The 60,985-nt window shown below is 44.2% G+C and overlaps 2 protein-coding genes across 3 annotated transcripts in view; one reads left to right on the top strand and one right to left on the bottom strand.

Moving 5' to 3' along the window:
- Window positions 1-408: 408 nt before the first annotated feature.
- STYXL1 (serine/threonine/tyrosine interacting like 1) lies at window positions 409-57,935 on the bottom strand. Of its 2 annotated transcripts, XM_036769149.1 has the most exons (8): window positions 57,833-57,935; window positions 52,527-52,588; window positions 48,776-48,923; window positions 43,542-43,690; window positions 36,063-36,208; window positions 15,998-16,095; window positions 10,627-10,739; window positions 409-540 (listed from the first exon to the last, which is right to left on the bottom strand). In XM_036769149.1, exons 1-8 carry the CDS (start codon window positions 57,933-57,935, stop codon window positions 409-411), a joined length of 951 nt encoding a protein of 316 aa, XP_036625044.1. The 2 variants fall into 2 exon arrangements, with proteins under 2 accessions (XP_036625044.1, XP_036625045.1); XM_036769150.1 differs by lacking the exons at window positions 43,542-43,690; window positions 48,776-48,923.
- A 2,397-nt stretch (window positions 57,936-60,332) lies between these two features.
- MDH2 (malate dehydrogenase 2) overlaps window positions 60,333-60,985 on the top strand; it is a 14,994-nt gene continuing 14,341 nt past the window's right edge. The window contains exon 1 of the mRNA XM_036767637.1: window positions 60,333-60,619. Coding sequence (XP_036623532.1) covers window positions 60,554-60,619 — 66 coding nt within the window. The 5' untranslated portion in view covers window positions 60,333-60,553. The remainder of the gene's footprint in view (window positions 60,620-60,985) is intronic.

The raw sequence follows: 60,985 nt of genomic DNA, 5'->3' as shown, positions 1-60,985 counted from the left end.
GACATCCAAATGGGGATGGGACTAGGCCAATTCCTCCTCCTTTTCCTTCCTTTATTCCTTCCTTCCTTCCTGGTTTCCCCAATTGTCATTGTGTTTGTCCTTCGTTCTCCAAGAGGACCATGATATCAGGGAAATGATGAAGTGACTTGCAGTTGACTTTGATTTGAGTCAAGGAGGGCTGTGCAAAGTCACCAGCCTCACTTTCTCCTCCCAGTTTCCCCAATACCTCAAAGGGGACTGTCCTAAGCAGTGACTGGAGGCCACAACTACTTGGGAATTCTGGAATCCAAGGATGAGGAGGGGAACCACAAAAATCCCCTCCCTCTGTCCTGGCCTAGGCTGGTCAAAGAGTCAACCTGAGCTGAAGAAACAGAAAACTTTGTTTTTCTGGGAAGCTTCAGAGAAGGGTCAGTAAAGGGGGTCTGAAATGTCGGTGACAGCGGCCCCATGGATCACCTTCTCCCATTCCACCAGCTGCTGCACAAAGCCTCTGTTGGGCCGAATGTTGTTCTTACAGCTCTGCACGTGGGCCCAGGATCTCTGCAAATACAGGAAGAAGAAAGCCAAGTTTTGTCAAGAGCGTGGAGAGCATTGGGGCAGTTTCCTCCCTTGCATCAGAACAAGTGAGATGATGTTCTCTGGTAATATTATTTTTTCAATCTTTTACTTTATTTTATTATACAATTACCAAGCATTTATTTTTCTCTCCCTCTCGACCTCCTTCCCCTGCCCCAATTTAGGAGGAAAAAATCCCAACCCTCTGTAACATACATACCTGGGTACGTGAAGCAAAGCCCTACACTGGCCACATCTAAAAGTGAATGCCTTGTTCTGCGTCTTTGATCCATCAGCTTTCAGGCAGTGTGCAGCATGCTCCTTCCTTGGGCAGCTGGAGGGACAGCTGGCTGTTGCAATGGTCAGAATTCTTTCAAGGTCTGACTGTCTTTGTGATATTGTGGTTATTACATAACTCATTCTGGCGGCTCTGCTCATGTCACCAGGCATCAATCATTTGTTGGCTGCTTCACTGACATATCATTGTTTGAGTTTATGCAGATATCCCCCATGAAGGACCTTATGATTCCACCCTTGGCTTTTAGCGAGTTCCATCCAGGAACAAACCACTTTCACCTCCATTGGACAAATTCAGTGGTGTGTGTTTGTTGATGACCTTTGGGAAATAAGGGCTGTTTTTCCCAAAAGTATTTCCACAAGCATGGAACCTGTTTTATTGTGTTCATTCTTCAAGCCTAGTCTTTCCATTCAGATTTGGTTTCAGGATGCCAGTGAGTCTCTTGGATGTTTGGCCTTCTCTCTGTTTTCTTGATGTGCAATGTGTCTATGTATCTATCATTTTTATCCACTTGGTTCAAGGTGACCACCATGTTCGAGCTCCAAGCCTTCAGTGTCCCTCTTTCCTCAGCATACTTTAAGAACATTATACTTGTGGAGCCCAAATACCATTCTGATATTGTTGGAGAAGGAATTCACGAAATGAAGGAGCTCTTAGCTCTCTATGCTCTTTGGTGGAGCCAGATAAGTTGACCTCATCCATGCCATTCAAATGATTAGTAAGATGTCTTGGCTTGACTCTCTCTTTGATTTGGAAGCCAGACTTACTTCTATTTACAAGCAATAATAATGGATTTCAGCCAGAAACAATGGGTTTTCTCTCAAGACAAGTCATGATTTATGTCAGTTCCTCTTGACATGATGATGATTATGATGATGATGATGATGATGCTGGGGGTATGTTTTAAATACAAACTAGTTTTCCAGCACGCATATCAAGTGCTCTTTAGTGCTTCCACTATGCTTAGGCTTATTTTGTACAGTCCCAGTACATGAACAAGCCACAAGTGTGAGACAGAGTCAAAGGCTTTGCCACAATCACAAAGGCAGCAGAGCTATTACAGCACTTTGGGACGGCTTGTTCAATAATTACCAAACAGGGGAGCCAAGATGGCAGCTGGAAAGCAGGAACTTGTGTAGGCTCTCTCCTGAATCCCTCCAAACACCTGTAAAAATGGCTCTGAACAAATTCTAGAGCTGCGGAATGCACAAAATAGCAGAGGGAAACAGGTCTCCAGCCCAGGAGAGCCTGGATGGTCACCGGGAAGGGGTCTATCTCAAGGTGCCGAAAGCGAAGGGCAGCCCAGCGTGGGCCACACCAGGACAGACCAGATGCAGAATTAGCCAGCTGGAACAGGCCTTGGGGCTGTGAAACAGTAAGCTGTGGCAGTTACCAGACTTCTCAACCCACAAATGCCAAAGAGCAGGTTAGGGGGAAACTGCAAGTTCAAAGCAGTCTAGCTGCCAGCTCTGGGGGTGGAGGAGGTGGTGCAGTGTCAGCTGCTTCCCAAATCCCTGGCTCACACCATGGGAAGAATCTAGCAGCAGATCAGAGCGGGAGTGCAAGGAGCGCTTTGTGGGCACAAAGGCAGATTCTCTTGCTGTGCCCTGCATGGACCTGTATTGCGGTCCTGGTTGGTAGCTCTTGGGGGAGGAAGAGTGCTGCTGGGACAGAGCCTGGGGTGATAGTGGAGTAGAAGTAGCTCTGAAAACAGCAGTGCTTGGACGCTAAAGCTTGGGACAAAGTACTCTCTACTCTACAAGCAGTCATATCCTGATAAAAAGCTCAAGGGTCAGGTGGTTGGCTGGGACCATGAATAGGCAGCAAAAATGAACTCAGACTCAAACACAGACTCAAACTCAAACTCTAGATTCCTTTTTTGGTGACAAAGAAGACCAAAACATACAGCCAGAAGAAGTCGACAAAGCCAAAGAGCCTACATCAAAAGCCTCCAAGAAAAATATGAATTGGGCTCAGGATATGGAAGAGCTCAAAAAGGATTTGTAAAAGCAAGTAAGGGAAGTAGAGGAAAAATTGGGATGAGAAATGAAAGTGATGCAAGAAAACCATGAAAAACAAGTCAACCACTTGCTAAAGAAGACCCAAAAAAATACTGAAGAAAATGACACCTTAAAAAATAGACTAACCCAAATGGCAAAAGAGCTCCAAAAAGCCAATGAGGAGAAGAATGCCTTGAAAGGCAGAATTAGCCAAATGGAAAAGGAGGTCCAAAAGACCATGGAAGAAAATACCACCTTAAAAATTAGATTGGAGCAAGTGGAAAGCTAGTGACTTTATGAGAAACCAAGATATTATAAAACAGAACCAAAGGAATGAAAAAATGTAAGACAATGTGAAATATCTCATTGGAAAAACCACTGACCTAGAGAATAGATCCAGGAGAGATAATTTAAAAATTATTGGACTACCTGAAAGCCATGATCAAAAAAAGAGCCTAGACATTATCTTTCAAGAAATTATCAAGGAAAACTGCCCTGATATTCTAGAACTAGAGGGTAAAATAGAAATTGAAAGAATCCACTGATTGCCTCTTGAAAAAGATCCCTAAAAGAAAACTCCTAGGAATATTGTCACCAAATTCCAGAGCTCCCAGATGAAGGAGGAAATACTGCAAACAGCCAGAAAGAAACAATTTGAGTATTGTGGAAACACAATCAGGATAACACAAGATCTAGCAGCTTCTACATTAGGGGATTGAAGGGCTTGGAATATGATATTCCGGAGGTCAAAGGAGCTAGGATTAAAACCAAGAATCACCTACCCAGCAAAACTGAGTATAATGCCCCAAGGCAAAATATGGATTTTCAATAAAATAGAAGACTTTCAAGCTTTCTAATGAAAAGACCAGAGCTGAATAGAAAATTTGACTTTCAAATACGAGAATCAAGAGAAGCATGAAAAGGTGAACAAGAAAGAGAATTCATAAGGGACTTACTAAAGTTGAACTGTTATGTTTACATTCCTACACGGAAAGATGATGTGTGTAATTCAGGAGACCTTTCTCAGTATGAGGGGAGTTGAAAGGAATATAGACAGAGGGCACAGGATGAGTTGAATATGAAGGGATGATATCTAAAAAAATGAAATAAATTTAAGGGGTGAGAGAGGAATATATTGAGAGAGGGAGAAAGGGAGAGATAGAATGGGGTAAATTATCTCACATAAAAGTGGCAAGAAAAAGCAGTTCTGTTGGAAGGGAAGAGGAGGCAGGTGAAGGGGAATGAGTGAATCACACTCTCATGGGATCCAACTTGAGGAGGGAATAACATACACACTCAATTGGGTATCTTACTCCACAGGAAAGTAAGGGGAAGATGATAAAAAGGGGGCGGGGATGATAGAAGGGAGGGCAGATAGGGGGAGGAGCTAATCAAAAGCAAACTCCTTTCAAAAGGGCCAGGGTCAAGGGAGAAAATTGAATAAAGAGGGACAACAAAGGATGGGAGGAAATATAGTTAGCCTTTCACAACATGGGCATCGTGGAAGTACATGTGTGATCTATGTTGAATGGCTTGCCTTCCTAGGGAGAGTGGATGGGAAGGGAAGAGGGGAGAGAAATTGGAACTCAAAGTTTTAAAAGTTATCCTGCCCTACAAGAAAGTAAGGGGAAAGGGGTTGGGGGGGGGAGTGGGGTGAAAGAGGGGAGGGCTGACTGGGGAATGAGGCAATCAGAATATATGCCATCCTGGAATGGGGGGAGGGTAGAAAAAAATAATTATCAAACAGATGAAGAGTTTCTCTTGTTATCACCTGTGACTTTTGGGGGTGCCCTTTTTGCTTTTCAGTCAATGTATGGTTCTTTTTAAGTGTCTACAGATTTGAGGGATTAAATACTGTGAATGCATTGTATAAAGAACAGAAACATGTAAATGGCCTGCACAGGCCTCTTAAAGCACATGACTGCACTAAGACTTTTGGAACCCCCTGTGTCTGGGGAGCGCGCTGGTGTTCTCATCTTCTGGTAATGCTTTCTCTTAATGAAGATAGGATCAGGCTTCTGTCAGGTAAGATGCTTTGCTAGTCATTCATACATTGCTGTGGTGTACATGAGCCAAGGGCTACAGATCTATCCTGCCCCCCATCCCTTTCCAGGGGTGCAGAACAGCTGGAGTTTCAGTCACCTCCCTTAATAATTTCTGTTGATCATTTATTAATGGTGCACACACTTCTTGTCATTTGATCCAACTCCCAGTTTTACTGTGTTGGACTCTTGGAACCATTTAGAAAACAGAAATGTTCTCCCTACACTTTCTTAGAGGGATCTCTCGCCTGATTTCTTTGTTTCTTTATCCAATGCAGTAAAGTTTTTGCTCAACATTGGATTGTTTTATTCTTTGCCCAGCTCTGACTCCTTGTATCACTTTAACTTTGGGGTTTTTTCTTTCCATTCCTAATTAAAAGAACACAATTTCTGCTATACTTTTATTTTCAAGTTCCATTCTGTAGGTTTCTTTTATGCTGCCTTTGACCAGGCAGTACAGCCTTCAAATTTTCTACCACATGTATGAACTAGATATTAGTGTAATTTTCCAAAGCCCATCCCCAGTTCTCCAGGACTCTCCCAAGTTGCTAATGCCATGGTACTCTTTGTCTCACCCCCACCAGCATTTCTTGATGGCACTGAATTTCTTCCTTAGGTTCAATCCACAGTAATGACTAATGCTTGGACTGTAGTGTTAAGTCCTGAAATGTTCACATACTTTTATGTAACTCATGGTGTGACACATTTTATGTGACACATACTTATTGTGACATGGCAGATTTTAATTTTGAATTGTTCTGTTTTGGTGTCATGGGCCTTCTAGTTGGATTTATGTGGTTATACTCAAGAATGGCTCCTTGAAATTCTGTTCTCAGTATGCTCTTCTTCTTTTCAAAGTCATCTGAGACCCTGGTACAGTTTCTGTCATCTGTTTGGTTTTTAGGTATGATTTCTAAAGTTTGGCTTTCCAGTGGCCTTGGGTTCCTGAACCTTTCCCCTCTTTGGACTTCAGCAGTTCCACAACTTATCTCTTATTTCATCTAATCTAGGTTAAAGGGTAAAGTTATTTTTTTACTCTTGCCCTATATTGGTCAGTAGAATGTTGTTTGTGACTTGGAGCTGAGGGTACTGTTGACAAAAAGCAGTATGGAGCCCTTGTCTATGACTGGTAAGATCCATTTCAAATTTGGTTGATAGGTGAGAGTCTTCATGCCTTTAGTCTATTTCATGCATCCTCATGGCTTTCCTACTTTGCCAATGAAACCTTCTATGTGAATGTGAGCACATTCAGAGTACAACTGTATTACTCTTCTCTTTGTATTCCCAAAGTTTGGCACAGTGCTTTGTACACAGTAAGTACTTAATAAATACTTTTCCCCCCTCCCTCCTTTCCTCCCCTCCTCCTCTCCTGCCTGCCTACCTGCTTATTCATTCCTTGGCATTCAGAACTGTGGGCACTGAAGCCTTGCCAGAAGGTGGAATTTTGCTATTTACAACTTGTTTGGGTCCAGCTTTCCTTCTGGTGGCCAGAGAACTTGGTGAGACACTCACTTGGCTATCCTGTGCCAAGCTGACTACCAAGGGGGGTGGGTCAGCCCACATTCCCCTGCTCCTCTGTTTCTTTGATTCTTACTAGCAGGCCTGGGGTGGGAGGATGCTACATGTATACAAGAAGTCAATACAAAGTAATTTCAAGGGAGACAGTTAGGAGCCATAGGATGAGGAGGGCAGAGACAGGAAAGGCTTCCAAGTAGCAGATCTGGTGAAACAACAGTTGAGTCTTACCCCTATCACTGCCAAGAGAGAGGCTTATGATGGAATGGGCCATACTGATGCCTCTTTCCTAGTGTGTGGCCATTAGGTCAAGACTGTAAGATGGCTAAACTGGCTGGCCTGAGGGGTTGCCTGGTGTAGTGGTCAGAGTGCTCCCTGACCTTGGAGTCAAGAAGGCTCTGGGTTCAAATCCTGACTCAAACACCTACTAACTGTATAAGTGGGGAAAGCTGCCCCTTTCTAGTCTCTGCCACTGACCTGGGCTGTGTCATTGAAGTTTTAACTTGATTCTATCTACACTAACACTTTCCCTGTCTTTCAAAACGCAGAGGGAAACTTCCCAAGATATTCACAACAAGAGAATGTATTTATATTTAGTATTTAATAGTTACCAGAGGCCCATTGATACATGGAACTTAAACCCTATACACAGTGAAGAGGCAAGGGAGGTGGCATATGTATTAGCTTGAATGGATTTCCTCAATGAAACAGAATAAGAAAGTGATGTTAGACCAATAAGGCTCAATTTCCAGGGACTCTGACCACTGCAAATCTCTTCTTCTCTTCCCAAAGAACCTTACAAAAATATACATTATTAACTGGGGTACTGGAAAAATGTCTGCTTATCTTCTAGGGGATAGACCTCTAACACACTGAATAAGATACAGAATAAGTAGGAAGCACGTGGAGTTTTTCATTGGCCAACATAGAACAACTATAGGTTGAGTTTGTTTTGTCTTCTGACAGATACATATATATATATATATATATATATATATATATATATATATATACATATATATATATATAATAAAAAAGGCAGGAATATGGGACAAGATGGTAGAGGACAATGGCCTTAATTTCTTTGCTTACCTTTAGTTCTGGCTTAAATTTATTTGCTTGCCAAACCAGAAAGGACCTTAGAAAGAAAGTGGCCTTTACTCCTCTACCTTCCATAAAATTTTTGTGAGTATTTTTGACATATGCTTATGAAATGGATTTTGGAGGCACCATATCCCCTAAAAGGGTTAAGTGGGAGGTGTAAGAAATTTCCAAAAAAAAAAAAAACACCCACAAAAGAAAAAAAAAGAAATTTCCAACCCTAAGTCAGACAGTTGAAGGACACTTTGCCTGGCTTCTGTTTAGTTCCCCTTTAGTTGGGTATAGTCTCTCATGGTTGGTTGTCCTTCGTTTTTGAAGGGGACCAAAATGACATCACTGTATTAGAGTCAAGTTACAATTCATCTGACTGTGGTTGATCGGACCAATATGAGCTCAGAATGCTCTACCACAGGCTGGGCATAAGTAGTTCATGTGAACATTTTGGGGTGGATTATCTAAATTTGCACATCCCACATTTCTTTTGAGCTGCTTCAATTCTGCTTTGCTCATAGAGCACAGCACCTCCTCTGATGTAGGCATGCCATGCTGAGAGGTCCTGTGTCAGTGTCTTCTGTGTCACACAATCAAGTCCAAAGTTCTCAAGAGAGACCTTTAGAGTGTCCTTGTATCTCTTTTTCTAACCACCATGTGAACACTTCTCCCATGTGAGTTCTCCATAAATAGTCTTTTAGGCAAGCATAGTTTGGCATTTGAACAACGTGGCCAGTCCATTGGAGTTGTGCTCTCTGCAGAAGAGTCTGAATACTTGGCAGTTTAGGTTGAGAAAGGATCTCAGTGTCTGGTGTCTTATCCTGCCAGGTGATCTTTAGAATATTCTTAAGATAATTCAAATGGAAGCAATTCAGTTTCCTGGCCTGGCACTGGTGGACTCTCCAGGTTTCACGGGCATACAACAAAGAGGTGAGCACAATGGCTCCGTAGACCTTCAGTCTGGTAGTCCGTTTGATACCTCTTCTCTCTTACACTTTCCTTTGGAGCCTCCCAAACACTGAGTTAGCTCTGGCAATGAGTGCATCAACCTCATTACCAATGTGTACGTGCCTAGAAAGTACACTGCCAAGGTAAGGGAACTTATCCACAGTATTCAAAACTTCTCTGTTTGTTGTAACCAATGATTCCACATATAGGTGGTGTGGTGCTGGCCGATGGAGTCCATTGGTCCATTGTTTAGGAGCTCCATAACCCAAACAAACTTTTTCCCCCAGGGCTGAGACCCCAGAGAAGGGGCTGCCTGTCCACCTCATGATATTTTTCCTCTGGACTGATGAAAACCACATACTTTCTATGTGGCAAGTCCCCTATTTTCAATCTTAATTTAATTTATTTTGCCCTGATTTTTTTTGGCCAGGATGTCTTTCAAGGTTCCTATATTTTATTTTTAGGCTCCTAGTACATGGTAACTGGCCCATGTGGCCTATAGCTTTTTACTGCACGTGACTTTGGCCATCCTCCATCGGTCCTTAGAGCTGCTGTGGGCCCAATTTTAGGTTTTAACAGTATAACAATAACCCCAAGTAACTTAGTTAACAATCTTAAAATTTTCATAAGTGAGAGTCAAATTGTTTTAGTTGTAAGACAGGGTTAGCAGGGCTTAACAAAATAACATAACTGGTTTTAAATAATTTTTTCCACTGTCTTTTAGTTTCAACAAAATTCGGATTAAAAATTGCTTTGTCTAACACCACTTCTGGCTCACAATGGTCACTCAAATTTTAGAATATAAGAGAAATCTTATAGTGTTAACTATTAGGCCAAAATTAGCGTGAGCAGCAGAGAAATGATCCATACTTTGTTGCATCTCAGCTTCAGAGGCTGCATTGAGTGCACAATCATCTGTGAACAAAAAATCATGCACCAACTCTCCCTCCACTTTAGTCTTGGCTTGTGGCCTTTGAGGTCTCTCATAGCTTCTGTTTATAACTAAAGAGCAGTCTGTCTGCTATCTAGAGAGGCTTTCTAGTCAGCACATCCTAAAAGACAGAAACAGAGATAGCTGTCAAGTGACCCTCAAGAAGTGAAGACAAGAACATGTTAGCAGAGAGAAGTTCAGTGACCAAGATAACAGGAAACACCACCACCAGAGTGATGTTCTTCAGAGATGACACTCCCAGCAGGGGGAAGTATAACCTTACCAGGGGGTATCAGAAACCTTGAAAACATTAAACGTGTAAGGTACATATATTCTCTGTATGTGTATATTTTGTGTGAAGATCATGTGGTGTTCCCTATGTGTACATGGAAAGGATTTTCTGAAGAAAATGACTTTATTTACTAGGATATTTGCTATCTTTTGCTTGAATTAATATGTCCTTTGGTTCACTGATAAAAGCAGACACATTAGTAAGGGCTCAAAACTTGTTCATCTTGAATGAGTCTTACCCATAGAGTACCGTGAACCTGGGGTAGATTTTCTAGTTATATAGGTCTATAGTTATGTAGAGTTTTGACCAGGATAGGGAGGAGAAAAGTTTCCCAACCTTCTAACCAGTCCCTCTGATTTCATGAAGAAAAAGTGTTGGAGCTAATAAGCTAGAACGAGATCCTATTTCACTTCTACCTGTGCTTGATGTACCTGACAGACCAGTCTATTGATTGTCAGATGAGACACATAGATGTAAATGTAGGAGTATGCTGGAGCCAGCTCCGACCAATTTGTGAAAAGCCAATTTAAAAATTTCATTGTGCTCAAATGCACCTCAGAAACCAGCAATTGCTACAAATCAGGGCTTGGTTTATTGTTTTGTTGGTTGTCTAGATTTAAGAAAGTGTTCATAATACAGATTAAATGAAAAGTATGCGTGCATATATTTTTATTCTGAGAGCCTGACTCTTAAGCATTTGCCAGCACACCCCTGTATCGCCCTACAAACATTGCTTAAGCTCGGTAGGAGAGTTCTAGAAGGCTCATGGGATGAAGTCATCGCCATTCTAGAGGATAATAATATTAATGACAATTATTATTATTATTATCAGCATCTATCTAAGCAAAGGGCAGCAAAGGGCTTTACATCCATTATCTGATTGGAGCCCCACTACACCCCTGCCTGTGCTCCAAGGAAAAGAAGGAAGAAAGCAGAAATGTTGCTCTACGTACCTTTAAGGATTCTCTATTCCGATGCATGAGATAAGCCAAAATCACAGTGCAACTGCGACTTATTCCCTGGGTAGAGAAAACGAGGACGACAGAACCAAGATGAACATGGGCATCTGAAACAAAAAGAAAAGGCACATTAGTTTTGGAAAGTCAAATGCTACATTACCTTGGTTAAGTGAATCGTCTTACGTTTTGTTTTTGCAAATTGAATGTACTCCCTATGTCATGTACATGTACAATTATATGGTGATAGGACCATATATCCAGACATGGAAAAGACCTTGGAGTCCATCCAATCCAATCCCTTCATTTTACAGTGGAGGAAACTGAGGCCCCGTTTACCCAAGGTCACACAAGTATTAAGTGTCAGAGGCAGAACTGAACCTCTGACTGTCTTCCAAGTATCTCATCACCCTCTGAGACTATCAGCTCCATGAGAGCAGGGATGGTTTCTTATCTAAGCTTTGTATCTTTTCTACAATGTAGCAAAGTACAATTTATTAAGCAGAGTAGGTCTTTGTTGAATAAACAAACGAATGAATGAATGGATGATCTGTGTTGATTCTGGGAAATCACATTTCCTTTCTATCCTGGGAAATGGCATATGAACTTTCCCCATAAATAGATTCTGTTGTGACTCCCCTCTGATGCACAGAAGACATGTGGGGAGGAGGGGCCACTGCCCTACACTTGCTTAGTTAAATGGTGGGGCTGAGCAATGGGCAGGAGCTGAGAGCACATAAGACTTAAAATCTCAGTTCTTTGAGAGCATAGGAAACTTCCATGACCTCTATGAATTCAAGTTAAGTGCCAAGGAGGACTGGCTAAAGGCATGCCTGTCTTTGGAACCTGAACAACCAAACAGGATTGGTAAGATTACCTTTGTCAGCATATAGGGATTGCTGCTAAGCAGTAGGACCCGATATCACCAAGGCCTTGTAGTTGAAGACTGGGGGTCCCCAGGCAAAAATGGCAGAAAACCCAAAGGTGCAGAGCCCCATGCTGAATTGCATCTTCAGTTTCCTTCCAATGCAAGGGTTACTCAAAGGATTTGTACTCATGGAGGGAGACTAGGAGGCTGGTTTGGGTTATTAGAGCCTCAGTACTTTCCACACTCTCTTTTAACGGCACCTCCATTTTCAAGTTTAATAATCAATAAGATTAATAATCTCAATAGTCTTTAATAAGTAGATGTAGTCCTGCACCCACCCCCATTCTTTTGAAGAGGTGGGGGTCTATGGAACATTGCATATGACATCCCCATTAGGGGTGTGTGAAATGATGGGTGAGCCATCAAAGGAAACTGAAAATGAGCAGTCAGGTGGGTAGGAGGAGAATCAGATGACAGCCGTATCCCAAAACCAGGTGAGAAGAGAGCATCCAGGAGAGGGTGCTCTTCAGGGTCAAATGCAGCAGAGGCTCCAAGGATGCTGCATCTTTTCCTCCCTTTTCTTTTCTTTTTTTTTTAATTTTTTTTTTTTTTTTTTTGCTTTTTGGCAGGGCAATCGGGGTTAAGTGACTTGCCCAAGGTCACACAGCTAGTACATGTGTCAAGTGTCTGAGGCCGCATTTGAACTCAGGTCCTCCTGACTCCAAGGCCGATGCTCTACTCACTGCGCCACCTAGCTGCCCTTTTCCTCCCTTTTCTTTTTCTTTTTCTCCCTCATCTGTATTCTCCTAGCCTTTTATCAATTTTGATCTTTGCTTCAATAAGTTGGTGGTCGGGGTCCAACTGGCTGATGGAGGGACGACTCTCACAGAAGTAATGTCATTTCTCATCACTTGAAATATGATCGATTTCTCTTTTCATGATGTCGTTCCCTATACAATAAATCCAGGCCTTGCTATTCTTTCTCAAAGGAAATACTTGTGATGTATAAATGTGAAGCTTCTCTACAGTCTCTGTGACTTCTGCTGGTCCTCACTCCCTTTATTCATATTTTCCAGTGTGTTCAGCACTGTCCTCACCTATTCCTACCTTTGTATTGATGTCACCAAGTAGCAAAGTTTCTGCTAATTTAATTGGGGAGAGCGTGACCAAGTCCTTGATATGATTTCTCCTCTTGTCCCTTGTTATAGATGAAAGTGCACAACCTGCAATTGCTTCCGTGGTCTTCTTTCCAAATCCTTGTCACAAGCACTGCAATGTAAGATGAACAAATGTCCTACAAAAGGATATTTCTTCTTACCTTTGGGTACCCAAAAAGAGCAACTCTACTGACTCTGCTAACTGCTTTATTTGTCTCTGCAAGAAGAGCCTATGGCCAGTCCTATCATTCTGCTGCCATTTTTTTCTGTCTTCTGGTTTCTTTTATGGCTAGAATGTCAGGATGAATATGACTCAGTTCCTCCAAGAGCATATTTACTAATCAAGCCTTGGATCAGGTTATCTTACACTTGGAGTATCAATGGTTGTCAATCTTTACCGAGAGTCTAAACACTGTATAATTCTTTTCCAACCCTTTGCCATCATCTCTTAACAAGAGGAAGGGAGCCAGATGAGAATCAGGAACATTTTGTACTTTTCTTTGTTTCCTGGTATGATGGGAATGGTTTAGCCTATGGGGGCCAGTCCCTGGGGCATGTGCAGATATTCCTGTTCTGGTTCCAGTGTAAGTGACCATGTGGACTCGAGAAGCCCATTTCTATCCATGACCAACTCAGGAGTCTGTAACTGGAAATGATGGAGAGTTCTCCAAATGGCTGATGACCTCAAACCCAATGGACATACAAAAGGGGCCTCACGCTCTCCTTCTCTCGATTTCCTTAGTGACTGCCAGGACATGGGACTACTTTGAGAGCCAGGCAAGGAGAAGAGCATTGCCCTGTTTCCCACCTGGTTGTGAGCACCTTTGACTTCTTGTATTTGTTTTTTCTTGACCCAAGTTGAATGAGCATTAAAGCATCCATTTAACCTTGTGAGTCTAGGAGATCCTGTCAGAGATCCCATGACTGGGTTGGAATGGTGGTGGCAGTATGGTACAGTATGGTCCACCTGAGTGGTAGTGGCTACACAGCTGCGGAGACGCCTATACCAAGTAGACAGATACATGGAAGGCAAATGGATGAAGACTGACAGTCACTTGGGAAAAGGCAGCTTTAAGGGACTGAAATTATTTTGAAAAGAAATGGAAGCTCTGAATTTGTATTGGAATTGGATCCCAACCCACTGAGCCCAGCAGACAGGTGAGCTTCCCATGCGTTCTCCTCACACATACCTCACTACCATTGTGCTCTCCTTACACTGCCCATAGATCTTGTTTATAGTAGGAGTCGGTCAGCTACCCTCAACCTGGTTTAGCCCATTTGCTGAGACAGCCGCTGGGCATGCTACGACTTCTTGGAGCCACAAGTGAGGAGGAGGGTAAGTGACAGACCTCAAACCCATTGTGAGTTAGGGAGATGTCTACCACAAGCACGTGAAGACTTTCCCCAGCAGAATGAACAGATGAGAACGATTTGTTGCACAGGCCATGAATATAACTGAAGCAGGCACTATGGAGTCGCTTCAGTGATGTCTGACTCTCCGTGACACCATTTGGGGTTTTCTTGGCAAAGACATTGGAATGGTTTGCCATTTCTTTCTGTGGCTCATTTTACAGATAAGGAAACTGAGGCAAACAGGGTTAGGTGACTTGCCCAGGGTCCCACAGGAAGATGAGTCTTCCTGACTCCAGGCCTGGCACTCTATCTACTTGCACAACTCTGTCTCACTTAAATACAATTCACATGCAAGTCAAGACATGTCACACAGTAATGTCACTGGTCCTCTTTAAAAATGAAGGATGAACAATAACAACGTGTAAGAGTATGTCCAGTAGGGGCACAAGAGCCACAGTGTTAGGAAAAATGTTCCTACAGGGCTATCGCTAGAACCCAGAGAGTAAGAAGTGGACATCCTTCTGAGACATCTAAGCCAGAAGCATGACTGTGGGCTGATGGGATAACCCAGAGCAGATGCTACAATGGGTTATCATGGCCAAAGAAGTAATCCCCAAATGGCCTTGATCAGGTGGGGAATGAGCATCTCCACACTGAGCTGGGATGGTCCTCAGAAAGCCTGTGGCCAGCACTGCACTCAAAGCATTTAAAGCGAGAGAACTGCGGCTGAGAACTGTCTTCAACACCTCCTGGCAGCCATATGGCTTTAGAGAAGGCTTTTGTGGGGCTGCAGGACACGTCGTTGTGGTTTAGCTGTGTCAGACTCCTTGTGACTCTATGGACCATAGCACACCAGTGCTGTCCATGGAGTTTTCTTGGCAAAGATACTGCGCTGGTTTGCCCTTTCCTTCTCTAGCAGATTAGGCAAACAGAGGTAAAGGCCCAGGGTCACACAGCTAGCAAGTGTCTAAGGCCAGATTTAAACTCAGGTCTTCCTTGCTCCAGGCCCGGTGCTCTATCCTCTGCACCTCCAGCTGCCCTACATCAAATTCACTAATTCTCTTTTGTTTGCCCTAAGCCCCAGTGGAGGGGGGGGAATGCCCCCACAGCATTTAAAAGAATCTTTTTCTCTCTCTGTGTGTATTTTATACCTTTTGCCTCCCCTGCTGTTGCATTTGTGCAAGACATATGTACACAGAGCAGGGAGACCACAGTCAACCACTGTATCTTAGAGGAAACTGTAGAGAAAAAAGCAGCAGAACATGAAGCAAAGGCCAACTCCTAGGACACCGGGATGGCGAACAGGATGGCCTCTCCAGAGAGAGAGTGCGAGAGGGGGCAGGGAGCCAAGGACCAGGAATCATCGGGTCTGTCCTCAGCAGCACCACATCCGAGCTCCAGACAGCCTGGCTGCCGGTCCTGGGTGGTGAGAGGGTCATGACTCATTCCTCCTGATTCTCTGGCTAACATTTCTCAGACAGCACTGGTCACAGAGGCAGATACATCCCCATCCACTGAGGCTGCTCTTGCAATAGTCTGCTGCCCTGCCAAGGCACTACCCTTGTGACGGGTGCCTGGGGGTGGTGGCAGCCCCACCATGCCCTCTCCCTTCCCACTATGCCCCATTACATTCAGTCTGTGTGACTGATGTGCTTCCCTCCAGCTCCCACTGTCTATCTAGGGTCTTGTTCCAGTGAGGAGGCTCCTGATCTGTCTTCTGCCAGGAATGGGAAAAGGGAGCTTCTCCATCAAGGAGAGAGACTGACTCCCTGGGGGACCAACTCAGGGGATGCCTGGGGACTTCTGCATGCCAGCAGACACCGTCTCCAGCCTTCTACTACAGTGGCACAGCTTTTCACTCCACATTTGGGACAGAATACAGGCCATCTGAGGTAACGTCTTCCACCGCTAGAGACCAGAACAGTGAGCAAATCACAGCCCCGAATGACTTCTCCTCTGGGCTTGTGTGGCCCCCCACAGCCACACTTACCCATGAAGTGAGAGGCATGCCGGAAATGGGAGAAAAGATCCTGTTCTGGGGAGTCGGTCACTTGGATATGAAGAAGTTTCTTCTCATCTCCCTCAAAGCTAAAGAAAAGAAATATATAGGAAGTTGGTTAGACTTACCTGCAGTTGTTAGCAGCGTTAGATAAATTCAGCCACATTTATTTTAAGATCTATTTGGGAGAGGCAGCATAGTTTAGAGGAGAGACCTGGCCTCAGAGGGAGGAAAACTCCAAACCCACCTCTGACACACACTGTCCTTGGACCCAGGAAAAGTCACTTCTCCCAGTCCCTAGGCAGCTCCATGAGGCTCTGGGGTGCACAGCAAGGGTCAGGCTGCATTGACAGAGTTTTCTCACCATGAGTTTCCTTCGCCAATGAAATCATGGGTCTGGTCCACCCCACCCCCTCCAATGTATAAAGCACCTGGGCCTCCTCTCTGGACTCTTAGCTCAGCACAGGGTCTGGCACATAGTAGACACCTGATAAATACTGATTGACTGATTGATTGATTCCAGTTTTTCCTCACCTGCCACAGCATCACCCTGGAGAAACCTCTTGTATGGGGCTCCTTCTCCCTTCCTTCCCAGAGATCACTGTTTTAGGAAGGAGCCCAGATATGCTTCACTCAATCACACCTGGGCTCTTCCTCCTTCTGCATATCTTCCCCCTCTGCTCCTCCCCAGCCAGCTTTCCTGTTCCTCTTTGTGGCTTGTCTTATGTCCCTGAGGATAGGGTCTGGCTTGCTTGTTTTATTTGTAACTGCAACACTTAGCATTGTGCTTGATACACAGCAAGAGCTTAATAAATGCTTAGTCGGTCTCTTTTCATCTGTCTCTCTATCCATCCATCCTTCTGTTTGTCTGTTGTCTATATGTTGGTCTGTCTGTCTCTTTTCATCCATTTCTCTCTCTATCCATCCACCCTTCTGTCTGTCCGTTGGCTATATATTGGTCTGTCTGTCTATCCATCTATCTAGCTCAGGGGTTCTTCACCATCTCATGTCTTGGTGAAGCCTCTGGACCCTTCTAAGAATCACCTTTTTAAATGCATAAAATAAAATGTATAAGATTACAAAGGAAACCAATTCTATTGAAATATGGTTATCAAAATATTAAGACAACAACCACAATGACAAATTTATAGACTTCCTGAAATCTATCCATGGACTGTGGATCCCATGGCAAGAACCCTGATCTAAGGCTGAATGAGAAGGGCTGTGTTCTCACAGAGATTACAGTCTAGTAGAGGGGAGAGAGGACTGTACAGAAGTTAAAAATATATTAGATAGAGTGTGAAGGTGCCTGAGAGAGGTACAACCAAAGTGTGATGGGGATTCAGAGAAGGGACCTCCGTATGTGTCTATAAGGAAAGGGCAGCATTTGCACCGGGCTTCGAAGGGTCTGGATTTCAATTCAATGACCATCACATGCCTCATGTGCGTATGGCACTGGGCTGGGCACAGGGTGATCCAAAAGTCTCTGGATAGTTTTAAAAGCACTCAGATTTTTGGGACTCTCTGAATATCCAAGTAACTACAGTACAGGTTAGAAACGGATGACTCGCTAAGAAGAAATGAGACCGAGTCGCTTGAGAGGGCAGACTAGGGAGCGCCTCTTCCTAGCTGAGGGATCAGGAAAGGCAGAATACGAGCTGAGGAGCGGAGGCGGAGAAGGACATACACAGCTACGAGGTCAGCACACACCTTCTAGTGACAGCGGGCAATGCGGTGGTAACAAAGGCCTTTCATACAACATTGTAAAGTTTGCAAAGCGCTTCACAAGGATCGTCTCCTTTGCTCCTCCCAACAACCCTGGGAGGTAGGTGGGTGCTATTATCATCCCCATTCTACAGATGAGGAAACTGAGGCAGGCAGCCGTCACATGACTTACCCAGGGTCACACAGCTAGTTAAGCATCTGAAGCTGGATTTCAACTCGGGTCTTCCTGACTCCAGGTCTGCCCTCTGTGCACTATGCTTCCCAGCATGCGCGAGGACAGGACGAAAGCAGAGATCAGTGAGCTATTCGGGCAGGCTAAAAAGTCATCCCAGCCACAGACTCCGAGACAACGTTGGAAGAGACCTCAGTGACCATCAAGGCCGAGGCAGCACTGTTCAGGAATCTCTCTTCAACATCTCCAAGGGGTCATCCAGCCTTCACATCCTGGGATCGAGGACAGTCCCTGGCAACCACTGAGTCCAACCACTTCATTGTGCAGATGAAGAAACTGCAGCCCAGAGCAGGGAGGTCATTTGCTGGGAGAGGTCAGAGGTTATCCTCTGGCTCCACAGCTGACTTCTCTCTCCAGCGAGCCACGGCACCCTCTCCATCTCACGACAGTTCATTCCACTTTGGGACAGAAGTAAGTGTTAGAAAACTTTTCCTTCATTGAACAAGATGTGCTTCTCTGTAAATTTTCTTTTTCCAGCTTGGGGAGGAGAATCAAGCAAAATGGGTTGACTCCCTCTGCCTCATCTCAGACTTTCAGACTCTTAAAGATAACTCTCTGTCCTATCACCTCCATCTCCCAAGCCTTGCCTTCTCCTGACCAAACGGACAGCATTTTTTCAACTAATCTTTGTATGGCATGGTCTTGACCCCCTTCATGATCCTAGTCATGAACATGTTCTTCCGAGCACGTTCCATGTTACCAATATCCTTCCCAACATGTGGCACCAGAACTGAATACAATGCTCTCTGGGCAGTCTGTGCAGGGCAGAGCATTGTGAGAGCGTCATATCACATGACTCTCGAGGTCAGCCAAGGCTGCCGGCCCCTTTTGCCTGCCATATCACACTGACTCGTATTGAGTTTGAGCACTTGCAATGAGTCTACTGACATCCCCAGATCATTTTTACCTAGATGCTACCTAGCCATGCCTCCAGCATCTTCAGTTTGTACTTGTGCAGATGACTTTTCTTTTTTAGAGTGTATGACATTGTATTTATCTCTATTAAATGTCATCTTATTAGATTTGGCCTCCTAGATCTAGCTTGTTGAAGCCTTTTTGGCTTCTAGCTCTACCAGGCTAGAAACCCTGTCCAAAAAAAGGAAATAAGTTATTCTGGTTGGACTCATTCTTGATGAAGCTGTGCTGGCTCTTCCTTTTCTAAGAGTCCACAAGTGAAGTGTTCATAATTAAAGAGTTGTTCACAAACATACACACATGCACATATACTTAAATATCTATAATCATAGTCATATATAGACATATACATTCACATGCATCTGTATAAGACTGTACTATGCTTATTTGTCCTCTGTTTCTCTGAGGGTGGATAACGTCTTCCTTCAGAGGTCCAAGTCTTTCCGTATTTTTTAAGTTCACCAACTCGTTTCCTGTACCACAACAATATTCCAACCTTATACTGTCTAGTTATTTTAAATAGTCTAAAACAATATTAATATGGCTGACATATGGTGTAGTTTCCCTATTTTTCTTTCAATTAAATCTATTTCAGCTTTAACTTTGTCTGAGATCATGGTTACCACCTCTGCTTTTTTTCCTAATAAATTTGACTCCTGATCTTTATTTTCTGTTTATGTGTATCTCTTATTTCCTACCCTTCCTGATTCCTCTACTTTATTTCTACCTGTTACCTATTACTTAACCAACCCTACCACCAGAGAGCCCTCCCTTATCCTCTCCCCCCCACCTCGAAGTCCCTCTCTTATCTTCTCCCCCCTCCCTATCCCCTATGCCTTCTATTGCTTTCTGAATTTAGATTTTTATGCCCTTCTAGATACATATGTATTGTGCTCTCGGTAACACACTCCTGATGAGAGTAGGGTTCCAGAATTTCCAGCCCTCCTCCCCCAACTAATTCCTCTGTGTCCGTTCTTCCTCTCACACCTCATTTGTATGATTACTCTTTTTACTTTTCCCTAAATGTTTTACTTTTCGTATTGCATCATATTTAACTCTACCCCAATCTTTCTTTCAAACTACCCAATTACTGATAACAATCCTAGACACGCAGTTTACCTTTCCTCATATAAAAAGTAAACAGTCTGTCCTTATTGAGTCCCTTGTAATTAATTTTTGATGTTTAGCTTATATTTCTCTTGGATCTTATATGTGAAATTTTCTATTGATTTCAGGTCTTTTTGCAATGAAATCCTGAAAGTCTTTGTTGTTGTTGTTCAGGATCATACTTTGCTTTGCAGGGTATTTTTGATGATATTTTTGGCTGCAACCCCAATTCTTCTGCTCTTCATAATGTTCCTAGACCTGTTGTCTTTTAGGGTCGCTGCTGCTAAGTCTTGGGTAATTCTAATTGTGGCCCCACCATATTTGGTTTGTTTTTTTTTTTCTTGTTGCTTATACTATTTTCTCTTGAACTGGAGATTTCAGAATCTAGCTATGACATTCCTGGGGGTTTTTCTAGTAGGATTTCTTTTAGGTGGTGATCAGTGGATTTTTTCTATTTCTACTTTCCCCTCTTGTTCTAACACTTTAGGACAATTTTCTTTATTTCTTGTATTATTGTATCAAGATTCTTTTTTGATCATAGCTTTCAGGTGGTCTGATTATTCTTCTGTTTTCTCTTCTTCATCTGTTCTCCAGATCAGTTGTTTTTCTTCTGAGAGGTTTCACTTTCTCTTCTATTTTTTTCATTCTTTATATTTCATTTTGTTATTTCTTGGTCTCTTATAACTTCACTGTCTTCCCCTTGCCCAATTCTGATTTTCAGGCAGTTGTTTTCTTCCTGAAGCTTCTGGATCTCCCTCTCTAGCTGGTTGACTTTTTCATAATTGTGTTCTTTTATTATTTTTTTTCTTAATCTCTCTCATTTGATTTTTAAAGTCTTTTTAAAAGTTCTTCTATGAATTCTTTTTGGGCAGATGACTATTTGATGTCACTCTTTAGGGTAGGGGAGGCTTTTTTTTGCTTCAAAATCCTCCTCTGATGATGGACTACAGTCTTCTCTATTCCCATAGTAACTTTCTGTGGTTGGGTTCTTTCTCCTTCGCCTGATCATTTAAAAAAAATTTATAGTAGTTTGTCATTGTAATCACCTCTAGTCCTGGAGTATTGGGGATGGTGTTTCTGGAAGAATTCCACCTTCTTCTAAGTATCCACAGCCAGCTGTGTCCCTGCCCCACTACAGCACAGCTGGGCTTGGCATTCCTTGTCAGCAGAGGTTCCCTCAATCTTCCCCCCTCAGAGCCCAACCCCCTACACCATCTGGGAGGTGAAAATTCCTGTGGCTGCTGCTACCTTCCTCCCTGAGGAGGCTACCACCCAACCCAGCTAGAATGGGCTCGAATGTTGTTTCTGAGGAACTACCTTGGAGGTGTTGGAGGTGTTTACACTCCACCCACCAGACCTCAGTCCTGGGATTTTTCTTCCTCTTGTCCCAGGGGGACTAATGGACTACTGTTCTTCCCCAATTCTTGTTTTTATTGCTCTACATTTGCCCTGAGGTGCTGCTTTGTTTTGTTTGTGGGGGAAGTCTAGAGAGCTTGGAATTTTCTGACCTATCTTGTCATCTTCCCAGAATCCTCTCCTCTAACTAAGCCCTTTTGATAGAATTTAGGGCATCTAGGTGGCACCACAGTGGGTAGAGAGCAGAGCCTGGAGTCAGGGAGACCTGAGTTCAAATTCAGTCTCAGACACTTACTAGCTGGGGGTCCCTGGGCAAGTCATTTCACCCTGTTTGCCTCAGTTTTCTCATCTGTAAAATGAGCTGGAAAAGGAAATGGCAAACCGCTCCAGTATCTCTGCCAAGAAAACCCAAATCAGGGCATGAAGAGTCAGGCACGATTGAACAAAGAAATTGCCTTGCTAGTTTTCATTTATCTTTAGAAATGTCTAGTTTCTTTATTTTTCTCCTAATATTTTATTGGAAGAAATACAGGAGACAGAATGGTTCCTTGCATGGTGACTCAGCTGGATTCACTAGACATCAACAGGAGTGAGGCTGGCCATGTTCCAGAAGGCTGCAGGAATGCCAAAGTAACAGGGAACAAGGCAGAGGAACAAACAGGTGAACTGATAGAAAAGTACAATAAGACCATTACTAGGTTGACAGATGAGCTTACTCCCTGGAGCCTGGATTAAGCATATACCAAACTGATTATGATGAGTAAATGATGACAGGACATTTAGACTGATAAGCTGAGTAACTTTTAGAGAAGGGGTAAGGAGAAAGTGACTCCAGAAAGCATAAAGGAGATGGGAGCAGAGAGGAATGTAGCCTTCTGAATACAAAGTCCTGTATTCTAGGAGACTTTGGAATCTGAGTAAGGTCTTGCATAGCAAACAGCCTTATCTCAGCTTGGCAGTTTAGGGTCATAGGTTGTATCTAGAAATGACCTTGGAGAAAATGTTCTTTAGCAGATAAGAAAACTGAGGCCCGGAAAGATTGTGGCTCGTCCCAGGTCACACAGGAAGTGACTGAAGTCAGGACCCCTGACTCTCAATCTAGCACCCTTCTCAGAGTATGGCATTGTTCAGATGTTACCGAAAAGGTGAACTTTATAAAGCGGCACAGTCATCGTCAGGCACCTACAGCTAGTGCAGTGGTGACATAATCAAACTACTCAAACACATTCAGCTTTTCCCTTTTACTCCTAACCATGGAAAGCTACAATGAGGGAGACTCAGGAAGCTGCCGACTGGAAACAGGGAAGAACAGAGGGGGAAGAGTCAAGAATGCTGGTGATTTTGATGGGCAGAATGAAAGCGCCATTAAGAGAAACAAGGAAGTTGGGAAGTTAGCCAAGAAAGAAAAGAAGAGCCTTGAGATAGAGCCTTAGAGGATGACTAGACTTAGAGGGTAGGAGGAGGAAGGGGAGCTAGAAAAGAGACAGAGAAGCATCAGACAGAGAGGTAGGAGGAAAACCAGTGGAGAACAGTGAAACAGAAATCAAGGGAAGCCAGCGATGGAAGAGGGAGTGGGCAAGCTTCAAGTGTCACCAAAAGGTTGAGGAGGATGAAGGCTAAGAAGTCAATGGACTGGGCAACGGGGTCAGGACTGAGAGCCATAAGACTTTCATGGTAAAAGCATAAGGGATGAAAACTGCTGGATGGGTTTGGGGAACAGAGAATAGCCCTTGCAGGACCAAAAGGTCAAGTTAGGTCCAGATTGTGGGGGGCTTTGAATGCCAAATTAAGTTAGACTTAAGTATCGAGAGGCCATGGGTCACGACTGAGTGTCTTTGGGCAGGAATAAGATGTGATCATGGTAGATTGAGTAATGAGCTTGGAGCTGGGAAGAGTTGGATTCGAATCCTGTCTGATTCTCACTGGCTGTGTGATCCTGGACAGGCGGCTTAACCTTTCTGAGCCTCAGTTTTCCCATCTGTAAAATGGTGGAGTTGGACTTGAAGACTTCTGAGGTCCCTTCCAGCTCTAAAGCTATGATCTATGATCAGATATGTGCAGCAGGAGGATTAATATGACAGTGCAGGGTGGATTAAAGCAGAGAAAGACTGGGGGTCTGGAAAAAACAAGAGCCTGAGTTATGGTGGGAGTAACAGGAATGGAGGAGAGGTGTCTGATGCAAAGAGGTATTTTCAAAGGCAGAACTGCCAGGCCTTGGGGATTCCCTGGGTGTGGGTGGATGAGGCAGAGTTATGACTGACTCAATCAACAAGCATTTATGTTAATTATGTGTCAGGCACAAGAGACAAAAATATGCTGCACACAAGAGACACAAATACAAATACAAATATGCAACAGTCCCTTCCTCAAGGAACTTCCATTCTGCTTGGGAAGGGGTGGCAGTGAGCTCGGGTGACTAGAAGAACAATGATGCCACAAACACATGCAGGGAGGCCAGGAGGAGGGAAGGAAAAAGTGAAGACACGAGAGGGGTGTGGAGTCACCATGGGAGGGGACATCAAGAAAGAACTGAAGAAGAGGAGCAGGGAGAGGGACAGAAGAGTGGTCAGAAAGGTAGGCAGGAGGAGAATCAGATGAAGGCCTCATCACAGAGGCCAAGGAGGGAGACAATGTCCTGTGTGGAGGCAGTGAGTTGGGTAACATGGTAGTGCTTGCCCAAAGGGCATTCACTGAGTGTTCCAGAGAAAGGGCTTCCAGCCTAACTGCTACCATTATGTGACCTTGAGGTAAGGTAAGGCTTTGGTTTCTTCATCTATGAAATTAAAGCATTGCATGTGGTGATCTTTACAGGAACTTCTATCTTTTGATCTATGATTCTATGAGTTATTTCTAGCTCTAAAGTCTATGACTCTATGAGTTCAGTGTGTACTATAAGGGTACATTGGGCTGTATGAGACACTATGCGTTTGTGCCATGAGCCCCTCGGGGCTATGCCATAGTAGCAGCAACTTAAATTGGCTCATGGCCTCCACTCACTCACAGGTCCACATCACCTCTAACCCGGATCATCACAATAATCCAATTAGTCTCTCTGCCTCCAGTCTTTCCTCTCCCCAATCTAAACTTTACACAGTTACCAGTGATTTTCCTACCATTTGGATAGTCTCCACCTCCCCCACAGGCAGCAGAAATGACCCGGACCTGCTGGGATTCCTGGGAGTTCAAGTTTCTGCTTATCTCCCAGGGCAAGGAAACACTGCATGTTTTCGGGACTTGAGTAAGACTTAAAGAGGCTGACATTAAAGAGTATTTAAAAAGCCACATGAGAAGGGGGAGAGAGAGGGAAAGAAGGAGAAACAGAAAGACAGAGAAATGAAGGAAGAGGAGGAGGGATAGGAGGAGGAGGAGGAGGAGGGCTGGGTTGGTAGCAGTAGAAGAGAGGGCAAACAGTGGCAGTGGGTAATATGCTGCTTTGAGAGCCTGTATTGCTGGGAAAAGCAGAAGCGTTACAGGGAATTTAGAGGAGCCAACTGTTTTCATCCTCCTCCCTCCCCAGCCTTTGGCTGGGGGCAAATGGTGCCCATTTCTGAGCTTATTCATTTACTCTGCTGTCAGTTGTATTTTCTCCCCACCCCATTTTCCAATATTTTAGTTTTTTCCAATTACATGTAAAACAATTCTTAACATTCATTGTTTAAAAATTTGAGTTTCAAATTTTCTCCCTCATCTCCCCCCTCAATAAGAAGGCAAATAATTTGATATAGGTTGTACATATGCAGTCATGCAAAACATATTTCATATTAGTCATGCTGTGAAAGAAAAAAGACAAAACACATAAAATAAAAAAAAAGTCTGCTTTGATCTGTATTCAGACTCCATCAGTTCTTTCTCTGGAGGTGGAGAGCATTTTTCATCACAAATCCTTCAGGATTCTCTTGGATCGCCGTGCTGCTGAGAACAGTTAAGTCATTCACAGTTGATCATTGTACAGTATTGCTGTTACTATGTATAAGGTTCTCTTGGTTCTGCTTACTTTACTTTGCATCAGTTCATGTAAGTCTTTCCAGATTTTTCTGAAACCATCCTGCTGATTATTTTTTGCTGCACAATAGTATTCCATCATAATCATATACCACAACTTGTTCAGCTATCCCCTCAACTTCCAATTCTTTGCCACCACAGAAAAGAGCTGTTATATTTTGTACATATAGGTCCTTTCCATTTTTTAAAAATCTCTTTGGGATATAGACCTAGTAGTGGTATTGCTGGGTCAAAGGGTATCCACAATTTGCCCTTTGGCCATAGTTCCAAATTGCTCTCCAGAATGGTTGGATCAGTTCACAACTCAACCAACAGTGCATTACTGCTCCAGTTTTCCCACACCCCCTCCAACATTCATCATTTTCTATATTAAGCAATCTGATAAGTGTGAGGTGGTACCTCAGAGTTGTTTTAATTTGCATTTTCTTAATCAATAGTGATTTAGAGCATTTTTTTCCATATGAAAAATGCCTGTTCATATCCTTAGGCCATTTATCAATTGGGGAAGATTTGTATTCTTATAAATTTGGCTTAGTTCTCTATATATTTGAGAAATGAGGCCTTTATTAGAGAAACTTGCTGTAAAAAAATTTTCCCTCAGAAGCAGAAAATTGGGAGAAAATCTTGGCAACTAGTATCTCTGATAAAGGCCTCATCTCTAAAATATACAGGGAGCTAAGCCAAATATATAGGAATACAAGCCATTCCCCAATTGAGAAATGGTCAAAGGATATGAACAGGCAGTTTTCAGAGGAAGAAATTAAAGCTATCTACAGGCATATGGAAAAATGCTCTGGATCGCTGCTGATTAGAGAAATGCAAATCAAAACAACTCTTAGATACCACATCTCTCCTGTCAGATTGGCTAAAATAACAAATCAGGAGAATGATAAATGCTGGAAAGGATGTGGGGAAATTGGAACATTGTTGCATTGCTGGTGGAGTTGTGAGCTGATCCAGCCATTTTGGAGGGCGGTGTAGAACTATGCCCAAAGGGCTATAGAAATGTTCATACCCTTTGACCCAGTAATACCACTTCTAGGGTTGTATCCCAAAGAAATCACGCAAGCGGGAAAAGGACCCATATGTACAAGAATATTTATAGCAGCTCTCTTTGTGGTAGCCAAGAATTGGAAAGCAAAGGGATGCCCATCAATTGGGGAATGGCTGAACAAGCTGTGGTATATGAAGGTGATGGAATACTATTGTGCCATAAGAAATGGGGATGAAGCAGACTACATAACAACCTGGAAAAACCTACACGACATAATGCTGAGTGAGCGGAGCAGAGCCAGGAGAACGTTGTGCACAGCCACAGATATGTGGATTCCGTGAGGACCAACCCTGACATACTGCGCTTTTCTCAGCAACCTAAAGGGCAAGGACAACTCCAGGGGACTCACAATGGAGAATGCTATCTTCACTCAGAGAAAGAACTGCGAAGTTTGAATACAGACTGAGGCACACTACATGTTCGCCTTTTCTGCTTCTCTTTTGTTTTTGTTTTTGGGTTTTTTTTTTTTTTTGGTTCTGTTTCTTCTTTCTCATGATTCATTCCATTGGTCAAAATTCTTCTCCACGACCTGACTAGAGCATAAATTAATTCAATGCGAAGTTATACATGACAGTTATATGGGACTTCATGCCGTCTTGGGGAGGAAGTGGGGAGGGAGGGGAGAAAAACTGGAACTCAAAACTATGTAGAAACGTGTGTGGTAAACTAAAAATAAATAAAGAAATTAAAAAAAAAAAGAAAAAAAAATTTTCCCTCAGTTTTCTGCTTTTCTTTTAATCTTGGCTACCTTGGTTTTGTTTGTGCAAAACCTTTTTAATTTAATATAATCAAATTATCCATTTTATATCCTGTAATGCTCTCTTGTTCAGTGATAAATTCTCCCCGTATCCATAGACATGGCAAGTAAATGATTCTATTCTCCCCTAATTTGCTCATGGCCTCACCCTTTATGACTAAATCATGTGCCATTTTAACCTTCTCTTGATACACTGTATGGGATTATTTAGAGATAGATTTTGTATCTTACTTATTACTTGGATCTACATAAATACTTTCATGTCTGCTAATATGTGTACACGGGTAGCTAGGTGGCAGTGTACAGAGCACCAGGTTTGGAGTCAGGAAGACTCATCTTCCTGAGTTCAAATCCAGCTTTAGACACCTATTAGCTAAGTGACTGTGGGCAAGTCCCTTCACCCTGTTTGCCTCAACTGTAAAATAAGCTGGAGAAGGAAATGGCAAACTGCTCCAGCATCTTTGCCAAGAAAACCCCAAATAGGGTCACTAAGGGTCTGACACGACTGAAGAACAGCAAATATGTGTACATGTTGCTCCCCATAGAACGGAAGCTTCTTGAGGGCAGGGACTGTTTTTTTGCCTCTGCATCCCCAGGCTGAGTACAGTATGTGGCACATGGTAGGCTCTTCATAAATGCTTGTTGACCAAGAGTCTTCCAGCTGGAGGAAGAGGGTGTGGCCCCGTATTGATTATTTTTCAAGCAAATCTAATCTCTGAGTCAAGCCCTGGGCCCAGCTGTTCTGGAATCGCCTTCTTAGTGGTCACTGGGCTGCTCTGGCATACACATGGTACAATCTTCCAAAAGGCTGCAGTCCCCACCTTGGCCACTAGAGGACGTTTAGCCTGAAAGTATGCAGATGATTCCCCTTACTGGTTTTGGAATTTAAACTAGGGGATGATATTACAAATTGGAAATTTATAGATCTCACCCCAACCTTGAATCTGGAATCTCCTCTCTCAGCCCAGTGACAAAGGTACTTTGAATCTCAGCTAAAACTCCACGTTCTACAAGAAGCCTTTCCAATCCCTCTCAATTCTATAGCCTTTTCTCCTTCAGTTACTTCCCATTTAGCTGGTATATAACTTTATATGGGTAGTTATTCACATGTTTTCTCCTCTCATTAAAGTGTGAGCTTCTTGAGGGCAGGGACTGTATCCCTGCAATGCCTGGCACACAGCAGGTACTTAATAAATGTTTAGTGACTGACCAACTGTACTGCGGACACAGTTTATTGAACATAGTGAAAATGAAGGAAGTATGTTAGATGCTTCCACATGGAAGTTTCCTATTCCAAGCATATTCCCCAAACCCCCTCACCCTGTCAGATCTCTGGGGTGCTGATGGAATTGTTCTGAGACACCTATTCCTGCAGGTTGTGGAAAGGATCAAGGAAGGGCTTATGTTTTTGGGACTCCCAGAGGTCAATGATTACACCAAGATGTAAAAGAGGGAAGTGCCATATTCCCCTCCATCTCATTAGCAGACGTGCCAGCCCCTCTCATCTTAGTCTCTGGGCAGCAGGGAGATTCAGGAGAATCATGACTCATGGTCTTGACTCTTCTCCTCTGGTCCTGGTCATCAGCAGATAGATTCTCAGGCTGTGGCAGCTCACAGCTATCCAAAGTCGATTGCTGTAGTCCATTAATCCCCAATCACAGTCTGTTGCTGGAAGATGAAGCTCCAAATAGCAGCTGCTGGGCTCCCTCAGTTTAAGCAGGAAATCAGATCTCAAGCACTCAGGCCAATCCCAGAAGCCGCCCCTTCTCTGTGCCTGGCATGGCCACCAAGGTCATGGAAGGAAAAGAGATTTCCAGATGGGCATATTCGTTCAGTGCACAGATCTCTTCACTTCCTTGTCCTCCATCCTCCAGAGTGCCCAGTGGCATCTCACAAATTCAGTTGCATTTGTCTCCCCCTCAGTAGGGGCACTTCCAGGGCTCCTCAGGTTTCCAGAAGTGAAAGGAGATGTAGAATTCCAGGGAGAATTCTTGTATTCTGCCATCCATGTACAAGTGCCTCCCTCTGCATATAACTCTGCTTTCTCTTATCCTACTCTCACTGCTGACAAAGAACAGCTGTTCACTATCTTCTGTCTGATCCTGTTTTCATTTAACTTAGTCATTCCTTCCTGGAGTCAGTCTGAGGGTCTCTTAAGGCCTCTCTGTCTTGGGAAGACCTGCCTTATCTCACCAGCACCATCAGCCCTAATGAAAACATCTGCTTCCATTAGGGTAGGCAGATACTAAGACATGATTTGTACAGTCACAGAGAGACAGAAGCATCTGCTTCCCCACTGGCTTCCTGCCCTCTCCTCTTTGCCATAACCGGAGGGGAAGGATTGTGGTTTAATTAGGAGGCTTAGGAAGCTGACTGATCACTCCTCACCTTCTGCCCTCCCCACAGGGAATTCTTCACAATCCTCTCCCTGTTCTAGGACACTCAACAGACAAGAAAAAACCTACTCTGCCACCAGGCCAACCCCTTGGCTTCACTGTAGGATCAGCTGGGCAGAGGAATAAAAACCAAGGCCAGAACTGGCTCCTAGCTCACAACACACATTCCCATAGTACTGGCTTTTCGCCTGCACTTTCATTTCATCCCAACAAACCCATGAGATAAGGCAGGGGTTGTTGTCCCTGTTTTACAGAGGGGAAACTGAGGCCCAGAAGGTTAGGTGATTTGCCTGAGGTCACACAGCTATCACATGGGCAGAGAAACGAATTTAACTTAGGTCTTGGTCTTGCCTTTCCCGCCACACCTTCAGATTTTCATGACTGGTAAGAGGGAGATTTCCACAAAACAAACTCTCACCGGATTGGCTTTTACTCCTTTCACCTTTGAGCCAGTGAGAAAAATCTATTTGACTGTGAAAATCACTCTATCCTTCAGGAGGGAATGGAGGAACATCCAACAACCTCCAGGATTCATCCCAAGGGATCTAATGCCGGGAGCCTTTGGAGAGTCTGAGGTTGGTATTGTCGGATACAGCTGACAGGCGATCTAGACCTTTAAAGTAAATCCTGGTGGGAAATGTGAGCCCAGCTGTTGGTTTGCTCCTGCTACAAGGACTAGTTAGAATTCCCTAATCTCTTTATTATCGTGGATCATAGGAGCATAGATTTAGAGCTAGAAGGAAATGCACAGTGTTATCTAGTCCAACCCACTCATGATCCTTCTGGTTGCTTGTGCCTCCCCTCAGAGGCTATCTCTAGCTAGGTTGGGCAATGGATAGAATGATGAGCCTGGAGCCAGGAAGACCTGAGTTCAAATCTGGCCTCAGACACTTACTAGCTGTGTGACCTTCTGTGAACTGGAGATAAGATGATATTTGTGAAGTGCTCTGCCAACCTTAAAGGGCATATGCACACTAGCTACCACATTATTGCTGTTATTATCCTGTATATAACTTGTTTGTACAGAGTTGTTTGCATGTCATCTCCCCCATTAGCTCCCCAAGAGCAAGGACATTGTCTAGCATATAGTAGGTGCTTACTAAACGCTTATTGACTTTAATCCAATACCTTTGGGGCTTATTTTCTTAGATTCAAGGATGGTTGACATAGGGGAAGCTATCGGATGGAGGAGGGATGCTGCTGAACATGCCCTTTGAAAAGAAGCTGGTAATATTCATATCAGGTCACCAAGAAGGAGCCGGGGAGAAAGGGCTTGATCAAAGTGGGGCTTTAGGAGAGGAAGAATGTACTGATTTGTACAACTTAAGTGCTATATTTTCCCCTGACAGAATGATGTCCTCACTGAGTCTCAAATGTGCCATGTGCCACACTGGTCTGAATACAGACTGCACGTCGAAGGAAGATGGGGTCTCCTTGAAAGAGTCACGAAGGGATATGCTGAAAAATGACAGCGGTTACGGGCCATGCTCATGCTTTACGTGAGCCACTTTTGTGGGGTTTTGCACCAACAAGGCACTTCCTCACCTCCCTGGCTTTTCTCATACTGTCTCTAGCCTGCCTGGAATATATCTCCCTCCTTCCTTTCTCATCCTTCAAAGCCCACATCATTGTCATATTTACTTTTTTTAATCTGTGTACATGTTGTTTCTTCCCAAAGGATGTAAGGTCCTTGAGGACAAGAACTTTCACTTCTATCTCTGTCTCCCTAGTACCTAGAACAGAGTGTGACACATAGTAATGAAGGATGAGTATTTGTTGGTTTACAGGTCTAGGGAGACTTGGCCAGTGAGAGATCATACAAAGTACTTAAGAGAAATCTGAGGAGGGAAAGATCATACATCTTTGATTGATTGGGTTGATCAGGAAAGAATCTTAAGAGTTAGACTGGATCTCAAAGGTCCGTCTTGTCCAGAAGTTCCCAAACCTTTTCTCTGTCACGGCTCCATTGGGCAGTCTGGTCAAGCCGACAGACTCCTCAGGACGAGGTTTTGAAATGACTGAAGGGAATGCTAAATTTCAGTCAGAGGCCAGTGAAAATAAAGGTGTAATTCCTCCCCCCTGCCCCACCATGTTTTACAGATTCCCTGAAATCTATCCCCAGGCCCCTGGTGGGGGGTGAGGACCCATGAGTCCTGGGTCCCCTAGAATCCTTCATTTAGACCAACCTATAACTGAAATAAGACTTCCCTCTACAACACCCCTGACCAATGTTCATCCAGTGTCTCTAGTGAGGACGAGATTTGGGGCAGAAGCTGCAGGAATATGGTTTGGTTGCTGGAGTTAAAAATCACACCATCGATGGAATCTTGAGCTAACAATTTTTACTCTGTCAAAGGTCCAGTTAAAGTGAGTTTCCACCATCACACTGAAATCTTCCGCTCTCTGATCACACTTACCCTAGGCAGAGGTTTGTTCAAATTGGTTTGCTGCTCCACGCAATCCTGAATTTCAGTCTGTGAAGTAAGGCTGAACTTCATAAAGCTCCTTCTTTCACAGGCCTTAACATCTGTGAAAGTGTTAGTCCCTCCCAAGTTACTTTCTCAAGTATAAAAGGAACAGTCTCTTTCTCTGGGGCTGAGCATCAGAGTTCTGTGGGGTTCAGGTTAGCTCCTCTTACTTAGCTATCCCTGTATCGGAAAAGCCAGATTTGAACGTAGATCTTCCTGACTCCAGGTCCAGTATTCAACCCACTGCCCTGAAACTTTACTAGGTCATGGGCTAAGCCTATGGGAAGTTCTCCCTAAATACTTATTGTGGCTATGAGAAAAGCACTGATAAAACATAGCCAAAGAAGAGTGAGGCTAACTCAGAAGGCCTATTCAGATGGCTGAGGCCATTTTAGGGTTTTGTGGCAAACTCATAAGACTATGGGTATAGAACTGGAAGGGACCTCAGAGGCCACTGAGTCCAACTTCCCCATTTTACAGATGAGCACCTGGGGAGCCAAGAAATGAAGGGACTTGACCAAGGACACACAGCTAGAAAAGGGCCAACCTTCCTCTCATGCTTCACTGCCAATGTGAATGGCAGGGGTGGGGGGAGGGTGCAGTGATGTTTCCCAGGCCATGTTTCTGGTACAGGCCCTGATTTCATCTGGTCCAGGGGCTGTCCAGTGACAGGATTAGCCTGCCTAGGGTAGGATGTCCCAGGTGCTTGCTCTGAGGCCCACTTTCACACAGACAGACCATACTAGGGAGTGGAAATCAGGAAGGGAGAGGAGGAGGGAACTCTTCCTGAGAAATCCTCAGGCTGAGTGTGAGGCTATAAGGCACAGACAGAAACAATGGCCTCAGAACTGACCTGCTGCCCACCACCAGCCTGACCCTTATCACAGACACTCACTTGTATTAGGGTTCATCTGATGGCTAGGCTGTAAGGTTCAGAAGTCTGGTCAGTAAAGAATCCAGTTTGGCTGGAGTAGAGAGGGGTCATAATGCTAACATACAAACTCATCTTTAATGGCATTCCCATTGATAAACCATATCTGTTTCTGATGCTGAACTGTCTGACAGAGCCATGGATTTTGGTGGGAGAACTTTCTTTTCTGGGTTTTCTGTGGCTAGGGCTGCAGTGGGGAGGGGGGACAGGGGGCAGGCCACCCCTCTACAGGGGGGGCACTGGAACTTTGCTAACACTTCAGCACATGCCCTGGTGGCTTCCAAGCCAGATCCTCACTACAACCCAAAGAACAACCTTTGTATGTCCTGAGAATGGATTACTGGTCATAATCTCTCCTCTTTAGGCACAGCTAATCAGTCTCTCTAGTCTCTGGATAGAGACATTTCCCATAGACAGGCAACTTAGTTCAGGAAACAGTTCTATGAAAAGAGCACTGGACCTGGCTTCAGAGTCTGAGGTCTACTGGTTACCCTCAACCTGGTTTAGCTCCTCTGCAGAGATGGTTTTATTGGCCACTGCCCATGTTATAGCTCTTTGGAGCCACAGGTGAGAGCTGGGTGACAGGTGGGTGAGCAGCCCTAGAAAGGGCTCAGCAAGCCTTCCCACCAAAGGTGCTAGTCCTCCTGAGCACTCTAAACTCTTGTGTACATCATGATGGAGTGGAAAGAGCTTAGGACAGGAAGGAAGGAAGGAGACCTGGAGACCTCAGTTCCCTCTCGGCCCTACCTGTGTGGGGCCTTGGAAAAGTTTCTTTCCCAAGCTGGACCTCAGTTTTCTCAACCATAAAATGGGGGAGGGGGGAATATACCAGATGACCTCTAATTTCCTCTTTAGCTCCCAAATTCTTCAAGCCTTTGTGTATTATTGCTTGCTTTTCTCTCTATATTCTCGCTGTCTAGGACAGTGCCTGACATACAGTAAGCACTTAATAAATGCTTGTTGTGTTGGAAAAGTAACAATTCACCCTTCATTCATTTGTCACCTATTTACTGAGCACCTACTATGTGCAAGGAGCCATTCGAGGCACTTCGGGGTGCAGGGGATAGTTGCAAATAGTAATAAGACAAAGGAACTCACAGTTGATATGAGAGAGGAAGGGGTAAGACAAGCACCCAAACCACCACAGTAAGTGATCTAAACATGGTATGAACAAAGGATGGCAGGGATCCAGGAGGGCAGAGCGCGCCCAGTGTGGGGCAGGGGGGGCTTCAGGTCAGCCCAGAGCTGCTTCATCTATACATGGAGGGTCCTGTACCTTATGCCCTGTAGGGTCCCTTTCTACTCTTCATGGCGAAGGTGAAATGTGGGCTGGGTCTTGAAAAATAGATGGAGTTTTGACTGGAAGGTATGGGGCCAAGGGGCAGCATCAGCAAGGAGGCACAAAGAGGAGGGAGTTCAGGCCTTGTAAAGAATGGACCTAAAAAAACCTTATAAAAAGCAGACAGGAACTAAAAAATCCTGGGTGTCTGGAGCCTTCTAGTACAGCCACAAGCCATCTAGTACATTTTGGTCTCTCTTCACAGCATCATGAGCTCCACTAGAACTCAGCTTGCTAACCTTCTGATAGACCCTAGTCAATGTGAAAAAGTGCTATACCACATGTCCCAAAAGTCTTAGTGCAGTTTTCAGCTTTAATAAGCTTGCTTGTTTCCTTCCTTTCCTTCTTTTTCTTTCTTTTTTTCTTTTCTTTCTTTCTCTTCCTTCTTTAGCTTTAATAAGCTTTAAACTACACTAAGACTTTTGGGACAGCCTGTATTTAGCTTATTCTATTTTGAAGGCAAAGAAAGACATATTTCAGCTTTAAGAGATGCCCTCCAGAAATGATTATGGAACATTTTTTAAAAAGATTATATACTTAATGTGGTAAGATTCATTCATCCAGAAAGTTCATTTAAGCAGCATCTCTGCTTTTCTAATAATGCCAGGTGCGTGAGCCATTTTTACAACGGAACTAGAGGGAAAAGGTTTCTAACTGACTCTGCTTCCTACTATTAAACTGGATCTTTCAAATTGCTCTCGTAAAATAATCCTAGAGTCAGCATCTCATTGAGAGGCAGGTGTAACATTTCTAACATGACAATGGATAGAGAAAAAATTAAACCCACACTTCCCTTGAAGCTCTCTTGATAACAACAAAAGTACCATTAATTGGATCACAGTGTTTCCCTAGGCTATTATAATTAGAGGTAATACCAACTGAGGGAATTGTCCGGTGCTGAAAATCCCAGGGACGATGAGTTTAAGAACAAAATTGCAGCTTTTGAAAAGGCACGAACACACATGCTAACCGAGATTGACCTCTGGATTATAGTTGGAGTATAGTTCTCCTGGGTTTTCTTAGTAAGAGAAGGAATTCAGAAAATTAGACTGAAAGAATTATTTAACAAATTGACCAATTTTTTTTCTTTTTTTAAACCTAGACAGGGGATAGAAAATATAGGTATACAACCACATCCAGAGAAAGAATTATGGAGTCTGAATGCAGACCAAAGCATGCTACTTTCACTTTTTCTCTTGTTTTTTTTTTCTTTCTCATGGTTTTCCCCTTCTGTTCTGATTCTTCTTTCACAACATGACTAATGTGGAAATATGTTTAGCATGACTGCACATGTATAACCTATACCAGGTTGCTTGCTGTTTTGGGGAGAGGGGAGGGGAGGGAGGGAGGGAAAAAATTTGGAAATCAACATTTTACAAAAATGAATACTGAAAATTATCTTTACATGTAATTGGAAAAAAATAAAATACTATTAAGGGGAAAAAGAAAGAAATATAGGCATATGCCAATGGGCATCAATCAGTTTCATGGCACTGGTAAAACGATGTTACAGAGAGCAGTTGGCTTTACTGTCACACTTATGCCTCAAACAATCAATAAACAATAAGTAAATGTTTATTGACTGATGCCTCTCCAGTTGACCTCAATATTCTGCATTAGCGATAGAAGTTGTGCTGGATGAGATCTAAGAGGCCTTGAAACTCTAAGATTCTCTAATTCTGTAGGGAAATATGCATCAGGCACTAAGCACGTTTAAATTAAAAAGAAACCCTACTCAGCCTCCTACAAAAGACACAGAAGTCCTGTCACTTACAAGGGTGTCGTTTCCAAGCAGACATTGACGTGAGCTTTGACTTTCAGATGCTTATGAATTTGAGAACTGCAGGCCTGTCGAAAAGTTCCCAGGTAGACCTCTCCAGGCACTATCTCTATAGGGTATGGCTCAAATGCATCCAGTTCCTGCAGAGGGAGAAGGAAAGGGCTGACTTGTGGATGAACCAGAAAACAGTCTTTCCATTTGTTTTTATGCAGCTCTTTAGGACTGCATGTGGGATCTGGACAGGCAGGTATGCCTCCTTTCTTATCAGGTGTTTGTACCTGTCTCTTGTAAGGGAATACTCAAACTTGCCTGCAGTAGCTCAGAGACATATGGAAAGCCATACAGCAGGCAAAGGGGGCTGTCCAGCTGCAGAGAATTAAGAAGGATGCCAAAGGGGAGGGAGGGTGTGCCCAAAGGTTGGCTGCCTGCAGCAGATTGGGAGAACCTGTTTATTTCCCTGTACGTCTCTCTGCTTGTTGCCTGGTGCTGGTACCAACCCTGCTTTTGCTCTGAAAACTTCTTTTTGCTCCTGGCCTCTTGACTTGGCAAATTGTATCCTGGTTATTGGCTGGCTTGTTGCATGACCCTTCTAACCCCTAAATGGTATGGAGTGTGCTAGAGCTAACTTTCACAGGGACAGCAGACTGTTGGAATTTTCAGTGTGAGCATCCACACCTTGGAAATAGCAAAAACTGTAAATTGGGACTTGATTTACTGCTTTGTGGATAGTCTAAACTTAAGAAAGTGATGGAGAGAATGTGAATAATGCAGATTAAACTTCCATATATGGCATGCATATTTTTTTTCAGAGAGCTAGTTGTTAAACGTTTACCAGCATGTCCCTGAATGCAGAGGTATTTCTTGGCTTCAACCTTCCCTTGTTCCTTGGCTAGGAAGGCTTCAACCTATATCAGAGACCTTTCTTGGCTTCAGACCACAATAGTCCTATTCCTGACCAGAAAGACCAGAGTTTTCAGCTTAGTTGTGGTCCACTGTCCCACCTGGCTTCATCTCTTCCAGAAGTGAGAGGAATACTTTTTTTAAAAGTAATTTTCTAATTGATGTTTTCTGTTTCTTACATTACCGCAGTATCCCATGTGTTCCTCATCTTTTTCTTCTCCAAGAGCCATCCCCTATGACAAATAGTGGGATGGGGTGTTTTTTTTGTTTTTAAGAAAGGAAAAACAGCCAGCATGACATTGAGGAAGTCTGAAAACATGTGCCGTGAACAACACATGTGGGCCTCCTGCTTCCACCAAGGGGTGGGTTAGCGCCTTCTCACGGTTTTATTCGGATCCCATTTGGTCCTTTTAATTTTGTTACGTTGACTTTTGATGTTGCAGTGCATCATCCTTCTTTCCATTTACGCTGTTGCAGTTACTGCGCATATTGTCCTCTTGGCTCTGCTGACTTCACTTTGCATCAGTTCATATAGCTTTTTCCATGCTTCTCTGTATTCATCACATACATTTTCTTACAGCACAACAATACTGCATCACATTTAAGTACTACAATTTGTTTAGCCATTCCCTGATCAATGGGCATCGACTTTGCTTCCAATGCACGCACACAAAATAAATGCTGCCATAAATATTTCAGAGTAGATGGGCATTTTTTTCTTATTGATTGCTTCCTTGGGTATAAGCACAGTAATAAAGTCACTGGTTCAAAGGGTATGGACATTTTAGTCATTTTATTTTCATAATTCCAAATTGCTTTCCAAAATGGTTGTACCCACAATGTATTAGTGTGCCTACTGGCCCACAACCCCACTCCCTTCCCTCCTGCCCTTCCCGTCCCCCCCTCGCCACCTCCGCTCTCAGCATTGACTGTTGCCAATTTTTGTCATTTTTGCCAGTTGGCGGGGTGTGAGGTAAAACCTCAGGGTCATTTGGATTTGCATTTCTATTATTATTAGTGATCTGGAGCATTTTTTTTCATGTGGCTATGAATCCTTTCCAGTTCTTCTTTTGAGAACTGTCTGTTCATACTCTTTGACCATTTATCCATTGGGGAATGGAAGGAATACTCTTAAGAGAAAAAGCATATCACAATGGAATTCAGTCAGGGCCAGTGCCTTTTTGGGGGGGGGTTACTTACTTGAAGGTGTAGTACCCCATTTTGTTTGGTTACCTTCCTCCTTTGTTATCTGGTAAAACCGGTTTTTCCACATGGATAAGAGAACAAAAGGTGCCTTTAAAGACCAGAAGATTATAGATCTAGAGTCATCTGGTACAAACCCCCATTTCACAGATAAGGAAACTGAGGCCCAAAGGGGTTAATGATTTGTCCAAGGTCAGATTCCCAAGATGGCTCCAGGACCTGTAATTTTGCAAGTTCAGTGGTCTTCCACTGTACCCAACCCACTGGATCTGAGAGACCTGGAGCCTCCAACTTCATAGGTGGAGAAGACACTGGGAGTGGCCACTAGCCAATCCCCATCACTAAGTTTTTGGAAGTTTGTGACTCTGAAAAAGTTAAGGGTAACTCCAGAGAGGATGGGTCTGGGTCATAGCTGCAACCAAGTTAATGGAGCCATTTCTCTAGGTCAGTGAGCAGCAAGATTAAGGGAGATAATCCCCAAGCAATGAGACACATGGTGCCTTCAGCAGCAGGGGATGAGCAGAGCTGACTGACAGGAATGGGAGAAAGAGCCAACACAGTCCCTGCAGGGCAGAGTGGTGGCCACACCTGGGGGGCTGCAGGAGAGTAACTGGTCACTGAAACTACTCACTGAAAACAAAAGAGGAATAAAATGAGTCCCTGGTGACAGCAGATCAGACACTATCAGTCTGTGGACGCGGAGTGTGAGAGGGGTAAGAGGATGTCCTCTAGTGTGCCCATCCCTGTGTGGTCATCTGTGGGCATGGCCATAGGCTCCACTAAGCACAAGAGCAGCTCGAGGCAGGGAGCTAGTGGGCCTTGCTAAGATCTGTCTCTTGTTTCCATGTTATCAAGCAGCTTAGGGCTGGGGATGGGCTCCAGCCAGGGAGGAGGTGAATGATCAGTCATAGGCACAGCTGGTTGCCCTCTGCCAATAGTATCACAAAGGATCTCAGGTCCGGCACATTTTTAGGTCACGTACGTCATTCAGTGGGTAGGAGGGCATGGAAATGTCCCTTAAACCAGGAAAGGGACCACTGGAATTGAATGCCATTTTAAAAGTTTGACAATAAGGGATAGAATAGACTTTCTCTCTCGATGAGGCGACATGCCAGTTCAGTTCATAGGATAAAATCACTGAGTCAGAAGGAGCCCTGGAGACCAGCTGGGTCAGGAGCTCTTAACCTTTGTGTGGGTGCCCTAGACCCCTCTAACAGTTTGGGGAAGCCTACAGACCAAACCTTCGCAGAATAATGTTTTTATATAATTGGAGGAAATGCTAAAGTTCAGTTAGATGCTGGTGAAAATAAAGATGCCATTTTTTTTATCCGAGTTCAAAGAACCCTTTAAATCTATTCATGGATCTCTTGGGGAGTTTGTCAATCCAGGGTAAGAAATCTCAATCTAGGTCAGCCTTCTCCTTTTATAGACTCCGAGAAGTTCAGTGATTTGCCCAGGACACAGGGTGTGGCTTCTAATAAATGTGCATTAATGAATAAATGGATGGCCAAAAACATGTGTGTGAAGGCAAGGCTAGCTATCAAGCCATTTGGCTCAGTTCCTTCATTTGTTACAGAAGGGTATCAGGCTATCTAGGCTCGGAGATCCAACACACACATTCTCTGATTCCGCCTGCCTCAATCTCACAATGCTCAGGCCACTACAATACCCCAAAGGGGCCTGTAGGCCACCAGTCCCAAAACTTATTGCAGAAAACTCAAGGGCCTGCTCCTAACCCCAAAATATGAAGAATATGAACATTGTAGACCCCCCCCCCCACCACCATTGTGGCAGTCTGAGCCATTATTAAGGAACAGTGACTCACAGGTACAATTGGTTAAGTCGAGACACACCACTATTGACACAAAACACAGCTGGCCCTCCATGGGGACAGTTCTGCTAGCAGTCCATCCTCAGCTTAGAAGTTCCAATTACATTTGTCTAATACTCTGAGGGATCTTGAATTTTATTAGGGCACATGCTCTCTCCACTTACAGAGGTTACAAGCCCTCCAGGCCTGTTCATCCTGTGTGATTGTTGTCTGCATGAGATTAAAGGTTTGGGGCCGGAAGGAACCTTTGAGGCCATTGAGTCCAACCCCCTTGATCTATAGATGAGGAATGAAGGCCCAGAGAATTTGCATGACTCAGTTGCGGTCACATAGGAACTAAGTAGCAGAGCCAAGATTTGAACTCAGGCTCTCTGACTCTGAAGCCTTTACCTTTCCTTCATACCTCACTGCTTCCACAGTGTGTATGCAACATGCTAAAGATGTTCCTCTGGCTTTTAGGATATGTTGTGGTTGCCACTTGGCCTATTCATCTGCTATCTCTCACTGAAGGAAGTGTGTCCTAAGAATATGTTATAATTCTATAAGACTTTAAGACAGATGTTAACTATGGAGATAATGTTCAGCAATCTGAATACTGACATCAAGCAGGGGGAAAAACAAGGAAACATACAGTCATGTAAGGGAGATGCACCGCAGAGAGTCAAAATAAAAGAATGAGTCCTTGATGACTGTGAGATTCTTCAGATGCTCCTATTTGCAGATGACTGACTGACAGCATTGTCAGAGAATTTTACAGTCTCTTTGGTGAAACTGACACCATTGCAAATGAGCTTAGTTCAGCCATCCACAGCTGAAAAACAAAGTGGATGCAAAATGTGTGCATAAAGTCTACTGTGTGTGTGTGTGTGTGTGTGTGTGTGTGTGTGTGTGCGTGTCTGTGTCTGTGTCTGTGTGCATACTTTAGATTCTACAGAAGAACGATGCTCTGGGATAGGTACTGGACCTGTGATTTCACTGGTGTAGGGTGCCCCCAGTGAAGAACTTCCTCAATCAATGTAGGTAGGCTCCTTCTCTGGAACTTTGTCTTAGGGAGTTGCCTAGAAAAGGCTAAGTGACTTGTCTATTTATGTGTCAGAGTTGAGATATGAACACAGGTCTTCCTGGTTCCAAGAGCAGTTCTCTATGCACTAGGCTGAAACAATTCTAACAGGGTGGGTTCAGAATTAAATAGGAAGAAGGGAGCTGGCTGGATCACATTTGGGAAACTGTACATCATGTTTCTTAATTTGTTGTATTACAAACTTAATAACTAACCACAAAAACAATCTAGCAACCTTCCAAAATATGGAATAAAATCTTATATAAAATCTGTTTAACTCAGTAGAGCCAATGAACGAACAGACAACAAACAGGCAACAAATGTTTTTGTTTCACATCCCCTTCCAGGTCTGGCTATCGTTCTGTTGTGTTTTATTTCTTACATTTTTTTTTTTGCTTTGTACAGTTATGGTTGGTGTATATAGTTTTGTCCTGATCTGTCCTTGCTTTTCATTGCTTCATGTGGATCTTCCAATATGTCCTCGTGTGTCCCTTGCTGATAATTTTTATGGTATCATACTCCATTAAATTAAAGTACTACAATTCATTCAGCCATTTTCTAATCAGTAGAGATGGAGGTTATAGGTTGTTCCCATTTGGGGGACTAGTTTTGCAGTATTGTATTTCAGAAAATCTCAGCTTTTGGTAGCTTTCTCTCTCTTTAACAGGCCCTAGCCATGCCCCTCCTCTCTTAACTGGTGCCTCCTCCCTTTTCTGAATTCCATCTCCCACACAAGCTTACTGCTTGACACCTCTACCCGTGACATCAGAAGCAGAAAGACAATTAGACACATATTAGGGAGATCTGATCCTCTTTGGCATCCCTGAGCTGCCCTGAAATATGGATGGCACAAGACCCAGATGTTCCACATGTCAATGTGGTGAGAAAGTGTTGCTATTAGCCAAATCCTGAGAGAAGCCCCTCATGGGAGCACCGGCACCTGCTGGCCAGAGGCCCTCTGGCCATACTCTGGTCGTGTCCTCTCTCTGCTCTACCTGTTCCTCCTGTGGGAGTTTCAGAGGCTGCTGCCCTAGGTGTGGATTTGTCGACTGCTGCTCCAGTTTAGGAGTTGGATCCAGCTTTATTGACCCTTCCTCCCCATCTCTGTTCCCAGCCTCAAGTGCCTTCTATTAAGCCCCACAGTCATAAATATACCAAATACATGCATACACATGCTAATAAATGAGTAAATGAATAAATGGAGAGATGGGAAGATGCTAAGATGAAAAGATGCCCAGCAACTCCTGTGGAGAAGGAGTCAGCCATCCCCACCAACTGCCAACCAACTGCCACTCACAGGACAGACAAGCCAATGGGAGGCATCATGGGCCAGGCAAGCCACACCACTACCACCAGGACTGCTATCCCCCTCAGACCTTGGCGGACAGCCCAAGACCCTTGAGAATAGCCATGCCTGCAGCCCAGTGCCCTCAGCCATCATCCTGAGAAATAGCCCCTGTGAAGATGCAGCCTGGACATACTCCTGTAGGGGCTATGGCCACAGCCACTGAAGACCCAGAGAGGAAAAGTCTTGTCACCCAAGGCCTTGGGCCTGTCCAATGGTTCAGCATCAGAAAATGCTAGGATTTCACCAGTGGGCATGACCTTGAGGAAAAGGCCTGACCATCAGCTTTGCTGTTGCACCCTAAGAATCATGGGACTTTTCTCTGACTTGCAGCTGAAGCCCATGTGTCATCTCTTCTATTAGAATGTGACCTCCTGGTGAGTAGGGAGCATCCCTGCTATTTCTCCCCTAGTGCTTGTATCCCCAGTGCTTTGGTATGTTTATTCATAAAGGGTCTATGGTTGTCAGTATGGGCTGGCTCATCTCACCCATCGGAGAAGCCCCTGCTGTAGACCCCTCCCCCAATAGCTCTGAAAATTTTTGTACAGATAGATCCCTTTTTATGGCAGTTTTAAGATAAAGTGGTAACAAGCACATAATTTTCACTGGTCCCAAACTGTCACTACTGGAAAAGCCTCTCTCTTTAATAACAGTATTCTCGAAATGATGCTGTGTTGGATGTCTCCAGTAAGGGAACACAATGACATGAGGAGAGCAGCTCAGTTAGTGGACAAGCACTGGATCCCAGTGACTTCTAGCCACACCACTTACCTACTATGTGACCTTGGCCAAGCCACTCTTTGCTCTGAGCCTCCTTTGAGGGCTTGTTTATAAAGATCTCATTCTGTTTCCAATCTTGGGATTGTCTGGCCTTGGTTCTAGTCTTGGCTCATTCTACTCTATGGGGCTGTTTTCTCTGTAAAATGACCAGGTCCCTAGGGCCTTTATAGATTTAGAGATGGAAGGGACTGGAGACCATCTAATCCAGTCCCCACTATATAGGGGAGGAAGCCCAGAAGTGAGGTCGTACAGATGACAAAACTTGGATTCAAGCCTGGGCCTGCCAACCTCAGATGCTAAACCTCTGATTCTAGGAATTGGGTTATGGGGAAGCTCCCCCTCTTCCCACCTTACCTGAGGCATCCAGAAAATCTTCTGTGTCCTGAAGAAATGATAGGAAGCTGAGAAACGTTCATAACCCCCATTCAGGATATAGACAGGGTAGCGAGTATACTCCGCCAAGACCTTGGCACCCTCTATGGCAGCCCCCATCACAACATTGTCTAAAGGAACAAAGACCCAAGGCAAGAGAGAATCAATCCTACTTCTTTTCTTACCCTATTTTACCCTATTCTTGTACAAGCTGTGAACAGGTGATTGTGATACACGAACTCTAATCTATGAAGACTGAGCATATGGTCCAAATTGCTAATAGCAAGCAAAAGGCAAATTCAAGCAATTCTAGGGTGCTACCTTGCATTGGGCAGACTGACAGAGAAAGAAGAAAGGGCTGCAGGACAACCAGGCCCACTGTTGCGTGGTGAAAGCTATCTGGACCGTGCCCCCAAATTACTGATTCACGCTTACAATATGATCCTTCGACCCAGCTTCTAATAGGTCTGTTTCTAGAGGTACCTGACAGTGCCAAAGTGGAGGGAGCACTAGGCCTGGAGTCAGGAAGAAATGGGTTCAAATATGACACTTACTGTCCAGCCCTGGGCAAAAATCACTGAACCTCTGCCTGCCTCAGTTTCCTCCCAGGGTTGTTATGAGCATTAAATGAATAATATTTGTAAAGTGCATTGCAAAACTTCTCAAAGTACTATATAAATGCTAACTATTATTATTAACCTAAAGAGCTCAAAGAAAGAGGAAAAAGACCTATGTGAACAAAAATATTTCTAGCACCATTATCTATAGCAGCTCCAAAACTGGAAATTAAGGGGTGCCCTCCCATTAGGGAAAGACAAGACTAATAATGGTATATGAATTCAACAGAATATTACTGTGCCCTAAGAAAGGATGACATGGACAATGTCAGAGCAAACTGGGAGATTCCTGTGAACTGACGCAGAGCGAAGTGAGCAGAACCAGGAGAATGATTTATAGAAGGATGACATTTTAAAGAACTCTGATCAATGCAGCGAGAAGGCAGGAGTCCAGAAAGCTGGAGCTGTCAGAGATGGCATGGCCTCAAGATGCAGAACAAGGCAGACATTCTGGGAGGTGGTCAATGTGGGGATCTGCTTTACTGGGCCATGCATACTTGTTCTGAAGATTAAGTTTTTGGATTTTCTTTCATTGTTCAATTGGTGTGTGTGTGTGTGATAATAAATTCTAGTAAAAAAAATAAGTAAGTTTTAAAACAGCCCGCTGTGTCACAAATTTTAAAAGACAGTGCATGTGATTTACTGTTATAATCAAATACAATTTAATCACAAAGTTAATCTGATCCATTTTTAATGATGTGGATAACTAGTACTATACTAGGGGAGAAAGTAATAAGCATTTATTATATGCCAACTATGTGCCAGGCACTCTGCCAAGTACTTTACTAATATTTTATGTTCACCAGAACTCTGTGTGGCGTTATCCTCATTTTACAGTTAAGGAAACTGAAGCAAGTCGAGGTGAGGTGACTTGCCCAGGGTCCCACAGCTAGGAAGTGTCTGAGGCTGGATTTGAACTCAGGTCTTCCTGCCTCTAGGCCCAGCACCCTATCTATTGTGCCACCTAGCTGGCAATCAGGAGAACCTGGCCAGGAACTTGACAAAATAACTACAAACGAGCATTTCTTTTATTCAGCCACAATTTCTGGGGTCCGAGGGCAGTGTTAAAGTGAAAATATTTGGGCACCAGTCTGCTGGAAATGATTTTATTTAAGCCAGTCTCTTAGTCATTTCTGGCTTGCAGAGATTTCCCCATGCTCACCTAACATGTCTCCACCTCAGGATAACTGTAGATAACATTTATAGAAACCTTAAGGAAGAAAACGAAGACAGTGACAAGACAGTTCTGGGTTAACATTCAGAATGATAATCTAGAGGGACCTTCCCTGAGATCTTTATCAGAATCTGTACTGAATAGAAGCACCAGGTGGAGAGGGTGCCACCCCATCAATGGAAGCAGACACTGCCTTGGGGTGGGTCCTTCAGGGCTAGACAAGGCAAATGTTCTTATCACCCTTAATCTATTTCCCTAAGAAAGCCCGTGGCTTTTGCTCTGCTCACTTTCTAAAAGTTAAAATTTGGAAAGAGTTTTAGGCTGGGGAAATACTATTGCTTAACATTTCTAAAGGAACTAAGAAGGAGGTCCACTGCCTTACTCCACGAGAGACATGTGTCCAAATGTCATCTATAATGTTGGAGGCCTGAATGAGTCTTGTGCTTCCCTATACATGTGAGCCACAGACTGTGTGCTCAGACAGCCATCCTCTATCCAGACACCATCACCTTCAAAGGAAAGGAAACCTCGGGGGACCTTGAGGGGTCGTGGTCTCCAGGCCTGTGCCAAGAGATAATTGGTCATGTGCTGCTGCAGCACTGTCTGGGGGGTTGGGCAGCACTGGCCAGGGGGGTGCAGGCAGAGATCGGGGCCCCAAGCAGCACTGCTGGGCAGACTCAGGACCCCTAGATACTGCTAACTTTCACAACAGAACCCCTGAGGAACAGACCCCCCAGCTCCCTGATTTCCTTGACCAGTGCTGGGGCCACAGCATGAACTGTGAGCTGGTTTGACTGGTTTGGCCTGGAGACCGAGATTGCCAAAGGCTTTTAATGCCTCCAAACTGAAGAATTCCCATGGGGAGCTTCTGAAAGGCTAGAGCTCTGCTTGAGGAGGAAGAGCAGAGACTGATGCTGCCATGGTCCATTGGGAGGGGATGAGAGGCTGAATGAGAGGGTGACCAGGCGAGTGTGAATAAGGGGATGGATTCGAGAGATACTGTGGAAGTGGAATCAACCAGATTTGGCGACTGACTGACTAGGGAACGTCTGGAAGAGGTGAGAGTTAAGGGAGACTGGCAGGGTGGTGGTACGTTCAACAGACACAGAGAAGCTTGGAGGAGGAGTAGGTTTTAATAGGGGTTGTTGTAGTTCAGGTGTTTTTCAGTCCTGTCCCACTCTCTGCGACCCCATTTGGGGTTTTCTTGGCAGAGATACTGGAGCGCTTTACCATTTCCTTCTCCAGCTCACTTTATAGATGAGGAAACTGAGGCAAGCAGGGTTAAACAACGTACCCAGGGTCATCCAGCTAGGAAGTGGCTGAGGCTGGGAATACAGGACTGAAAATCAAGAGAGGGAAAACTGGAAAGCAGTCTGGGAGAAATGAAGCTTAGATCAACATTGTTCTACATTCTAACCTTAACCCTAATTCTTATCATTGCAAGCTCCAAATGGATACGACCTAGACATGCAAGGTCACATCACAAAAAAGAAGGGAATGGAAGGAGATTTCTTGCATAACTACAGATAACAGAAGAATTCTTAGCCAAACAAAGGACAGAGATGATCACGGGACAGAAAATAAGATAGTTTTGATTATATAAAAGTAAAAAGGTTTTGCACAAACAAAAGCAATGTAGTTAGAAGGGAAATAACTCACTAAGTTAAAAAAAATCTTTGCAGCAAATTTATCTGATAAAGGTCAGCTACCCAAGAACATAAAGAACTGATATAAATATCAAAAGAACAAAAGTCATTCTCTAGCAGATAAATAGTCAAAGGATACAAAGAGTTTTCAAAGGAAGAAATTCAAACTATCAAAAAAAAAAACCCCACATAAAAATGCTTCATATCTCTACTAATAAGAGAAATGCAAACTAAGACAACTCTGAGGTTCCACTTTACACTCTTCTGACTGGCCAAGAGAGCAAAAACCGACAATGACAGCAGGAGAGGTTATGGGAAGACATGGCTGCTGGTGGACTGTGAGCTGGAAGACAATCCGGAATATCACCCAAGCGTCACTCAACTCTGCGTACCTGTGACCCAGGAATACCACAACAAAGCATATGCCCCGAAGAGATCAAAATTAAAAGGGAAAGAACCTGTGTGTACAAAAATGCTGACAGTGGCATTTCTTTTATTATAGCAAAGAGCTGGAGACAAATTAGGCACCCATCAATTTGGGGATTGGCTAAATAAAATATGGTGTATCAATGTATATGAATATTGTTGCTTTATAAGAAATGATGGAAGGCAAAGAGAAATCTGGGAAGACTTGTATAAACTGATGTCGAGTAAAGGGAGCAGAACCAGGAGAACAACTTACACAATAACATTGTAAAGACAATTTTGAAAGAGATAAGAACTCTGGTCAATGAAATAACCAATCATGTCTCTGGAAGAATGATGATAAATCACACCTCCTACTCTGTGGTGGCAAAGTGATGGATCATAGGTGCTATTACAACGCCAATCTGTTCTGTTTCATCATACTTTCATTATAAGCAAGGGAATTTACAGAAAAAGTTGTCTGGAGAATTGGGGGCAGCACGTGGTACTATAAAACAGGGAAGAGAGTAAAAAAAGTAGTGCCAATGAAACATTAAAAAAAATCACAGGAGAGATGGGAGTGGAGTTCAGAGCAGGACATGGACGAGAAGGGCAACATCGGTAGTACCACAAGTTGCATGCAGTGGATTTGTGGTTTTGTGTACAATATTCTGGCATTTGTGTATGAAAATATTCATATTTAATGCTGATTTTCCATTTCATAATAAAAAGAATTTAATTTTTAAAACAGGTGGAAGGAATGTCAGAGGCCAAAGAATTCAATCTCTTCATTTTATGGTAAGGAATCCGAGGCAGAGAAGTTAAATGACTGTGATCATTGGTTCATAGATCTATTGCCTGAAGGGACCATGGAAACCATCTGGCCCAATGTTCTCACTTTATAGATGAGGAGACCAAGGCCTAGGACAAGGGTGGGGAACCTGTGGCCTTCTAGGTCCTTGGATGTGGCCTTTTGACTGAATCCAAGTTTTATAGAACAAATCCTTTTATGAAAGGGATTTGTTCTGTGAAGTTTGGATTCAGTCAAAGGGCTGCACTTGAGGACCCAGAGGGCCACATGTGGCCTCAAGGCCACAGGTTCCCTACCCCTGATAATGAAGTGACTGGCCCGAAGTTCAGAGGTGCCATCTTAGCCCAGGTCCTCAGGATCCAGAACCCACACTGAGGGCTACCTTCTCTAATGAGAGTCATGGAAATGGAGGGAATCAACGCTGTTCTGGAGCACCAATGACCTAAGTAGCTACAAAAACATTGTTGAGAAGACATAGGGATTTTCCCCCCCTAGTTTTTCCTTTGAACACTCGTGGCCTTCTCTCGCTCCTGAATGCCAGTGAGGGAGTTGTACAGACATACCTTCTTCATCATCCTCATAGATTTCCAAATTCTCTTTTGCCTCTAGTTCAAAATTCACCTCCAAGGAGTTGGTTGTTCCATCATAAACGATGCAATATTTCACACACTCCAGATCCATCGACTCTGGAACAACATAATTACCTCCGTTCTAATGAAAGAACAAGAGAATATCATTAGCGGCTTAACGTTATGGAGTCCTGGGTAGGAACTAACCATGGTGCAGCCCTTCCCCTGGGTGGGTAGCACTCATATATTGTCCAGAACGCTTTGGGAATTCTCAGTCAAAGGAGTCACAAGATAAGTAGTGAACTTAGGGGAGGCTCATAGCATTCATTATAGGGCCTATAATTGAAAGAGACTTGAGCAATTATCCAGTTTAACTCCCCGGCCAATGTAGGAATCACCTTTCACAACATACCTGGTAGTTGGTTGTCCTGTCTTGCTCAAACACTTCTGGTGTCAGAGAACTCACTGCCTCAGAAGGCAGGCATTTTCACTTTTAAATAGCTCTAATTGTTAGAAAATTCTTCTCTGAAGCCAAGTCTTCTGTAACTTCCCCCAAGTGGTTCTAGACTAAAGTGGATCCCTCTGCCATTATGGCTCCCCTAAGCCTTCTGGGTAATTTCTTTGTACAGAAATCTCACAGTATGTCATGAATTTAATAAGTGCTGATGATGGATAAGAAGGAGCTCAGTAAAGACGAATGAATTTTGTCTCAGTCAGATGTTAAAAGGAAGTAGATTCTGAAGAAAAGAGACTTCCCTAGGAAAGCAGAGACTTCTCCCACCTTTCAATTTCTCAATTGCACATGGTGGGGGGCTAACTGCTGGAGCAATGTCAATAATAAGCACACTGCCCTTCCCCTCTTCTCTTGGGGGTGGGGGTGGTTTTGTTGTTGTTCAGCCCTTCAGTTATGGCTGACTTTTTATGGCCTCATGGACTTTTCCGTGGGGTTTTCTTGGCAAAGATACTGGAGTGGACTGCCATTTCCTTCTCAGTGTGTCTCCATTTTACAGATGAGGAACTGAGGCAAATAGGGGTGAAGTGATTTGCCCAGGGTCACACTGCTAGTTTTCCTGACTCCAGGCCCAGTGCCCTAGCCACTGCATGGCCAACAGCTATAGCTGGTGCCACAATTCACCTCTATCTGAATGGGACAGAAGGCGCCCGGGCTGCAGAGCTCTAACTCTATTTCTATTCCCTTCCACAAGCTTGGGCCGCCATCACTGGCCCTGCTCTCAAATGCTTCCTCTACCCAGACACTGGGGAAGCTACGGATGGGTCAGGTGGTGAGCAAAGGAAGAGAGACGGGAGGGTGGACTTTAAAAGGCAATTTCAAGAAAGACTAGGGAAATGAAAATACACCTGGGAAAGGCAGCAAATAGCTAGTGTAGACCCTTCTAGACCACGGGCTTTCTTTCTTCAACTCTACTTTTAAAAATTTCATGGACAAGTTTTGTTTCCATACATTATACAAAGCCCCAGTGTGCTCCCAACGGAATGTCTCTCAACGTTCAATCAATCGACAAACATTCATCAAGTACTCACTACATGTCAGGCACCTATGCTGAGGGCTGGGGAGAAAAAGTCAAAAAGGAAACAGCTCATGTCCTCGAGGAGCTGAACTTTTACTGGGGGAAACAACATGCACATATATGTTTCTGTGTCTATATGTGTGTACATATGTGTATACACATGGGTGTCTTTAGCCACATTTTGGGGCAACTCTCCCAAACTGCACTCGCAGGTTCTATATTCAGAGCTCTAGGGGTAACCCTGTGGGGCTGGACTTCCAAAATGTTCACTCATACCCTCCTACTGTATGCTTTCTATTAACAAACAGCTAGAAGACTTAGTTCTTTTCAGGGGCATTTACTCCACAAGCTTAGCAAGGTCAGCTGGCACATTTCCCCAAAAATCCTGGAGCACACTTTGCCATAAATAAAATGGCATCCATGGGAAGACCAGGCTCAAACCCGGAGTAGGGAGATATCTGCGTGGGGAAGTCCTATAGTACATTGATAACTCACAGGTCCTGGCACCAGACGTTCTTCCTAGAGTCCACACCTGGCACTCCTCTCTTTCCTTAGGCATCCTTGGGATTTCTCTGCAATGCTACTGGGCCAGTAACAAAGTCATCTGTAGAAGGGACAGAGGAGAGACTCCCCAAGAGTGATTCTTGGGGCAGCTGGGTGATGCAGTGGATAGAGCACTGGCCCTTAAGTCAGGAGGACCTGAATTCAAATATGGCCTCAGATACTTGACACTTACTAGCTATGTAACCCTGGCCAAGTCACTTAACTCCAACTGCCTCAGAAAAAAGAGTTATTCTCTTTCAGGGGCCTGATTCTTCCACTTCTCATGCCAACTCTAGAACTAGCAATCCTGTTCCACTGGCTTAGCATCCTGCTGAAATTCCTCCAGAGATTTAAAATCCCTTCTTGACCTAATTAGAGAGGCTCACAACTCATACTTAAACTCATCTTGCTCACACATTAAAACTTCATCTGGTTAACTACCTTCTGTGATTTCATTAGCGGAGCTCAAGTGAGGAGGGGGGTGAAATCACAACCCCTTTCTCTTAAAAACAAAAATGAGAGTCCTTGCCCTCAAGGATGTTCTATTCTGTTGTTGATGACAGTGTATACGTATATGAACATATACAAGAAAAATACAAAGCCTGAAACAGGTAAGTAAAACAACATTTAAAAAGCAAGCACAGACATCTTGGCAGTAGTTGTATGTATTTGTTCTTTGGTCCTGGCTTTGTTTTCTTTATTCTGATCAATTCTGCTTTTAAAGGAGAAAAAGGCTGAATGGGTTTGCCAAAGTTCTTTGTAGCATCTGGCCCAAGCTAGGAGGAGAAGTTGATCGAATGCTCTCATGGTATCACCTTAAGCATTAACCAACTCCTGCAGCAAACAGAGAAGGTAGAAATCTTCCCCAGTTGTGTCTTTGGCTGAGATTGTCCCTGGGAACAATTTTCTCCTCCATCCCCAATGCTGGACTTACCAGTGAATCAAATGTGGAGGCACCAGAAAGATGTCAGGGGGCCTGTCCACTGGCTCCCTATTCATCTCTCCTATTAGAAGTAAATTACACTACATTTATATAGCACTCTGTAGTTACAAATGCACTCTACAGCCATTATCTCATAACAACATTTCAAGATTATTCCAATTTAATTCAATGCCACAAGCATTAAGTCAAAGCATTGAGCTAAGTGCCTGACAACCAGAAATGAAATAGTTCCTACCCTCAGTAGGTTGACATTCTACTGAGGGCCACCAGATACACAGACATAAGTCTACGCAAAATTGCATATTTCCAAGAGAGAAAGATCACTAACAACTTGCGGGGAGGGGGAATACAGAAAGTCTTTGAGTAGGAGATGGCATCTGAGCTTGTGAGTTAGGAAGCCAGGGATTCTAAGACATGACAGTAAGAGAGGAGTGTATTCCAGATAGCCTATGCAAAAGCATGGAGGTGGGAGATGTTATATTCAGAGAAGAGCTAACAGGCTGGTCTGACAGGAACAGAATGCACTGAGGGAAGTATATGAAGTAAGATTGAAAATGGAGGTAGAAGCATTATCACGTCCATTTTACAGATGAGGAAACTGAGGCTCAGTTGGTGACTTGACTTGTACGGGCCCCACTCAGGCCCGGGTCTTTCCACCACATCATGCTGAGAAGGGCAAGAAGAAACCGAGGGAGCCCCAGGGCTGGCTACAAACAGCACTACCAAGTACCTGCTTCATCCTCTGGGCTGTGATGATGTGGCTCTCATCATACTCTCGTTTGGTCCGGACATCTGCAAAGGGAAAGCATTGAAGCAATCACTCAGGCTGGCACAGCAGGACCGTGGCCATCATGGCGTGTGATGTTCGCTCTACACATTCCATGTTCTAGACAAACTGCTCTGCTTCCTGCTCTGTATACATGGAATCCCATCTCCCATCTCCTGGCCTTTGCACAGACTGGATCCATGTCTGGAACACATGCCCTCTTCACTTGCACCCCTTGGAATCCACAGCCTCACTCAAGTCACATTAAATGCCATGTCCTACATGAGGCCTTTCTGGATCCTCCCAATTGCTAGTGTTCCCTTCCTGGAAAGTACACTGTTTACTTCGAATGCAGTCTTTGGAGGACATATTGTTTTCCCTCAGCAGAGCATAAGCTTCTTGAGGGCAGAGACAGTTTTCATTTTTCTCCTTGGCACAGGGCCTGGAACTTCCTAGATGCTTATGGAATGGAAGAGAATTTTCAACACTCTCTTCTTTCCTTGCCTACATCAGAAAACAGGGCATCTTGATGCAAAAAGTGAAAACTCCATCATGACTTGGTTTCTCTGTTGGCTTTTACCTGAATTATCTTTTTCTTGCTGAGGGAGGTCACTCTGGCTCTGTCCCATCAGACATCAGGCTTGAATCTCTATAAGATGATCCCCAGGTTTCAGGTGAGACACCCTCCCCTTCCCCCCAGTCACATGTTTTCTTTCCTGCAACTTTTCCAAACTGCCTTTAAAATAAATCCTTCCAGAACCTGCTTCTTGTTGGACTAGGAATTAGAAAGCCTAGGCTTACTTTTGTTCTGGGCTTGTCATTAATAAACCAGATGAGGCTGGGGAAGTCCCAGCTCTCAGGCCCTCAGCTTTCTAGTGGAATGAGGGGGTTGGATGTGAGGACCTAGGGATCCTCTTCCATATCATTACCATTCTGTGACACTTTCTTCCCACAGAATCTTTTAAAAACAATGGTATGGGTTACATTCAAAACAAGCTACATTTAGGACAGATGATATGTTTAAGAGACACAGCTTCTGACTTCTAGAACAGTGATATCCAAAGTAAGGGCCTAGGTGTGACTCCCAGAGGCATGTGATCCACTCTCCAAAGGGTGGAAGGATGATCCTGGCCTTACCACAAAAGTCAATCACGGGGCTGGCCCCCAACCTTGCAGGTACCCTTTGCCCATCACAGCCCTCTTGCTGTCTGGTAATCTCCCTACCTTCTCCCTTTCTCGAGGGGTATTAATCACCTTACCTCAGTCAGCTTCACAGGTGCCCCTAGGAAAATCCTCTCCTCCCTCCTACCCCAGACTGCTGCATAGATTGGGCAGATACCCTCCAGGGGCAGGGATGTTTCAGTCTACATCCCTGACACTCCCTATTTCTGGAGAGGGCACCGCCATCTTTGCAGCTGCCCAGGTTTGCAATGTCAGGCTTCTCCTCAAGTCTTCACTTTGACACACCTCACATAGGTATCTAAGCAGCTATCAGATCTCCTTATTTTATCTCACCACATCTCTTGCATAGGATTCCTTTTCTCCTCTCAGGTGACAGCCCTCAGTTCAGGCCTTTATCAGCTCTCTTGGACTGTTGCAATGACCTCCAATTGGTCACCCTGTCTCCTCACTTCAGTCCATTCTCCATACCACTGCCAACATGAATTTCCTAAAGCATAGGTCTGACCACATCATCTGCCTACTGGCTTCCCATTGCCTTTAAGATCAAATGTAAACTCTAGCTTTTAAAGCCCTTTACAACGTGGCCCCAACCTACAGCCCCTCTTGTACCCTACGGACCAGCCAAACTGGACTTCTGGCTGTTTCTTGCAACCAAACACAAAAACTACTAAACTATCTAAAAATGAACAAGAAATTAAAATATGATGCACTCAAACCAATAAGTATTTATTAAATACCTACAATATGCCAGGCACTATGCTGGGCGCTGGGGATACAAGTACAAAAAATGAAATAATCCCTATTGTAATGGGCTCATATTCTAACGAGGGAGACGAGAGGTAGATATGGATTTATATTGAAAATTTTCTGTTAAGTTGAAATCAGAGATGTTTCACTTTTGTTTTTGTGTCGAATAGGGTGAATATTGACACACAGGAAAACATGACTCCTGGTGAACAGCTGTGATGCTTACTGATTATTATGACCTGTTGTTTGAGATCTTCCTTATTTCCATATTAGTCATGTTGTGCAAGAAAAAACAGAGCAAAGAAACCCAAGAGAAATGAAGTAAAAAAAAAAGTATGTTTTGATTTGCATTCAGACTCCATCAGTTCTTATACTGTCCATCTTTCAATAAAACTGTATAAAAAAAAAAAGAAATGCGCCCCAGCATGTCATCTTCGGCCACATTCTTTGGCTACTTTTCCCAGGGTGGCTTGGCCCTGCATACTGGCCCATTTGGGAGCCAGCCCCGCCCCCCGCCCCCCCAGCTTCTTCAGTGACATTGCCATGATCTGAGTTGGCCTTTCTTTTGGGATTTCTTGCCCCTGCCTGGGGGCCTGGGGAGATGCCGCCCGGTAGGCAGGACAAATTTCATTTGCTTACGGTCTTTCCTGTGCACAATCTCGAACCCTTGGCTGTCTTGATTGTCCTTTCACTTGTAAGCACAAACATTAAGGTGAATCACATGGTCCTCACCCTCTAATCAGTTAGGTCATCAGTTGTCCTTCAGCTTGAATCAATCAGTCCACAAGGGTCTAGGTTCTATCTGGCCTGCAGCTGCAGCTGCTCCTGATCCCCCTTGGGGCGCTAGGGAAGGGGACGAGGCACTGGGGGTGCTCCCTGGTGCTGGAGAAAGCTTTCCAACTGTAACACAGTCAGAGTCATCCTTTCCCTTTTGTTGAAAACTATTGAGGAACTGGAGACATACCAGGCTGTGAATTCTCCACACCCTCAATCTTCCATCCAGCCTGTGTATTGCTGGGCTGCTGCACTTTGGGGGGCTGAGGGGAGTGTACAAGATGACGTGCCAGTGCCTTCAGGACTTCCAGTAATCGCCAATGATTCTCTGGATCGACCCCCTGCCTTCTGACATTACTTCTGGGCTACTTCCTAAGCCCAGATTCAAGGAGCACCCCCCCTCCCCCCGGGCAGTGAGAATGAGTTCTTTGTAATGATGCAGGTAGGCTGGCAGGTAGCCCTCCATGACTAACTATAGCCACAGGGTCACTGATGGTGTGGACACCAGGTCCCTGGCTGTTGAAGAGATATGGCCGCTGAATCATGAGCTGCAACTTCCCCTGGGAGGCTTTTTATCATCATTCCCAATTCATCCTTCTTTCAGCAAGCAGGCTTTAAAATGTCTTATTGTCTGGGGATCCTGGGATGTTCTACTGCGGCAGGCAGCTGACACACTCCAGCTATTCCCACACACCTTATCAAGCAGCACTTTACATCCCCCTAAAGGGCCCACAGTCAGGGATCGGTACCCAAGGGAGACCAAATCCTATGGCTGTGCACAAATTTTCCATCAGTGGAATAATCACGGTGATCATTCCAGGATTCAGGAATGTAATTCAGGAGAGTTCCACAAGGTCACATCAGCAACAAACAACAAAACGTCAATGACACTTCAGCACTCTACAGTATAACAATTACTTAAAACAACTGGTCTGTCCTGTAAGAGTTGCACTGTGAAGCTTTGCCATCAAATTAAAGCCTAGAAAGAAAAAAAAAGGAAAAGGAAAGGTGTTCCAGAGCAGTTCTGAAGTTCCAGAGCAGGGAACCTTAGCTTGACTAAACTAGACTTATTCAATTTAAAAAAAGAATGGATCCCAGATGGGCCCCAACAAAACAAAGCATCCCTTTTGGCTACACCCAGGTTCATGGTACTGTTGAGATCATCACCCATTTAAGTCCATAGAGCCCCCACCAGTGTACCTGCCTATGTTGGGTGACACATGAAATCAGAGCACAAGGAATTTAAAAACAGAAAAGCAACATAAATACAAGGAATACAATGAGTTAGTAAACATTCCTGACACCTATGCCATAGTCTGCCACCTCCAAATGTATCCTGGAAGGAGCTTCCCAGCTTCCTAATTAATCCTCCCATCTCCCCAATGGAATTGAGGGCCAGGACAACAAACGGGACTTGGGCTGAAAATCAGAGTTCAAAGCTGTTCGGCTTAATCATTGCTCTTTCAATCTCAGCCCAGCAGTCAATCAAACACTTAACACTTTTCTTGGCACAGAAATCTAGAGAAGGCTACCTTCTTTTGCCTTGGGAGCCTAGAGTACTGACTTCTTACGAACTAGACAGTAGACAGGAAACACCCCTCCATGGCCCTCTCCCTGATGCATCATCTCTGTTGTCCCTTGTAGGCCATGGCCATCCTATTTCTTGGCCTTCTACCTCTCCCACAAAATTGAGATGCTGGCAGTACTTGGGAAAAAAATCTTCCCAAATTAAATTACATCATTATGCAGTGAGTTCACACTTACCCCCTTCGGGGGAGTGTAGGCCAGAAAATTTCCCCAACAAATGAGGTTCTTTTGGCCCCAAGTATTGTGGAAAATCAATAATCCATAAACATATCCTTTCCATTAACAATACTCTATTTTGTATTACCATCATTGTTATACATGTTACCAGAATATAAATTCTAGGGTAACTACCGCCTTGCAAACTCCACTGTTTCTCATATAGGAAATACACACAGTAGCAGGAAAATTCAACGGTAAAATTCATTCAGAAGACCAAGACTAGTTAAGGATGCTCCAAACACTAGGGCTCAAAACAAACTGGAAAGATATACTTTTTGCATGAACTTAAACCTCTATGGACCCCTGGCTTTCTTGGACTTTTATCTAACCTTGCACCAGGTTCCTTTGCTTCCTACTGTGGATCCTGACACTACCATATTCTGCCTCTAAGCCCAATGTGTTCACCACCTCAGGAGAACTGACTCTTATCTCCAGAAACTCCCCACTTGCCTCTAGTCTTTTCCTCAGACATGTGACCTTTACAGACTGCCTCACCCAGACCAGGCTACAGGGCCAGCTCACTTTATAGCACCACTCTCTGGAGGCATCTCTGTCATAGCCTCTGGCTAGATTTATCCCTGCACCTCTCCTCTCCTCTCCCTCTGCTCAGGCTGGACAGGGAGGAGAGATTATTGGACCTGGTCTTAGTCATCTTTATGTTCATTCTCCACAGCACGGGCAAGTTTAGGACTGCACGTGTACAAGATGTTTAACGAGCAATTCTATACAACAAATGAATAGGAAAGGAGTGTCTGACTTACCTAGTAAATAGAGATAGTTGGGCTCTGCTAATCTGGAGTGCTTTGTTTCCTGATTCAAGATGTTGTAAAGTGTTGTTGGCTCACACAAAACGAAACCAGCCATGCTATTGAGAAAGGACAACAAGGAACTTCCATAAATACATTTCTATCCATCTTAAAAAAGTCATTTACTAGGAAGCAATAGAACAAGTCAAATCTCTACTTCTTAAGCTATTAAGTTAGAGATGCAAAGAGTCATTTGAATGTCCATAAGAAGCAACTTCAAAGCATTAATAATGCAGCATCATCAGTGAAGAATAAAGGTTTAAAAATAATGCATTAAGCAAAATGTACTTGTACTATGGGGCAGTTAGGTGGTGCAGTGGATAAAGTACTAGGCTTGGAATCTGGAAGACTCATCTTTCTGAGATCTAATTTGGCCTCAGAAACTAGCTGTGTGACCTTGGGGCAAGTGACTTAATGTTATTTGATTCAGTTTCCTCATCTGTAAATGAGCTGGAGAAGAAAAAAGCAAACCACTCCAGTATCTTTTTGAAGAAAACCCCAAATGGGGTCAGAAAGAGTCAGGACTGAACAACTTTTACTATGCACGTATATGACTAGGTAGAATATCGAATGGTCAGAAAGACATTTGGGGCTCTAGAGTCAATGATAAGCTATATTTTCAAGCCATTTATGCAAATCCAATATAAAAGTTTTGTTAAAATCTTATTCTCCATATTGCATATACTGTCAGACATAATCAAGATGTTGGTTGGTTTTGTTAAAGTGCTTTTTAAATTTTTCTTCCTAATATTTGTTATAGGGGATGGCTCACTGCATTGGGAAAGGAGACAGAATATGTCTAGAAATGAATGAGATGTAACAATAAAAGGCATCAGTAAAATTAAAATTTAAAAAGTTTTTATTCACCAAGACAATAAAAAATAAAAAAATCCAGATTTATGAGAAGCCAAGATCACTATTTCTAATTCCCCACTGTTACTTTAATGTCTTTTTTTTTTTTTTAAGACAGAACTTTGCCTCATCTGCCATGGAAATTTAAGTTTGGAGAGAAGGTTATATCCTTTTTTCTAGTTAACACAAACTGAATGAAACTAAAAATGACAATTTCTTAAGAATTCTCTAAGTAATGTAAGCTTAAGAAGCTTGTTTTATTTTTTGGAGTTTAAAATACTTTAGTGATTGACTAATGAAAGAAAGAGGAAGTGTCCTTTCTTTGCTAAGAGAATATGCACATATATATTGACCACTGATTAATAGGATCATAGATCGGGAGCTGGAAGGGACTTTCCTAATAAATGGTCCAAGTCCCCTTTACAGATGAGGAAACTAAAAGCCAGAAGCCATTCCACACAGGTAGGAAGTATCAGTAAATCCTGATTTCAAAGCCAGTACGTGATCCATTGCTGGTGCATGGAATTGCTTGTGCAATGGAGCATGTGCTGGTTTTGATATTTGGATATTGTCGCTTGCTACTTCAAAAACAAAACAAAAAACACTCTCCTAGAAAGCACAAAATATGATGGAAAAAAAAAAACAACTCAGCACATGTTCCATCTCCCCAGTATGTATTAATATTGTGGTTTGTATCTGCAAGGGTATGTAGATGCACGAATGTCATCTGGGAGGAAGGTTACGGAGGCATGCCGATGTGGCACAAAACAAATTCCTGCTCCCTTATAATGTAGTTGATCCCCGGCCCTTCGAATGACCTCTTGTTACCTGGGAAATTGGTTGGAAGCTGGGAAGATCTCGGTTCAAGTCCTACCTCTAACACAAGCTGGCTGTGTGACTGAGAAAGCACTTCAGCTCTCAATGCTCTGGGCAATTCTCTGAGCATCAGAGAATGCGGACCTGAGTTGGCAGAGATCGCCGTCCTACCACCTCGCTTTGGGGCCGACCCTGGGGCAAGGCTTCAAACCTTCTGTGGGCCCTGGACCCCTCGGGCCCAAGGAGCCCTTCTCGGCATCGTGTCTTTAAATGCGTAAAATAAAACACGTAAGACAGCAAAGGAAACCAGCTCTGCTGGAATGAGGCTGACGACCCCCCTTGCTCTGGCCTCGGGACCTCGGACACAGCCCCGGGCCAGATCGGACTCTGGGCCCCACTGCCCGCTCGCTCCGGCCCGGCTGGAGGGAGAGCCCCTGTCTTGATTCACCTTTGTATTCTTCACCGCCATTTATTATTACTATTATTATTATTATTATAACAACTGCCCCCCTCCTCTATCTCCTCCCTCCCTCCCTTCTTCCTCTCTCCTGCCTCAAGCTCCGCCTCCGCCGCTGCTTCTTCCTCCGTTTCCGCCAGCTACTGGTTGCTAAGGACCGAACGCTCGTCGGTTGCGAAGTCCAAATCCCACCAGGTCTCCCAACTCTCGCGTGATTTGCATCTCCTCCGCTCTGTCCCTTTCAACCTTGGCAGGCAGGCCCTCCGGCCCACGAGCAAGAAGGCGGAGGAAAGGAAGGAGGGGGAGGGGAAAACGTCTTGGAGATCTCGCGGGATTTGGAAGGCTGACCTCGCGAGATTGGACGCGGCCCGGCCTGGCCAGGGGGAAAGGGAGGCGTGGCCCGGCGACTATGTCAAACCTCGCGGGGTTGGAGTCCGAGAGCTGAAAGAGGCTCCTGCGTGATTGCGTGCTGCGTGCATGCTGGAGGTCGTTGGAGTCACAGGCCGCTCTCTTTCCCAGCACCGGCTCCGAGCCCTCCGTCCATCCCCACCATGTTGTCGTCCTTCGTCCGCCCCGTGGGCGCCGCCCTCCGCCGCGGCCTAAGCACCTCGGCGCAGGTAAGGAGGCCCAGGCCCGTCTGACCGGAGGCGGAGCCCCCGAGGCCGGGACGTCCTGACCTGAGGGGCCTGCCATGCCCTTTACAGAGGGAGAAACTGAGGCCCGGGAGGTGAAGGGAGTGTCAGAAAGTCGTAGGATTACAGATAACTGAGCTGGGGGCGTGTGAGGCCTCCTGGAAACCGAGGCCCGATGCCCATACAAGCAGAAGGACAGTTCTTGTCCTGCAGGGGCGGGCATCCCGTAAAAAAGTAACTGAAGGGGGATGGGAAAGAAAAGGGGGCAAGAGAGGCAGAGCATGGCCCGCCCTGTCCTCAAAATGGAGATCCCCCTCCCCCACTCACCCTTCCGCCCCCACGTCCACGGGA

This window comes from Trichosurus vulpecula, chromosome 7 (genome assembly GCF_011100635.1).
Source record: "Trichosurus vulpecula isolate mTriVul1 chromosome 7, mTriVul1.pri, whole genome shotgun sequence".
Taxonomy (NCBI): Eukaryota; Metazoa; Chordata; class Mammalia; order Diprotodontia; family Phalangeridae; genus Trichosurus; species Trichosurus vulpecula.
This window is presented reverse-complemented; position numbering and strand designations above follow the sequence as displayed.

What these genes read in the sequence shown, in the direction of transcription:
- STYXL1 (XM_036769149.1), bottom strand. Translation starts at nt 57,935, where the DNA reads ATGGCTGGTTTCGTTTTGTGTGAGCCAACAACACTTTACAACATCTTG. An exon ending in TGCTTGGAAACGACACCCTT is followed by an intron (nt 16,096 to 36,062) that starts GTAAGTGACAGG and finishes TCTTTTCTTTAG; the next exon opens with CTTTGAGGGAGATGAGAAGA. An exon ending in GCATGCCTCTCACTTCATGG is followed by an intron (nt 10,740 to 15,997) that starts GTAAGTGTGGCT and finishes TTTTTGTTTCAG; the next exon opens with ATGCCCATGTTCATCTTGGT.